At 35.6% G+C, this 72,089-nt stretch overlaps 2 protein-coding genes across 4 annotated transcripts in view; both read right to left on the reverse strand.

Annotated features, from left to right (window-relative positions):
- Window positions 1-21,650: 21,650 nt before the first annotated feature.
- LOC149843331 (methyl-CpG-binding domain-containing protein 2-like) lies at window positions 21,651-43,377 on the reverse strand. 3 transcript variants are annotated; one of them, XM_090001785.1, is made up of 5 exons: window positions 43,259-43,377; window positions 26,762-27,321; window positions 23,103-23,156; window positions 22,840-22,874; window positions 21,651-21,880 (listed from the first exon to the last, which is right to left on the reverse strand). In XM_090001785.1, exons 2-5 carry the CDS (start codon window positions 27,319-27,321, stop codon window positions 21,840-21,842), a joined length of 690 nt encoding a protein of 229 aa, XP_089857911.1. In that variant the 5' UTR covers window positions 43,259-43,377; the 3' UTR covers window positions 21,651-21,839. The 3 variants fall into 3 exon arrangements, with proteins under 3 accessions (XP_089857911.1, XP_089857909.1, XP_089857910.1); XM_090001783.1 differs by lacking the exon at window positions 21,651-21,880 and having other exon boundaries at window positions 22,610-22,874; XM_090001784.1 differs by lacking the exons at window positions 21,651-21,880; window positions 43,259-43,377 and having other exon boundaries at window positions 22,610-22,874; window positions 26,762-27,377.
- A 25,228-nt stretch (window positions 43,378-68,605) lies between these two features.
- LOC149843332 (uncharacterized) overlaps window positions 68,606-72,089 on the reverse strand; it is an 8,321-nt gene continuing 4,837 nt past the window's right edge. Inside the window, exons 2-3 of the mRNA XM_090001786.1 lie at window positions 69,931-70,132; window positions 68,606-69,225 (exon numbers count right to left, since the gene is read on the reverse strand). Of these exons, the coding sequence (XP_089857912.1) occupies window positions 68,918-69,225; window positions 69,931-70,132 (510 nt within the window). The 3' untranslated portion in view covers window positions 68,606-68,917. The remainder of the gene's footprint in view (window positions 69,226-69,930; window positions 70,133-72,089) is intronic.

Here is a 72,089-nt window from a genome sequence, read left to right on the forward strand (position 1 = left end):
TGTAGGAGTACTCGACTACCATGCTGCATCACGGCTTCACATTTGCTAAAGAGCCAAATATCGTATACAGATAGTCTCGCAGCCTCGACAACAACATCATCGTCCTTGTCCTCCCCATCCCCATAAGGTCTCCACACAATCTGTACAATCGAGATTGTGGTTTAGATATAGACATAATTATTCATGCAAAATACTGAATGCGATAACGATTTGTATTAAAAAGATAAAATGCTGAATGTGATTATTGGTTAAGAATGCTAAACATTACAACGATTTACGGTAATGAAAGTTAGATACAAATGTGATAACGATTCGTACTAAGGAAAACAAAATGTTGAATGCGATGATTACTTGAGAATGCTAAACATTATAACGATTTATGGTAATGAAAGTTAGATGCAAATGCGATAACGATTTGTACTAAGGAAAATAAAATGCCGAATGTGATGATTACTTGAGAATGCTAAACATTACAATGATTTATGGTAATGAAAGTTAGATGCAAATGCGATAATGATTTGTACTAAGAAAAATGAAATGCCGAATGCGATGATTACTTGAGGATGTTAAACATTACAACAATTTATTGTAATAAAAGTTAGATGAAAATGTGATAACGATTTGTACTAAGGAAAACAAAATGCTGAATGTGATAATTACTTGAGAATACTAAACATTACAATGATTTACGATAATGAAAATTAGATGCAAAGGCGATGACGATTTGTACTAAGGAAGACAAAATCCTAAAGCAATGATTACTAAAGAATGCTAAACATTACAACGATTTACGCTAATGAAAGTTATACAAATAAGATGACGATTTTTAATAAGGAAGGCAAAATCCTAAAGCGGTGATTACTTACGAATGCTAACGATTTGTACTAAGAAAGACAAAATCATAAAGTGATGATTACTTAAGAATGCTAAACATTATAACAATTTTAAACCATTTACCTCATTTAATTGCAGCCCATCTAAAATGAATTGAACATTTTTGCACTTGACGTTTATTGAAACCCACACATCGATCATGGAAAAACCACAAACCGCTGAGCCACATTGAGGATGCAAGACAACAATATGCTCTTAAGTCCAGGCCTACAAAAACAATATATTAGTAAGACTAAAACCTTCAACGAGCTTAGTCCACAAGCACTAAATATGTAATAAGCAAATACCTGAACAAATGGCCAAAACTCTTCGACGGTTTTCGTACCCCCTACTCAAACGGTAAAGTTGACTGTACAAGTGTGCGAGCATAGCAGCACCCCATGCCCAGTTGTTGACTTCATCTAAGTCTTCCAGGAACTACAAACACAAGTAACTTATTCTCGATCCAGAACAATCGAAAAATAAAGTAAGTCCAAAAAAACAAAGAAAGAAGTCGCGCAACTCTTGGTCAGCTGCTTCAGATACACATGCAGCGGACTGACCTTCCCATTTATTACGGAAAAATAAGCTTTCATCGATGAGGAATTGTCTCCACCAGAAATACACTCACGCCATTCCTCCATCGACATTCCTAGAAGGGCTGTGCAATTGTCCTTTGGGTTATAGCTTGAATCTCATGTTAGGACAACACTGCCATGACACTTAAGACCCGTAATCCGTGCCACATCTTCAAGGGTCATGGTCATCTTAAAACCTTCAAACTGGAACATGTTCGTCTTATGGTTCCACTTATTGACCAGGTGGGTCATGGTGTTCCAGCAATTTTCAAAATAATGTTGGTTCAGAAGGCCGCCAAAGTGCATCTTTCGTAATCGGTCCTTTTGATATTCACTCAGCTTTTTGAACCACGACAGAACTACAGGCCACATACACCGCCCTTTCAGCTTTTCACCTGTTGCTCTGCTTCTCTTCTGACATGCCTGTAACACAAAATATCAATTCACAGTTAATCGCTACACCTAGTTATCGCTATACAGAGTAATCGCTATACAAAGTAATCGCTATACATAGTAATCGCTATCACAGTAATCGTTATACTGAGTAATCGCTATCGCAGTAGTCGCTTTAATGAGAAATCACTATATGTCATAATCGTTGAACATAGTAATCGCTATTCATAGTAATCGCTATACATAATAATACCTACAATAGTGCATCGTGACATATAGTAGCGATTAATGTACCTTGGTCACACTTTCCTCCTCTTCATCCCCTCCCTTCCTCATCTTTTGTACTTCTTCCTTCCTTTCGTCCATCGTCTGCTTTTTTCTTTTCCTTTCCTTCTCTTCCTCCTGTTTCTTCCTTTATTTTTCCTTCTCTTCCTGCTTCTTTCTTTCTCTTTCTCGTCATCTTTCTCCTTCCTTTGTCTTTCCTTCTCTTCCTCGTCATCCTTCTCATTCTTTTGTCTTTCTTTCTCTTCCTCATCAGCCTTCTCCTTCCTTTGTCTTTCATTCTCTTCCTCGTCATTCTTCTCCTTCTCCTTCCTTTGCCTTTCCTTCTCTTCCTTATCCTAAATCTGCTTCCTTTGCCTTTTCTCTTCCTTCTTCTTTAATTGTCTTTTCTTCTCTTCTTCCTCCTCCTTTTTCAACTGTCTTTGCTTCTCTTCCTCCTCCTTCTTCTTCTTCTTTAATTGCCTTTGCTTCTCTTCCTCCTTCTCCTTATTATTCCAATGCTTTTCCCTCTCCTCCTCCTTCTTTTGCCTTCGCATTTCTTCCTCCTCCTTATTCTTCCTTCGCTTTTCCCTCTCCTCCTCCTCCTCCTTTTGCCTTCACTTCTCTTCCTCATTCTCCTTATTAATTCTTTGCTTTCCTCTATCCTCCACCTCCTCCTTTCTTTGCTTTGGTTTCCTTTGCTTTTTTTCATTATCCTCCTCATTCCTTTCATTTTGCTTGTCTTTGTCATCCTTCTTCTTTTTCATCGTTGGATTATCATCTTCAATATCTGACGGATTAAGCTCTGATCTATACTTTACCATCAATTGCTCCCTTTCTTTATCATTCTCAATCTTCATTATTCTGTAGTACGCTTCTACTTGCTCATACAAAGCATACTCTTGGACGATTACGTCAAGAGTTTTTCCCGTTGATGATGAAACATTTCTTCTCTTAGGAATGTAAGCCATTGGAAACCTACACAACACAAAAACTTACTGAGACGACAAAGGGTGATCCGACGAAAGAAGATGAAGCGTTAGAATTTTTGTGGAATGTTTAGGGGAAAATATTGCAAAGAACTCCTTTTATAGCCGAGGAGTTTAATGCTTATGGGACCCGCCAAAGTTTTTTTGGCGGTTCACGTCTTATAATAAAAGATTTTAAAATGACATCATTGTCGGCCACAAAGATTTGCCTTTGTTGCAAAAACATTATCATAGTATAATACAATCAAATGATCAAATATTATACAAATCGATATGAAAATTACGGTTGATAGCTTATAAATTGATATACAGAATCAGGATAGAAATCGATATTTAAAATCAAGTCAATATCTTAAATCGATATTAAGAATCAGAACATCTTAAATCGATATGGAAATTCCTATTGATATCTTAAAAATCGATATTTAGAATCATAACAACGTCTTAAAACGATATTAGGAATCAAAACAATATCTTAAATTGATATTAAGAATCAACATAGAAATCAATATTAAGATTCAAAACAATATCTTAAATCGATTTGGAAATTCGTGCTGATATCTTTAAAATCGATATTTAGATTCATAACATCTTAAATCGATATGTAAATTCCTATTAATATCTTAAAAATCGATATTTATAATCAAAACAGTATCTTAAATTGATATTAAGAATGAAAACAATATCTTAAATCGATATAAAGAATCATGATAGAAATCGATATTATGCTGAATTATCGTATTGATGATTAATATATTATACAATATGTATATCGATGTGTAAGATATTAGGTATTTTCTAGTATCGATTTTTAAGATGATATACAAAATTTTGCTTGATACCGATTGTCCTTTCGCGAATTAATTTTATGAGCTTTGTATAAGTGAACATGTCCTACCGTGATTTATACAATGATTGATTCATAAAAGGCCGAAAGGAAAATACAATAAACAAATCGACATGATGTTTAGGCATAGTAAACTATAAATCGAGTTAACTTTAATGATACATTACAACTACATTCATTTACAAAATATATGAGTGCTACACATTCTTTGCTTCTCATGCAAATATCCTTAGCTAGACATTCTTTACTTTCAGAGATCCTCCAATGTTATCACTCCTGGCAAAGAGTTCATATTCCGGCTAGCAAGAGCTCTAGAAAGATATATATGCGAATATGCTTCACAAACATCAGCTCAGGCACTGTCTCCTTGAAGCAACCAATTCCATGTGCATATTTGTCATGAAGTATATCGAATGTAGGCAAATATTTTTCCAGCTATGAATTACGGTTTGCAAACAATGGAGGGTTCGACAGTAAGAATAGATCAAATAGATGAACATCAACATCACCCCCTGTCTATCATGCAGAATATTTGTGCTTGCTTTCGTATGGCGGCAACGATTGAAGATGGTTATGGTCGTTATATTCTGTGTAAGCTTTGATATACTTCATGACAAATACGTCATAGTCGTATGTGTCATGAATATATCGATGTAACAGAGAAGATAACAACCATAATCATCATCAAAGATTATACAGATCTTTCCTCACGACTTGAAACAACTACGTTATCAGCATCAAAACCCATCTATCAAGTACAGGTAGAAGGAACACATAAGAACAAAGAAGAAAGAAAAATACAAGGGAGAAGAAGGAGGAGAAGAAGAAGAATGCAGAGGAGAAAAAGAAGAAGAAGAAGAAGCTGCGCTGCCGCAGAAAAGATGAAGAGAGGTTAAATAGATTAGGGTTTTAGACATGGACAACGGGTCGGTTCAGGTAGGGTTTTACATAGAATAGGGTTTTACACATATCTATATTAGGGGTTTACATAGAATGGGGATTTACGCACGTGTACACAAATCGATACGACGTTTAGACTTAGTAAAGTACAAATCGATTTACAACTTGATAACTATTAAAAAGTTCTAAATCGCTATCACTGTTATATAGAAGAAGTGTTCTATCATGATCTGTATAGCAACAAACATTAAGTTAAAGTTGCAAATTATTATCACTGTTTTATAGAAAAAGTGTTCTATCAAGATCTGTACAGCAACGGACCTAAATCGTTAATGATTTGTCCTATAGTAATTTTTGTTTACCAGCTTTGTCTATGTGAACGATATCCTATTGCGATTTGCTTTTACGATCATTTTCTACGTGAATGATATGTCGTATCACGATTTACCTAATAACTGATTCATAAAAGGCAGAAAAAAATAGCTTTAAACAAATCGACACAATGTTTAGACTTACTAAAGAACAAATCGATACGATGTTTAGGGTTTAGGATTTAGGGTTTAGGGTTTCGAGGTTCAGAGTTATGGTATAGGTTTTAGGGTTTAGTAATTTATTAAGTGTTTATAGTTTAAGGTTAAGGGTTTAGTAATTTATTAAGGGTTTAAGGTTTAGCGTTAGGGTTTAGTAAGATATTAGGGGTTTAGGGTTTAGGGCTTAGAGGTTTAGAGGTTTAGGGTTTAGGGTTTAGGGTTTAGGGTTTAGGGTTTAGGGGTTATAGTTTAGGGTTAGTGTTTAGGGTTTAGGGTTAGTGTTTAGGGTTTAGGGTTAGGGTTTAGTAATATATTAAGGGTTTAATGTTTGCCGTTAGGGTTTAGCAATATATTTAGGTTTTAGGGTTTAGGGGTTATGGTTTATGGGTTATGGTTTAGGGTTTAGGGTTTATGATTTAGGGTAAAGGGTTTCAGGAAAAGGGTTCAGGGTTTCGGGAAAAGGGTTTATGGTTTATGGTTTATGGTTTATGGTTTATGGTTTATGGTTTATGGTTTATGGTTTATGGTTTATGGTTTATGGTTTATGGTTTATGGTTTATGGTTTCAGGTTCAGGGGTTATGGTTTAGGGTTAGTGTTTAGGGTTGGGGTTTAGGGTTTAGGGTTTAGGGTTTCGGGAAAAGGGTTTAGGGTCTAGGGTTTAGGGTTAGATACTTGTAGTATGTAATTGAAACCTGTGCATGAGGAATAACAATTGTAGGGACATGAGGTGGCCATTTGCGTATTCAAATTGTTGCACCTTTAGCGATTTCTATGAAAATCGCTTTAAAACGTCGTACCGATAATTAAATAGCGGTCACATGAATCACTATCATCAACAATTATAAATTGCTATTGCATCAAATGTATAAATCGTTTCTAATTTAAACGTACACATCACTGCTTCAAACTTACAAGTCGATGTATAAATCACACCCTTCATAAGTACATATCGTTGTAACGTTTGAGCTTCAACAATAAACTTCGTTGTACGATTTAGCAAACTTGAGTACAAATCTTGGTAACTTTATATATCATAAATCGCTACTGCGTTAAATGTATAAATCGTTGCTGCTTTAAACGTATAAATCATAACTCATAAATCATAAATCGCGTCGATTTGGCTTTGTTACCAAAATATGTGTCATTCAATATCTGATGGATCAGGCTTCGCGATTTGTATTTATGATTTGCAAAGTTACCACGATTGTTGTTGTTCAGGGTTTGTGAGGCATAACAATACTTACATTTATCATATCGATTTGTAATATGAATAAGCGATTATGCTGAATTGTCGTATCGATTTATAGTATATTATGCGATATGTACATCGATGTGTGTGTTCAAATCGTTGCTCATTTAGCGATTTCTATTAAACTCGCTGCACATTATTTGAAGTATGAATCATTGTAAATAGATATTATATGTTTGCTAGTGTCAATTATTACGATATTTGTCGTATGAATCACGTCAAAACATGCTAATACTATAAATCGTTACTTTTATTGGCATGGTAAATAATAACTCAAAGATCATTACAAATAACTGAATCACCTTTCCTTTGGCAGGGTCAACCCATCCTTTGTAAAGATCTTCAATTATTTATCTTCGATGAGTATGTACAACCACCAATTGAAACAATATTGAACATAACAAACATCTGAGAAACTGTATCAATTTGAATGATGCAGTAGGCTGCCATTACGAATGAGCTCGTTTGCTTGCAAATGATATGTGGGATTTGACCCCTGATATAGAGTTGTTGTCAAAACTTCTACAGAAGAACATGGAGCTACCAACTGCAGAGTATACTTTTGAATATGCTCTTGTGTATTCAATATCTGATAGATCCTCAACTGCACGACAAAGGGTGATCCGACAACAGACGATGGTAAAAGGTGGTCCGGCAACAGACGATGGTAAAAGGTGCTCCGACAATAGACAATAACAAAGGGTGCTCCCACGGCAGCAGACGACGCAAAGTGTGCTCCTCCGGAGGTGTAAGGGTGATCCGGAACGGAGAGGGTGACATATTTCAAGGTTGAGACTCTTCAAGCAGAGGTGTTGCTTAGGGCGAAAATAAAATGTTATCCTCCATTTTCTGGCTGGAGGGGATTTTTGTACATTACTCGAAACATCGTTTCATGGCTCTAATGGCGGGAAAGGATACTTTAGTCTTTGCAAATGCACAAGTCTTCGATGTTAATTAATGCAGACACACACGGGCAAACGAGCCCCACATGCTTACATACGTGGTGCTCATTCAGACTCGAGAACACACACCTGCCTGTTCTGGGGGAGAACATATAACCTGCTTCAGTCACTAAGTATTTATATTCTTGGTTAATTATGATCATTTCCAGTTTTTAAAATAAAATCTCTCAATCTCCCACTAATTTATTGCTTATCCATTCCTTCGTTCCGAATATCATGAGGATCAATACATGGTGATGTCATAATGATTTTTTTCTTGTATTTTTTTCTTGTGTTTATAAAAGGGTAATTTTCAAATAAGCATCAAATTTATCCCTCGCCAAATATTTTAGCTTTTTAAATGTCCTTCAAAGTATTCTCACCGTTAAACAATTTGCACCAATTGTTAACTTCTGCTGGTAGGGATGGCAGTGGACCCAGGTGGGGGACAAGGTCTCCACCCCGCACCCCACCCCATCTCAAAATCCTACCGTTCATTCCCGCACGGGTTTTGATTTTAACTTTCATCCATGTTTCATGTCCTTCCTCCCCAGTTCAAATGAGGTGAGGCGGGGCGGGACCCCGTTTCCCTTCGGTCCCCTGCCAACTCTAAAGAAGGACCGGGGATGGGGCAGAGGGAGGGATCCAGGACAAATATGGAGCAGGGCGGAGAAAAGCGTAAATCCATCCCTGCTAGGGTTTTAAATTTTAACCTTCATCCCTGCCTCTATCACCGTTTCATATCCTCCTTCCTCCGACCAAATGGGGCAAGGTGGGGGCAGAGCCCCGTTTTCCCCAATTCACTGCCATCCCTAACGGCTGGTAGCTTAACCATGAATCAACAATTAACTCATGGGTTGAAATGTTTATTTTTACCCCAATTCCTTGTCCTTATCTTCACACCTAATTGAAATTATTTTTTTGTCTTTAATCCAAAATCCTTTATTGCTTTGATGCATTCTCCGTAATTACGATTGTTGCACTAAAATTGGTCGATGTTTTAGCCCAGGTCCAAACAGGATTCAACTCACATTAGCTGATCCATATAGTGTATATCTAAATCTAGTTTAGATCTAGAATAGATAAAGTCAATCAGATATGGATATGTGGATGGTTCCAGTTCATAATGGTTCAAACCTGACCCATTTATATTTTTTCTTAAAAAAATAGTGTCTTACTTGATCCAATAATATAGGGTCCAAATTTTGAATTGGACTCAGATCACACCCGCCTGAGTCGCCTCAGTTGTAGCGGGCCTGGGGACCCCTTCATCCCAGGTTCAACTTGTGCAGGTGTCTTTAACTGGTGGGCTCTGCAATGTCTTGGGTGTCGGTGACCCCACCCGAGGTTTTCTTGGCAGAGGGTGAACCCATTAATTGACCCAGTTCTCAGCGAGATTTACTCATCATAAAAAAGAAAGTTGAATTCAGATCTGAAACCTAACCCATCCTTCAAAAGTTTGAACCAATATCAAGTCTATTCTGACTTAACACTTACCCAGCCCATTTTCAAATGTAGATGGGCTTGGTTGAATTTGGGTTGGAATCTGGTAAAAAGCTGTGCTTGGATCTAATCTGACATAGAAGTTGATATATTTTACATAGTTTCAATTGATTCAATACTAGATTGACTTATACAATGACCAAACCATAGATATTCAATAATATGGTGAACCAGATCCAACAATAGGATCTATTCTTCGGAAATTAGGTTGGCTTCTATATCAAGCTTGACCCAACATCCCAATCCATGCTCGACCTGTTTCTTCTGAGAGAGAGCTAATAAGGGAAGGCCTAGTTTCCAAATAATAAGCTCTTTAATTTGGGAAAGGTTTATAATTTCTAGCTCAATCGGACGGTCATGTCGACATGACCAAATATTACCCTTGTACTCTATTATGAGAGAATAATGTGGATCTTTGGAGCAGGGAAGGGAGGGACCATTGTGTTCCCTCAATAGATCCAGATAGAAGTTCATTTAAAAAAAGTAAGAAGATCTTCTGTGTGTCTCAGAATCAATTCCCCAACTGAAAATTCCGAATTCCACAGGATGCTCAAAAGCAATCTTGTCAGTATGGGCCGATACTTATATCATTGGCAGAAAATCGATAAGCTTCACTTCTGAATCAGCTATATATATTTTAGTAAGTGTAAAAAATTGCTTAAAATTATTTTTAATATGATTTTAATGGATTTAACATATGTCACATTCTGATTGACACGTAATATTTTTTAATTATTTGTTGGTTGATTCAGAACTATTCACTTGAGCATCGTATCGGCCGATTCACCTTAATCGTTGGCCAGACGATACAGCTCAAATGCACATATGGTGCTTGCTCAAGTGGGTAGCATACCTGCCAGATATTCATATTCATTTTGAATCTCTCTCTCTCTCTCTCTCTCTCTCTCTCTATATATATATATATATATATATATATATATATATATATATATATATATATATATATATATATATATATATATATATATATATATATATGGTGCTAAATGAAACATGTTATTCTATCTCCTGTATTTTTTTTAATTTCTGACCATACAAATGTGATCTATATACTTGTTTTTATAAGAATCCCTTCTTGGAGCATTTGAATCTGTTGCATAGATAGGTTTTTATAAGGTTTCAAAAATCAACGGCCTACAATTTTCATTAAATTTCATGGCTCCAAATACCATTTTTTTCATCCAAAATGCATGATCCAAGTTTCTAATTCTAGTAAATCAATAATGCTGAACACATTAATGGGGTTGAAATAAAAAAACCCAAACAAAATCCAATATTATATTTCAATTAGCACCATGCCCATTTTTTAGGTTTTCATATCTCTCTCTGAGAGAAATGTGGTAGCTACAAACCACTTTTCCAGTAACTGCCATACTAACTGGGCTTTTCAATGATTTTTCATGTATTTTACTTAAATTTGACCATACAAATGTGTTCAGCACAGTCGATTTACTAGGAAACCACACTTGAATCATGTTTTTTTATAAAAAAACATGATTTATCAAGCCTTGAATATTTAAATCAATTTTTTAAACCTTATAGAAACCTACCTACATATCAGAATGGGATGATCCAAGATCTGATTCTTATAAAATCAAGCATGTAGAATGCATCTGTACTGTCAGATTTAAGAAAAATACGAACAACCTCTTCAAAAACCCAGTTAGCACCACAGTTAGCAACAACCACCCCCCCTCTCTCTCTCTCTCTCTCTCTATATATATATATATATATATATATAAGACTTTCTGCGCTTTGCATGGATATATTTATTTTAAGTATTTATATATACAGGAATAAATTGTTGTTATTGTTTAGAGTATGTACAATATAGTTAGAAAAATCAGAGATCCAAGATGTATCCACTTAATTTAGCCTCATAGACATGCTTTGTTTGCAAGGAAACACACCTTAGATCTTTTTTTTTTCTATGAAAAAATATGATTTTTGTATTCATACAATTTTGGCACATTGTCTGCAGTTGATTTTTTAAGCACTTGCAAAAACAGCTTACATATTACAAATGTATTATCAGAAACCAATTTCTTTACTAAACAAACTATATAGATTGCATATGTAAAGCTAGACCCACAAAAACAAATGCTAAAAGATTGCAGACGGTTGTATCAAATATTTATGCTGTGTATAAATCTTTTAGTCTTGATTTCGACAGCAAATTATTTCATTATTTATCATGTCTCATACCAACATTATCTACTCCACTAAGCATCACAGTGTCGATGATATAAAAAAGTTAACTCCAATTTACTCTGGAACTCAAATAAAGCTTGGGAAGGGATAGAATTATTTATTCATCTTATGAGTATCATCTTTCTATTGGAAGTGGTTCAGAAAATTAAAATTTTAGATCTGGATATTCATTGTTTGTGATTGCTTAGTGTAAGGATGTACATGGCACGTTAGTTAAGAGGTCGTTTCAAAAGCATCGATTTTAATCTGGAACACATTTAGGTTTGAGCAATATGGCAATATATATATATATATATATGGCAATATATATATATATATATATATATATATATATATATATATATATATATTCCTTGGGTGTCACCTCTTGCACAAGCCGAAGTCGAGACAAGGGGTGTAAGCCCACAGAGTTTTATGCTGCTAGGACAACGATCATATGTATGTCAGATCACAAAGCCAGCATGGCTAGGTCTCTAATCCTAAGGGCGGTTTCTCTGTGTTAGATTCGGTGTACCTTAATTAATACTTAATTAATTATTGGAATGCATGGACTAGAGACCTAGCCATGCTGGCTTTGTGATCTGACATACATATGATCGTTGTCCTAGCAGCATAAAACTCTGTGGGCTTACCCCTTGTCTCGACTTCGGCTTGTGCAAGAGGTGACACCCAAGGAATTTGAACCTAGACTACCTGACTAGCGGCTTAGGTCTCATCCCACTTCCCAAACCCCTTTGGGGCTAGCTTGAGCTCTAACTTAAAACAACATTTTCTAACAAACCAAGCTTGAGCAACTTAAAGTAACTTCTATTCAATATCTGATTGTTTTATACTCTAAAGTGAACACATGGTTATGTCTATCATTCATCTCTACGCTATGCACGAGATTCTCCAATCCTTGAATCCAAATACCTTTGGGTAATTTTCTGATACGGACCTACTTTTTTTTGAAATTCACGTTCCACCTATTTTGAAGTTCTTGATACAACAGGGCGGGCTAGCCTCTTTGATAATTGAGGACACAGCCCAGGGCCTCAAATGAAAAAATAATATAATGCTTATATTTTGAGGGCCTCCAATAAAACATGGCACATGCATGTGCCTCATGGGCCTCCAATGAAAAAGTAAATATAGAGACATATGGGCCCCCAATGAAATATGCCTAGGTCCTCAACTTCTCTTGAGCTGCCCATGTCTTTAAGTACTTCAACTGAATATGTTTAGCCTATATCTGAACATAAATTCTGATATATGCTACCTAAAACCGAAAATACAGGTTAGACCTATTTCGGATCTGAATCTGAACTCCGATCCACTTTGTTTACTTAAAAGTTTGCAACATTTTAGGGTGGGCAGACATAAGTTCATAACATAGATGGGCAATCATAGCAACCAAGGGTAAAGTTTAACCTTTGGAACACTTTACCTTCTGTTTGGGAATCCGTGTTGGAGGGAGTTGCAAGGAGTACTCGAGGAGAGTAGAACTACTGGAATTCAAGGAAAATTGATTTGGGAGGAGTCGTGGACTCTCTTTTCTTTGGAAGCATAAACAACTCCTTCAACGATAACTACTCTTGACCTCACCATATTTAGCCACCCATAGCATGGTATTTGGGTTGGGCTAGGGCTTATAAATTAAGCCTTAGCACGGCCTGCATGTAGATATATATTTTCTATAATACACACAGATATATATATATATATATATATATATATATATATATATATATATATATATATATATATATATATATATATATATATATATATATATAACATAAAAAATTAAGATTTACTAAGATAAAATCCTATTGTTTATTGAGGTAAAATAAGTGAATATAAGATTTAACGAGGTAAATGGGATACAAATTTTGAACCATAAAAATTTTAGGAACCCACTGTAATCCTTGTGATTCAAGGTGTTTGCAAGTATTTTGAAGGAGTTGGAGTCGTTAATTCTCAACTTAAAATGTTGGCTTCCTCCAACTCCTCCCAAACGACAACCAAATCCATGAGATAGTGTCACATCAGATAACCATCTTCCATTACACTACAAATACTCAGGTAACATGCTCCCCAAAAGAGCCTTAAAACATTTATCGTTGTTGTCAACGAAGGAGGTTAACTAAAGGTAGGGGTCGGGTTTTGGCCCAGTTCTTAACGGGTTCGTGTTTGAAGAGCAGCCAATGGCCCAATGGGCCAATGTGAAGTGGGCTGGTTAATCCCACCTTGACCCAAATTCATTTGTAAATAGTAATAATTAACATGTTTTTAACTTCTCATGCACCCAATTAATTATCTTTTTAGTTTTCATAAAATTAATGTAACTAATTAGGTAAATATTAATAGTTATCAAGTTATTATGCAATAGTTATTTTTAATTTCTGTATTATTAAAAATTTAATAAATAACTCAGGCTCATCGAACCAACCCAATAGCCCGCTGTCCGGCCCAGGCCGGGACCATGTACATAACAGGCTGAGTTTCAGCCCTGTACCTAACAGGTCTGAGCCTAAAACCTTGGCCCAAACCCGGCTCATGTACGGCCGGGTTGGCTTGGCCCATCGGACAGCCTAGCCGGTTAGCCACCCCTAACTCAAGGTCCTTATTTTAGAAAAAATCTAAGACTTATCAGAAATTAAAAAAAACTGGTGTTTACCTGAAATTTTACTTAAAAAGTAGGTTTATATTAGAAAATTACCTTTTTTTCACAAGTTTGCACTATCTATACACGTATCCTAGTGAATGCCTATCCGTCCCATCAAATGCCGTACTAACTTGTCTAAAAAGAATTTACCAACCATCAGAAACAAGCAATTTGGATAGAGATTGAATCAAACTACCAAATTATCTCACCTGATTCCCATTTAATGCAGCCTATATTTCTTAACTTGACTGGATAACCATTGCAGCTTTGGATATCTAAAAACCACAAGAACCTTGCAAAGTTGCCCACCAACGATCACTTTTGCATGTTATCACCCCGGTGGTCGCCCGTGTGGCCAGCAGGGTGGTCTTTAGAGTGCTGAGACTAAGGCACTAAATCGAACCCCATTGGCACGAGTGAATTCATAGCTTTCAAAGGTGAGTCACGTAAGGCAAGGTGGTTGTAAAGCCTCATATGGGTTTTTTTCTCTCTCAAGTGAGGGTTCTTTATCATAAAAAAAAAAATCACTTTTGTATGTTAACATAAACATTTTTTTTAAGCAGAAAATGACGGTACGACAAAAAAATTTGAAAATTTGCCTAATGTCCAAAATAACAAATGTTTGTCTTTAAAAAGAAAATTTTACCCTTCACCCAACAAAGCGCATCCCTTATGCTGCACACTGCAACATGTCCTCCCTGCAAGACACGTTGCCCCGTGCCGATGTTAGCATTCCAAGTATTGCTCGGCCTCGTGCGTGCACGTATTTCCTTGAGCAGTGCCTCGTTGTATGTACTCGAGTTCATATAACCGTCCTTTGTGTGAGCTTGGGTTCTAATAATGAGAAAGTTCACAAAACAATTATGTGCACAATGACCAATTTTTGTAAGGTTAAGAAAGAGAAAAATGGTCATTGTGTGCACAATTGTTTTTGCGGACTTCCGCAATCCTCACAAATCTTGGTTATTGTGTGTATAATTATTTTTTTTCATCCTTGCAAAACTTGGTCATTGTGCTAATAATTGTTTTTGCAGACTTTTTTGTCCTCACAAATCTTGGTCATTGTTCGCAAATTGTTTTTGGTGAACTTTCTTATCTTCGCAAAAATTGGTCATTGTGCACATAAATTTTTTTTTTATAAACTTCCTCTTCCTCACAAATCTTAGTCATTTTTCGTAATTTTTTTATCGACTTCCTCAACCTCACAAATTGATGATTTTACCTTTTTAATTCAAATTTACAACATTTATATAATTCACTTGTTACATTCAAGTTCAGCTACTCGATTCAAATTTAATTTACCGTAGATACATAATTCAATCAAAGACAATTCAATAATTTAATGATTTACAAATATATTTAAAGAACACCCAAAACTTAATGTACAAAATATTCAAAACTTACAAAACATAATATACATAACATTCAAAACTTACAAAGCATAATATACAAAACATCAAATATTAAAAGAACATCAATAATTTAGAAAACATAAAAAATAAGTCAAAGGACCAGAACTTGTTTCTCATGGTGGCCCCCTCTTTGGAGCACTAGACCTTGTTCCCCGCTGCATTTGATCATATGCATTCTCCACTACAACCTCAACCTATGGTTGAGCATCAGATCCACCCAAAGGACCTTCACTCACTTGTATGAGCATGTTCACATTTTTAATGAATATAATGTACGAGCAAGTTAAGTTTTGAATGAATGAATGATTGTATGGGCTTGCTTATTTTTTAATAAATGAAATAAATGCAGTGTATGGACATGTTCTTTTTTTAATAAATGAAATGAATAAAGTGTATGAGAAGATTTAATTTTGAATGAATGATTATATGAGCATGCTCATTTTTAAATGAATGGAATGAATATTTAGTTTTGAATAAATGAATAATTGTATGAGCATATTTATTTTTTAATGAAAGAATGATTGTATGAGGAGGTTTATTTTTAATGAATAGAATAAAAACAATGTAAAAGTAAATTCAGTTTTGAATGAATGAATGATTATATGAGCATGTTTATTTTTTAATGAACAAAATAAATGCAATGTATGACAAGTTCAATTTTGAATGAATGAATGACAGTATGAGCAAGTTTATTTTTTAAAGAATGAAATGAATGTAATATATAAGCAAGTTTAGCTTTGAATAAATGAATAATTGTATAAGCAAGTTTAGTTTTGAATAAACGAATAATTATATAAGAAAGATTATTTTTTAATAAATAGAATGAATACAATATATGAACATATTCAGTTTTGAATGAATGAATGATTGTATGAGCTGGTTCATTCTTGAATGAATTAAAATAAATGCAATGTATAAGCAAGTTTAGTTTTGAATGAATGAAATGCATGCAATGTATAATATAATTTATTTTTTAATGAATGAAATAAATGCAATGTATGATCAGGTTCAGTTTTGAATGAATACAATAGAAGAAGGGCATATTTTTGTGAATGTTCATACTAGCATTACAAAATATATAAAACATTAAAATTAGAACAAATATTTAAATTATATTTACAAAATAATTTTAGTAGAGTTCAAATGCAATCTTTGATAATTCTGTCAAATTTTCATAAAATCTTTAACAATTTGCTCAAATTTATATCTAATGTTTAAAAATATTGTGACATTTAATTTGGTGTGTAGTAGGATCTCCAATGGGTATAACAAACGAAGCCAAACTATCATGTAAAAAATGAACAACTTAACAAATAAGACATTGTAGTAATTTATTAAAAATATATAAATAAATATAAAAACAATAATTTATTAAATAATTATTAACAAATAGATTACATAAGACATTAGCAGCTTATTAAAAAGAATTAGATAATACCAAGAAGCAATTCAATAAACTACTCTTATCAAATACACTTTTTTGCAAAACATAGGTAAATAAACATATTATTATTTGTGTTTTCGCCTGTTATGGCCAACTCCATTACATACACTACACTTGTATGACAACATCGTCATGATTTACAAACCACTTTTGGTGAATAGTCATGAATAAGAGCCGATGAAACCATATGTGAGACATTATCCATCATAAAAAGAGTGAAAATATATGATATGCAATTTGATATGATTCAATTGTGAAGAACTTATCATAATAATCTTCGAGTTGTTTGTCCTTATATAAAATGCATGTGATTGCATGTTCGCATGAAATTTTGCTAACTTGTCACTCTTCAAAAGAGTATTTTTGTTTGTCAAGATCAACACTGCAACCTTGAGATCGATCGTAGGCTTCGTCCCAATGTTGATGATAATATATTACTTGCACACGTATTTGTTGTACCTTTATCTTTAATTTTTCTATCTTTTCTTTTACCATACGCACCACAACCCGTCATTTACTTTTTAGTTTTTTTTTCTTAAAAAGTTTCATTGGCATGAGACGAAACTTCTCAATAAGGAAAATTAGAGACTTGCCACATATGACAAAAATCCACATATTGAAGCTCTCTGTTTATCAAAGTCAATAACAATATAATGATATGCAACTTTATCTTGCTCTTGAACTTTTTAAAGAAAATAATTACATTGTCATCTCATAGTGAACCAAATATTTAAAAAAGTTCTACATTAAGTGTGCTTCATGCAATATCCAAGATGACATATAGGCCATGCATGAGGGATAACATTTTTAAACCTCTATGTCTATCTGAGATAACTGTAAATTATAATATCTCTTTATAATCATTGAAGACAATGAAATCTTCACATGCTCTAAAAACCATGACCTTAAATCTTTTGACTCTTTATCCACAACTGTAAATGCTATTAGAAATATCTCACTACAATAATCAATACTATAGTTCGACAACAATATACCCATGTATCTTCTTTTCAAGAATGTGTCATCTATCATAAGAACTAAAAGGCATCTTTTTAAAAACCCATTAATACATGGACATAAGGATAATAACATATATTTAAATTAATCTTTTTGATCGGTCTGAATGTACCCTAGTGATCCGCGGTTAAATTTAATCAAATGATTTAAATAGACAAGAAGCATCCTGAAGGATACTTTGAATAAACCACATAGCATCTTCCTCATTCACTCTCGTCCATGCCATGATTATTTGTAAGTAATCTCTACACATTCTTTGTAACTGATATCATTTATGATTTTTCTTAGAGTCACCGTGCATATGTTTGTGAATAACACCTGAAATTCACTTAGAAAATAGGTTTTCCACTATAAGATTGCTCAATAATTCATCATATGTATGCTCGTTTTTATATATTTTTACTTAAAAGAATATTGCTCTGTGCACCTTTGCCAAATGAATCTTTGAGATACAATTAACCATAGTCTGTGAGTTCTTTCTCGTGCATATGACAATGACTATTATTGCAGTTATTTATGAATTTTGCTTTATAGTTATTCTTGATCATATGATCCTTCAAAAACTTGCGATAGTGGTAAAGATTATTAAATCTTTTGTTGAAAGCAATTTTTTGATCGTTTGATCCAGTTGCTAACCACTTAAAATTTTCACAATCATTAAGTTTTTCATTACACAATTCGTCGTACAATTGAGATGCCTCTACTTTGATAAATTTCAATTGTTCTTCATTGTATGAGAATTTATAAAATAAAAACTTGTTCAACAATATATTATTAGTGTAAAAATATAAAATAGTTCTATTGCCCAATAAATGCTCATATAGCTTATACAACCATACCAATAGTTTAACTTCCTAATTGTCATGTGTACATGTTTTCAACTGTTATTATTTGTCTAATGTCATTAGTGTCTTGGTGATTTCCTATCATTTCATCATCAATATCATTTAATTCTTCATTGTTTATGTCATCGTTTTACCACTAATTAATTATTTTATTGTGCAAACTTAATCAAAATCCATTGTATCTATCAATTTTTTTGCTTTTATACACACAACATTAATATATTTTCAACTTTCAAGATTGACCATAAAAATATAACATCAATCATTATAATGAAGCATAAATTTCAAAGTCCAACAACTTGTATCTTGCTTTGTTATATGCCTTGGAAGGCTTAATATCATCCACATTACTGCAACCAATATCACTGGCATTGATTTGTCTGTGTGATTCAATATCAATTGTTAGTGAAAGTTATCTATTGCCTACACATCAAAAATCTATAACACTAATCAGTTCAACCAAATGCATGCCATATATGTGTCTGATCTCAATGTTTGAAACATCCATATCGTTCACTGTTTGGGATAGTTGGATGTTCACCAAATGACTAAGCTCGATCGATGGTGTTTGAGACAGATGGACATTCTCTAGAGGATTCTCATCTTTTCATTCGCATGCAACTTCTTCTTTAGCTTTGCAAGGAACTAAGTAAACATCACTACTAAAGAATATCAATTTTACATCATTATCGTCCAACACATTCATTCATATATATTGTCTATATAGATTCGAAGAAAAACTATATCGAAAGATCATTGACTCTTTCACGTATTTGGTTTTATGAGACATCAAAGTCACAATTTTCATGTAACTACTATTTTGGAGACCACAATAGACCTCCAAGTAGAGTGATCAATGATACGATAATGTACTCCAACTCTTTCATAAGTCATCATTAACTGCTTACAACAACTACACAACATACTATTTATCTAATAAAAATAACATATGAGAAAATATCATTCATATATACTCCATACATTCAATTAACATAATTACCTACAATAGCCACTCGAAAAACTCTTATTCAATGTGTATGTACAGTAAACTTTAATCTCGTTACACTAACACAAAAAGACTGAATATTAATTAAAGAACAAACAAACAAATAAAGATAAATCATCTACAACATATATATATATATATATATATATATATATATATATATATATATATATATATATAATTTGTGTGTATATGTGAAAACCTCAGTAGAAAATATTAAATAAAACATAATAAAATATACAAAAAACATCCACACCAACAACCAAATACAAATACACATGAGGCTACTAAATGATCACCTTTCGACTTAACCTAAAAGTCGATGCGAAAGATACTGAAACCTCATTGGAATGTAGCAAAAAAAATTCATAAGAACCATTGTAAAGAAAGAAGAAAAGCGATAAGGGTTCCAGAGGAAAAAAGGTTAGGGTTCTTCAAGAAATAAATAAAATTAAACAAAAATAACTTTATATATAATTCAACAAGCATGCAAATGTAAGAAAATTTGCATGCCAAAAAATTATGCAGATCACCCCTTATTTGTAGATAGACTTGAGTTGCTTAATTGAAATCTACATATTTTTATGTAAACATTGTACTATATATGCGAAGTTAGTTTGTGATGTTTCGATCAAGAAGTTAACAGATATGGGTATGCAAACTTTGTACTATGTATGCAAATTTAGTGAAATATTTACGAAGTTACGATATATTAACATGAAGTTCGCACTATATATCATGAATTTCATGTTATATATGCGAATTTAGTACAATATTTGTGACATTTTAAGATTTAAGTTTAAATGAAGTTCACAAATATAGTTATGTGAACTTCGTGAGGTCCGTGAAAAAATGCTAATTTAAATTCAATTAAATCTTTATGATAGTTGATGAACGGACCGATATATCGTGCAAACCTCATGAGGTTCACTATACAAAAGTTAAAATGGTCCTTTTGAAGCAAAACATTTGCAATTTTGGACAACGAGCAAATTATTGGAAATTGTATGATTTTTCGAGAAACGATCATTTTTGTTGTATAGTATGGTCATTTTCCATTTATAAAATCATTTCATCTTTTTTATAGTAATTGTTATCCTATGCTAGATTTTTTTCTTCTTTTACTGCATGGTTACTTAGAGTCTTCTAAATAATTCATCTCTTGCTAGCAATTAATATCTTTTCTATGCTCACAAGGACTTTGCACATTTGGTAGGCCTGTGAATATCACCAAACTGACAGGATGTCAGGAATTCGAAACCCACGAGTGTATCCCTTGCCGCAAGGTAGAAGCTGTGCACATACTCTTCTGTGCTGTGGGCGAGGGAGACCTCAAGGATTTTATGAACAGGAGACTTGCCAATGTGTGGCAGTAATGGGAGAGTTTTTTCCCATAGCCTAGTAAAAAAAAATCTAGACGGTTTACAAGACACTTTAAATGCTAAGTTGAAAGGTACACTAACAAAACATGCATGTACGTTCCATTTTCCGAACTGCACTCCATCCATTTCTACATTCCATTACTCCAAACCGTTGATTTTGTAGAACCTTTTTTTAGACAGAGAAAGCTGGGGTTAGGCAGACCCCTACCAGTTATACAACCATATACCATTGGGATTCGAACTTGCAACGTCCCAACACAAGGTAACGTGCACTAACTGCTCCTGCCAGACAAGCGGAGCCCCCATTGATTTTTTTGTTGAACCTTGCAACACTCATTGTACTCCAATCATGTTAAACAAAATCTTAGGCTTCTTGAGTGTAACAGAGAGTTGGGAAATGACCAACGGGCCTCAGCTTGTGTGGCAGGAGCAGTCAGTGCACTTCACCTTGTGTTGGGACATGGCAAGTTCGAATCCCTATGGTATAGTTGTATAACTGGTAGGGGTCTGCCTAACCCCAGCTTTATCTGTAAAAAAAACAAGGGCTTGGGAAACGAATAAGAAAGTTTCAAAACTTTAATGGATCATGTCCTGGGTTCTCAACTCCTAGTAAGTTCTGAAATATAATCATTCAATCACAAGAATTTGCACTAGGTATGCTAATGGGTCAGGTTTTACCGAATTCAACCTGTACCAAACCCGATAGGGTCCAGGTTTGGTGGTAAAGGAGGTCCCATTAACAAGACCGGGGTCTGGCTCGAATATGGAACCAGGTATGGTTTATGAATTTCATACCAGACCTGGGTCTGGCTCAAGTTTTGGATTCATATCTGCAATCAAATAAAAATATAATCTCAGCAAGTATGGAGAGAGTTTGGTTTATGTGATCATTATAAAACTCAGGTGTGGTTTTTTTATTGCAAGTCCGATTAGTCCCAGTTCCAAACCCTAGTATACCAGCACCTCAAAGTCGGAGCTAGGCCCAGACCAACACAGATCTGGTGAAAATCTGACCCTTTGACACCCCTAGTTCGGTAAATCTTCTAAATTCTTCATCTTTCTCATGATGGTGGAGCAGCATTGATTGGTCGAATGCTACTATACCCTACCAAGGTTTTTAAGCTACTCTCTTTGTCCAAGATAGGACAGTCATTGGGTGAAGGTTGGATGGCTAAGCCAGGACCATAGTCACGATTCCCATGGACACTACCCCTTATATAAAAGCCAACGCTCCCCAGGGGAGAGGGTCATAGCCTCGGAGTTTTACGCTGCTGGGATGGTGACCAAAGTCTCTATGCCGGGGTGTGCTTTCTTTGGGTTATATATATATATATAAGCCAACGCTCCCCAGGGGAGAGGGCCATAGCCTCGGAGTTTTACCCTGCTGGGATGGTGACCAAGTCTCTGTGCCCGGGTGTGCTTTCTTTGGGTTATAAATAAAAAAAAAAACAGAGTAAAACTGGCCAAATTTTAGAAATTCCTATAACCTCTTGCTTCCATTAAATTAAAACAACTTGATGAGCAAGTCAGCAAAAAGAGTTTTTTCATTGAACAAGTTCAATTGAAAATCTACAAACTGGCCCACAAGGGCTCCACTCATCTGGTAGGAGCGACTTGCGACCATTAGCAAGTTAACAGGTGAACGTCCTTTGCTGCTAGACAAGGGGGACCTAGGATTTGACACCAATTAACTCCTTTTGAGGTGCATGAAGATTTCACCCATGCTTTCTCACATACTCACTGTTCAGGGGCTTGGGTATTTTGAATGAAAAGGAAGATAAACTTGTACCTGCCTGCATGTGCCGCGGATTTTCCAGTAAGAACCTGAACAAAACAAGAAAGAGAACCTTGTGAATATCAGCATTTCCTAGTTGACAATTTAATCTACCTACAGATAAATGAGCACCAAATGAGCCAAAGAGTATCGGACTTCAGAAATGAAGGTCCCTCATTCTGGAGTCAGTCAACTGATTAGTTCATTGGGTTCAAAAGAACTGGTTCAACTAGAGGAAAAGTGGCTTCAATCTGTAAAGAGTGAAGTTATGAACATACTTCTGGACCTCAACGATGGAGCGCAATCGCTTTCTTGTGGGTGTCACGTAATAGCTGGAACAAGAAGATCTTCAGCTCAGAGATAAAAAAAAAACTAGAACAATATAGATCAGTACAGCACAGAGGCATGAAAGAAGATACACATTGCACTAATATTGAACATTACTCAGTATCTAATCTTTGAGGAAAGGAAAAGAAAAAAAGGCCAAAGAGGACAAAATTAGATGTAGTGTAGAAACAGCCAATGTCCATGGGTGCTGAAAATAATGAGAATCCCACTGAGCAAAAATTGACTGGGCTTCTAATTCACCACTTAAAAAATACAACCTGCTTTCTAAAGAATATGGGTCCACAAGAACATTGCAAAGGATTAAAGCAGCTCTGTAGAGCTAAAGAATATAGGACTTACAGTACTAGATGCTTCTCTCTAGAAAGTCCTGTAACATTGGTTTCAGTTGTAAGATTGTTTCTATACTTTTCATGTTCTTGCGAACAAACCAAAAATGATGGTATCATTTCAAATCCCATTTTTTTTAGAGAGACAAATTAATAATTCTCCACTAATTCTTATATTCATGGGCTAAATATAACCCTTGAAGCATAGGAGCTTACCCATAAGAAAGCACAAGAAAAGAATTACCCGAACAGCAAGAACCCCCTCCCATGAAGCCCGGGTGAACAGCAAGAAACCTTTCCCATAATCACATGCAAATAATGCATTGCACCATCTGTACTGATAGTGCAGGTTGATGGACTTGAGGAAAAGTAAACTTAAGAACATCCATGATGGCATAGAGCCTCGTAATATCCTTGGATTGGATAAAATGATCATACTTTTACAACATGCATTTCTGATTTCATGTGTTGTTGGGTGACAAGCTCAACATAGTCATCATTATCAGACCAATGCATCTTACCATTAAATGGAATGTCCCATAATGATCGTCATTCCTTATGTGATTAGAAAGAAACCATTAAACAACTAATGCTACTTGGAAAATGATGCAGGTAATATGAGGATTTTGTCAGAAAAAGAGAGGTCCGATGCTTGAGCAAATTACATATGATTCTCCATATATTAGAGGACCCTCTAGCCAATCTATATACTTTGTGGATTAGGCAAAGGATATCAGAATTTCATAACAAGCATTATCATAAAAACTCGATACCACCATTTGTGGAACTAAGGACTGTAGCTACAGTTTGAGAATATGTTTTCAACAAGTAGGGAAATTCTTCTGCTGCAAATGCCCATGATGTTCTACTTGCCATCAACAATAATGGAGGCAATTGGTTGTGGAGGTCGAGGAAGAGGAAGGAACAGATGGGCTGGTAGCGGAAGAGGAAAGTATGGCAAATAACTACTTCAATGCCTGCCAAAGAGGAACAGTGAACAACAACAACAACAAAACTGGTGCTGGGCAGCCCGAGGATATAGAAGAAACTTTAAAAGCAATTCTTACACGTAAAATGCAAGCCATGGAATTCTCCTAAACTCCGAAAGTCAATCCTAACCAAAGAGGAGGCCATAGAGTATATCATTGTTGTGGTTCAGCGCATGAAAACCATACTATCAACAGCATAGTGCATCTACTATACAACATGAATCTAGCACTTTCAACTCCCAAACTGGAAGCAATCCTAGTGTGAGCAACCAATAAGATGTGGAAATGAGTAAATGCATCAATGGATGAGCTTGCCATCACATCCCCCTCAAAATGGTTTCTTGATACTGGAGTTGCCAATCACCTTACAGGCAACCCAAGCATCCTTCCTTCTCCTGTTCCCTACATAGGTAGTATCCAACTCGATTTTTCAAACGGATTCAAATCTTTTTACCAAACCTAAGGGTTCAGGTTGGTCAAATATCTGAACCAAACCCATATTGTACGATCTATACTAGCTAATAACTCCAGTAAAACATCCTTATAGGCTATCAGACCATTCTCGGCTTAAAGTTGCTTTCCCACATCCACATCCAAAGTTCAATACAACACATGCACAACCACCAATGAACATCTTGGTGAGAACACATCACCAGAGCTTTGTCTGGAATCTTCAAAAGGTGGATGTTGAGATGCATTCAATACAGTAACTTCCTGTCAGCCAATCATATTGGTCGTACAGAGGCGGGCTCTTCCATGAAAAGTTTCATAATAACCTTCCATATGTGAATCATTTTCATAGGAGTCTAATAGACAGGCATGTAGCAATTTAGGAGGCTAGCCAACTTGGTTAATGGAGCCAACAAAAAAGAGACCAGTTTTATAGTTTAGGTGTTCCTTATATGTTTCTGTTACACTTGACACCCTAGTGATGTCGTAAGGGACCCTACAGAAAAAGAAGTCCCCTTAGATACTTGTTGATTTAACATTCGATAAGCATGGAAAATTCTGGCTTCTCCTCCAAACATATGGTGAACACCAAGAACGTAATGAATATTATCAAGAACACTACATAAAGGTATATAGGTAAGAGATGCAATGATGCCAAATAAGATGAACCCACCGTCTGGTTGAAGACCATAAAAAGAATAGGCTCCAAATGTATAAAAAGAATAAAAGATTTAAGTATTTAACACTTCCTCAGATAATAGTTGAATACAAAAAATGATCATGTGCAAATCCTACCCAGATCACCTAGTCAACAAAGGATATAGTGTCAAAGCATGAAAGAAGAAAAAAAAAACAGGTTTCGCTCCTCTTATAATTTTTAAAGACCAAATATGGCCCAATGCAACAAGTCGTTCTAACCTGAGTTACAAAGGAACAAGGAAAATGACTCAAAGAATACATTCACATAGAGTATAGACAAAAATACAAGAGCATGACTATGCATCCTAGATTCCTAGTTATAAAGCCAATGTTTGAGGTCAAAAAGCAATAGAAGCAATCATGTACACATAGGCTGAACAAGGAAAGGGGAGAAGCATCACTTTGTTGTCTGTTTTATCTTTTCTAAACCCTTTTTTCATTTTCCCAATGGCCATACATTTCGACATATAAAAATTTAAAGAATGCCAAAGAAGATTGTGCTCATAAGGGAATACTAGTTTCACGTCATTAGTCAAATTGAAGACCATCAGAATCATCAAGTCATATCTCAACTATCCGTGGTTGGCTGTTTCGCAAACTGAAGACCATTCTTTAGAATATTTTCTGGTTTTCATGTAGGATGCAATAGAAGTTACATTAAAATTGCCCCCTATGGATGATTCCAAAGGATGAGGGTTCACTCCAGATATACACCTGAGCATCCATGGAACAGCATGGAGTTAGCAATGCTGACAGGATGGACCTAAAAATACAGGAAGCAAGAGCCAAATGGATGATCATGTAATTAAAACCCGAACCACAGTCATCTAATCTTGCATGCACCAATGTTCCTACCTGCATATTTCTAGCATATAATTAAAATCCAAACCCAAACTATGGTAGACGACTTAAAAGAAACAAACAAACATACACACACACAATATAAATATAACATAAATAAATAAATAAATACTTTTTTTCTTCATTCTATTGAGATATCATTCATAAAGGAGAAACCAAGACAGAATGTTAAGAAACAGAAGAAAGAAAACTAAACAAAAGGGTAAAGGGAAAGTCCTGCCAAAATAGGAAGAAATAAGCAAGACTAAGGTCCAGCATACTCACACATCAGCAAATCGGGCTCCTCCCTCTCTTCTAAATCGCAACAGCCTTTCCCAACCAGGAGGGGTTTGAGGAATATTTGGTTCATCGATTCCCCAAATCATGGCTTCATTTGGCTGAATGTCTTCTGGATCATTGCAGGATATATCTGGATTCCATTTCTTTGCTTTTACACAAAGGAATGGGTTCTGCATAATATTCTCTCGTATAGCTTCATATTCATGCTTTGTTGGAACTCGCCTCCACTTGAAGCATGCTGAACATTGAACAGCAAATGCCCCTACAGGGCGCACAACTCTACGTGAAGAACGTCGGCGTGATAATTCACTGCAGTTATTTGTGGTAGGGGAAGTGCAATCAGTTGGACCTGGCCCAGGCTCATAAACCACAAACTGCTTTGAAACATCAGAAGGACAATCTTTTTTAAGTCCTTGTATCCTCAGTGGGGCAACAAATTCAGGCTGCTCGTGTGTTCTTAGAATATCCAATTCTGGTTGCTCCTTTTCCAATTCATGCAGCTCTCCCGTCTCCTTTTTTGGTTCAAGCAATTGCAAGGAATGCATCTGCAAAAATACAAAGAAAATTGAGACTACTGGCACTGTAATAATTCCACTGATAAATGGAGCTTAAAAACTGGTTTCCACAATAGCATAAGCTGTAAACCTTTCAAGATGGAGATGAAGGGGGAGGGAGGTCCACCAAAGACTGAATTGGAAAATCAACATGAAGAAAATTCTGCACAGTATCTAATTGCTTTGGAGCAATGGTAAAAATAGAGCTCTTTTCAGTATCTATTACTTTACACAGACCCTTAGTTGTCAAAAATGGTGCCTAGGCCCCACCTAGGCACAGGGCCACCACCTAGAATTATGGGTCTAGGCGGTAGGACCCTATTTTTCCACCTAGACTGCCTAGACGGCAACTAAGTTGTTCCTGCCTAGGCCGTAGGGACATGGTTGTTAATTTTTTTGTCTCCTTTCTTTCTTTCTTTTTTCTTCTTCCTCCCACCCCAAAAGCTTTCTTTTTTGTTCTCTCATTTTTTCTTTTTCCTCCTTTAACCTCTCCACTTTCCCCTTTTCTTCCTCTTCCTCTTCTTCCTTTTTTTCCTTTTATTTTTTATTTTGCTTTTCTTTCCTTCTTTTTCCTTTTTTTTTCTTCTTTTTCCTCCTCTCACCCCTCCACATTCTTCTTTTTTTTTTCCTTTTTTTTTCTTTTTTTCTTTTGTTGTTTATATGTATGCATGTGTTTTTGACACATCCACACATACATAAATCTGTTTTTTCAGTTATATATATTATATATGAACAAGGTTCATCCTGTCCCCCGTTTTCTTTACGTTACCGTTAACACCCTCCAAATATCAAAGTTTTAGGTGTTTTATGTTCAATTTGAACTATTAGATGTGTTTATCAGTACTTGTTTATTGACAAACAAGCTTTGTTTCAAATTGATTTGATTTAAAAATGCAAACATTTTATCATGAAATTTTAGCACGACATCAACCGAAGATTTTTTTACCTCTTTAAAATACACATTTGAGCATAAAGATGCTTAATCAATTGCATGTTTTCTATTTAGCAACAATCATAAACACATCTAAATGTTCAGATCAAGCATAAAACATCTAAAACTATGATTTTTGGAGGGTCCTAACAGTGACCTTACGAAATAGGGGCAGGATAATCCACATTCTCTCTCTCTCTCTCTCTCTCTCTCTCTCTCTCTATATATATATATATATATATATATATATATATATATAGAGAGAGAGAGAGAGAGAGAGAGAGAGTAATTGGATAGTGTACCCCAAGTTTTGGTATATGTTCAATATTATGTAATTTCATGAATTTTGCAATATGTTACACTGAATTACACACTTCATCGATAGTTACAATCATATGTTTGTTACTAAATTTAACTATTTATTGTAATATTTTTGTTTTTCTTAATGTTTTATGTTTTTGGTCCCGCCAAGGCTGACTAGTCCTGCCTAAGCCCTGACTAGTCCTTTTAGAGGTCTTCCGCCTAAGCTCTGACTAGCGCATTTGACAACTAAGCACAGACCAAATATAATCAGTGTAATCATAACAATGGTGGGAATAGATGAAGGAGTTCCAGAGTGACTGCATAATCAGCTACCAGCTATAATCACAACAACATAACTGCTTCTCCTCAAGTATGAGCTGCATATTTGGATCAATTATCTACACATAAAATTTGCCAAATGGCGGGCACAGCTCTTACCTCATTAGTTGCTTCAAATGATATGTGAAACCATACAATAAATCAACTTTCGATCATATTATTCAGGCAGAACTATATCTTTGACAAAGTTGGTTTGGTTCCTTGTAACATGAAAATATTGTGAAATAATGATTTGGAAAATACCTTAGTTAGAGATGAATAATCAAAGCCCTTCTATGCAAGCTTCAGCACATAATAATGGTTAAAACAGGTTTCAGGGTATCTTCATCTGACTCTTCCAATGGCAAGACAATTTTGTTGCAAACCTTTCCAACCTGGGAAGAAAAAGGACCTTGAAACCAGTGATATCTGCAACTCGCAACAGTTTGCGATACTTAGCCTTTCTTCCTAAGCACTCAACTAAATTTCTGTAAAAAATGTTAATTCCCTATCAAAACTCTAATCGTCTCACATGGAACAGCTTATTCTGGTGAAAATGATACAGGTCATTTCCACTCTAGAATCGAGACCAGATTTAGAAATAGTTCTATACAGTAAATTATAGATGAGCTTTCAACTTCGCTAGAGTAGATTTATCACATTATCTATCACAATCCATGCCACTCAGAAGTTCTGCACTGAGTTTATTGGTTTTAAGCAACTATCATATGATCTTTTAACAATTGAACTTCATTTTCAATATTTTCTACAGAAGTAGACATATGACTTCCATAATCTATAGATATAATTTTCCATATTATCATATGAAAATCTCAATCACTGTCCATGTAGCAAGCCTGAAAACCTATAAGTGATGATGGTCAAGCTTTCAAGATAAGTCTCATGCACCATATCTAACTAGCAGCATGAGTCTTGATGGATACAATACTGTTAGAAAAGGCTATAAGATCATAGCTTAGAAAAAGCAACACCTAATGCACCAAATTTTGCTTAGGAGTACGTATGTCAATGATTCTGACCAACCACAGTTTAAAGATATGGTCAAGATAGTCCGAGATCTACAAACCCACGACAAGGGCACGAATGTCTTCACTAGCGAAGACTTCTATGATGGTTTGGATGGGGACGACAATCTGGATAATCTTCATAGGAAATTTATCAAATTCGATGGTTGTGGCGACCCTAAGGCTCATCTCTCCATGTTCTTCGTTGAATGTGCCAAATTCAAGCGAGAAAATCAGGCTCTTTTTCTTTGTTTCCCTCACAGTTTGGAGAAAACCGCTACAAAATGGTATTCAGAGCATGTCAACCCTATTGAGCTGAAAGAATTTGACAAAGTGGTAAACATGTTCATCGAGCGATTCCTTTTCAATGCCGAGGCACTTCCCACCCTCAGTCATCTCTGCGGCCTCAAGCAGAGAGAAAATGAAAAGGCCAGAGATTTTATTCATCACTGGAGATCGATCTGCAATAAGATGAGAGACCCCATATCAGAGGGGCATGCTTTGTCCCTAATTCTGAGCAATTTCTCACAGCCTTTGAGGGGCCTCATCTCTACTGCACCATCCAGAATATTTATTGAGCTAACGGAGCGAGCCGAATGACTCGAATTGAGCATGAAAAATAGAGCCTATGAAGGTTTCATGTTTACTAAGAACAATAGTCAGAATGAGTAGATAAAGAAGACTCACTTCACCCATTCTGCCAGAAATGACAAATGGAGTCATTGCAAGGGACAGAGTAGAGACTTTTGTTATGGCACAGGGGGTTAAAATCCCCACAAAAATGATCAGAAAGGAAAATCTATCCCCCTGTTCAACAAGCCGCTACAGTTAGAGCAGGGACCGAAACCCCGAGAAAAAGTAAAACATGAGGGGTGGAGTTATGACAGAAAATTCACTCCGCTTGACCAATCACTCGAGACTGTGCTCGAGTACACGTTGACCAAAGAGATGGTCAAATTGCCCAGGCTGGTCGATCCCCCTCTGCCCATGGGGAAATTCAAAGATCAATTCTGCAAATTTCACAGAACAGTGGGGCACAATACTGAGAACTGCATTGTTCTCAAGAATATTGTTCAGGATCTCATTGACAAAAATCTTCTGGTAGAGGGTGCCGAAGATAAAAATATGGAAATTCTGAAAAAACTATTTTCTCATCATTCTACAGTGGTTATTTCTGAACAGTTCTTTCAGCCACAAGAGCATATCAGGCCATGCTCTGAAAAAGATATACAAGCTCAACACCAGGTCCTTGTGCTGCAATAGGCTCAGTCTAAAGCTCAGAAAATGGACCTTATCTCAACCTTTGGCAAAATGAAGGTATCTGCAAAACCTGCCAAAGCATCATCTGAGGCTACTAAAGGAATTCTTGAATTCCTCAAACACTTCATCAAGCCTACCCCAGAGAAAAATGAGACATCAACTCAAAAGCCAATAACTGCATTGTCCAATGTCTCAATTTTGGATCTAGCTCAAGCTTCCGCTAAACATCAGCAGGTATTGGATGATCTGCTGCAGAAAATCAAGGTGAAGCCAAGCATAACTCCTGAAGACATGGCCCAGATAGTCAATCAAGCCATGACGAATGCTCCAATTACTTTTTCGGATGAGGATCTTCCCAAGCCTCATGTATTTCACAACATTGTTTTGTATGTTGTGATTCGAACCAGAGAGATGACAGTTTCTCATGTGCTGATAGATGGAGGCAGCAACCTCAATATATGCCCAGAAATTATAGCCAAAGCTTTGGGCATCAAAGAGGAAGAATACATCCCGGACCCAATCACCATCTACGGGTTCGATAATCATGGCCAGACAGCGAAAGGAAAAATATTCTTAGAATTTTTTATCGACTACTTGATCCATTCAGTTCTCTTTCATATGGTCAATGTGCCGCCAACGTATAATCCCCAGAATTCTAAATTCTCAAATGAGATTTCAAAGTATTTCCTAAGTTCAAATCAAGATTTTTCTATGTTTTAACATTCTCAAATTTCAAAATCCCAAGTTTTTAGAAATCCATTTTCTCAGGATTCCCATTTTCCTGAGAATTCATTTTCCATTTCAAAAATCCTTTTCCAATGAATTTCTTAGATTTTCTTAGAATTCTCAAATCCATTTTCTCAGAAAAGCAATTTCAAATTTCAAAATCGATTTTCCAAAGTTCAAATTTTCCTGAGAATTCATTTTCAATCCAATTTCTGATTTCCAATGAAATTCAATGATTTTCCCAGGAATTCAATTTTCAAGTACTTTTTCAATCAATTTTCAAGCATATTTCAATTTTCCAAAGCAAACATCATATTTTCTCAAACTTGCATTTTTCAAAATTTCATAGCACAAGCCTGATTCTTTTTGCATTCTAGGAAAATAGAGCATAATTTAGATATTTGAGTCAAGTTAAAGCACGTAATTGATCTTTGGTTCAATCACCCCTGGTAAAGGCGTCAGGAACGGTTGAACCTCGTACCGACAGGCGGATCCCATTCCACGGAATTTTCTCGCAAATTTTCAAAACGGAGGCGAGTTAATTTTCAAAACTATTTTAAAACTTTGGTCGAGTTTGACTCGCGAAATTCGTTTTCTCTCGCAAGGGAGGAAAAAAATTTTGCGATGATAACAGTGTGATGGACTCGTTCCCTTCATGACCCAATTTTTTTACCTCACTATTATCGGCCCCCTTTCCATATGAGAAGCCTAATATTAGGGAGCTTTGACGAAAGCTCAATTTCTCTTCGAAAGTTCATTTTGCAAACACTCTTCAGGGAAGAGAGGAGTAATTTTCATTTCCCATTCAGGTAAGGGCTAAGCCTGAGTCTTCTCCTTTGGGGAAAGGAGAGGATAATTTTCGTCATGGATGCGTTAAGCAGGATTTCAAATACTCTCTTTCACCAAGGATTTCAAGAACATCTTGCCAATCAATTACGTGTTGATTTCAAAATCTTTATTGCACAAATATTTACCTTCAGCATTACTTCCAAAAGAGGCAAAGCTTTTGCGAAAAAAGGATTCAAAATTCAAATTCTTTCTATCAGCCAACCAAAAGGAGGAATCAACAACACCCCACTAATGTTGTGGTTGATAGGTCAAATGTACATTTTAGTGCATCCAATATAGGATGTCTCATCAATGACATGAAAACTAAAAATTGCCAAAATTCCCTGTTATCAAGATACCCAGTCAATGAACCATTAAGCCAGGATTTTTTTCCATCCTAAGGGCCAAGGACTAAAGGGATATTATGTCTATCACCAATGATACCAAAAGAAGAAAGAGTTCCTCATCATCATTATATACACTGAAGGACCCATTTTTTCAAGACTTAATTTCATTGCAAGCATTTCAAAGATACATGAGTAGCAAGAAACACGGATATCAGCAAACAAACCTGGTCCTTATTAAGCATTTCAAAGATACATTAAAGAATAGCATTAATCAAAGATGTCAGCAACCTCCTCATCCTTGTTAACAATAATGGCCAAAATATGAGGTTGTAAACCAGCCATCCTAAAGCTTTACTTCAGGAAAAGAGAAACCACACTGCTGGAAGTTTTTCTTTCTATGAGATTGGTTTGCAGGGTGATGCTCCAAAGAGAGGTTATGTTTGCAATACTATTTTTGAAGGAGTTTTATTGAAATTAAGATCCATGTTCTGCACAAAATTTCAGATGCAGCATCTATTAAAACTAACCTATAGTTTGGCAGAAAAATATCCAATTAAAAAGTAGCATTATATTAGCAAACAAACTGACATAAACAGGCCACAGTTATTGTAGACACCATCCTTGTCACTTAGTTTAGACAGTTTGCCAGAGACCATAGATATACATTGCTCTCTAGATGGTAATGACTGGAAGAATATCAGCCTAACCTACATCTTAACAGGCTCAGTGCCCAAATAGACACTAACGGAAAATGTGCAGCTAATTACTGCAGAGTGCAGATTCAATGTTTCATCATCAAAAAAGATGTATATGCCATGTGAACAGCCAACAACAAAAGATAGTTTTATAGGTAGAATAAAAATTAGCAAAGGTTGTTGAGGAGTACAGAATTGACGCTTTGTTGCTTAGTGCTATCACAAGCTACAGTTTTTGCATTATCAAGATTCAACACATATACAATGCGCAAATACAGTGTTTTAATAGCTTCAAAAGGAAGATACCACCACGGGGTTGCCCAGTGGTCAGCAGGGCGTTTGTGAGGGTGTTGACATGAAGACACCAAATCAAACCCCGCTGGCATAAGGCAGGGTGGACATGCCCCAACCCCCCCCCCCCCCCCCGGGTTTTCGTCACTTCGGTGAGGGTTCCTCAACATTAAAAAAAAAGCTTCAAAAGGAAGGTAATCTTTCATACAAGGAAAGTCTAACAACACAACAAATCAATGATCTCACAATCTCATTTGGGACCATAGACAATCGTCAATATATAGCCAATAAATGTGATATATAGCAAATAGCAATGCACCTCCAAATGTAGATAATAGAAATTATGACTAGAGGCATTGTTGCATATCATGATATTTAAGGAAATACATAGCAGATTTCTATCTTAGAATTCCAATTATTTTCACTTGGCCTGTCTAAACCTAAACTTGGTTGTCAAAGGCGGCACCTAGGCGATAGGTTTGGACGATGGGACCATATTTTACCACCTAGGCTTACAAGCCTATTTTTGTCTTTTTTTTTGTTTTTTATGTAGGTTGACCACAAGGTATCAAAGGAGAAAGGGCACACCCTTTCCCTTTTCGTGCTCTCTCTCTCTCTCTCTCGCTCTCTGCATTTCTCACCTCTTTTTTTTCTTCTTCTCTTTTCTTTTTTCCTTTTTTTTTCTTCCTGTTTTTCCTTCCCTTTTACTTTTTTTTATTCTTCCTGTTTTTCCTAACCTTTTCCTTTTTTTTTCTTCTTCCTGTTTTTCCTAACCTTTTCCTTTTTTTTTCTTCTTCCTGTTTTCCCTTCCCATTTCCCTTTTTTTCTTCCTATTTTAGCTTTTTTTTTCTTCTTCCTGTTTTTTCCTTTTTTTTTCCTCTTCCTCTTTTTCCTTCCCTCTTTCTTTTTCTTCTTCTTCCTATTTTTCTTTTTTTTCTTCCCTTTTCCTATTTTTTTCTTCCTGTTTTTCCTTCCCTTTTGCTTTTTTTTTCTTCTTGTTTTTTCTTGTTTTTTCCTTTTTCCCATAGTTTATGTTTTTTAGTTATATATATGTGTGTGTGTGTGTAATGTAATTTATATATAATTTGTTTGATTTTTTGTGAGTTATATTTCTGCTTGACTGTTTCTGAGTTATGTTTGTGAGTTATATTTTTGACTTATATATTTATGTGTGTAATTTATATATGATGTGTTTGACTGTTCTTTTTCACAATTTATAATTCGTATTTTATGTCTATTGTTGTTAATTTGTTTGCATACGTGATTTTATTTTTTGTATATTGTTCATTCACATTGTTAGTTGTATGGTTTGTTTATTCAGTTGTTCATTTATTCTTAATTTTTTTAAGCAGGTTATGTAATATAATTGCTTTATAGTGTTCGGACTCCGGAGACATATTGTGTTTGTCTATTGCTTATTGTTGATTGTTTTTTGAAGATATCACAGGCTTCCGACCGGATTCTTATTGTTAGATAGGCTGGCTCAGGCAAGGCGAGGAACCATACTGAAGCCGGTTCAAATACGGAAGAAGAAAGACCTAACTGTCTTGCCCTATCTTTTACTATCTGTATCTTCCTCTCTCTCCTCCCATACACGAAAGCGGAAAGACCTAGTTGCTGCTTATTGTTGATTGTTGTTGATTGATTTTATATTGTATACATGTTTGTTATTAATTTTAGTAGTTTGTTTACATATTTTGTACATTTAAAAAAAAATTAATTGGGCTACCCACAAGTCTGCCTAATCCCGCCTAGCCCCTCCTATTCTTTTTAGGGGCTCACCTCCTAGGCTCCGCCTAGCGCCTTTGACAACTAAGAACCTAAGAGAATCTGAATAAAGATAAACCCACCCTAGTGATTACATGGTTGGGTGCAATTCTTCCTAATTTTCTTTTTTGTCCATTGATTCTTCCATAACTCATTAGTAGCTTGCTCTCTCTCCCACGCACACACGTATTTTATAGTATACTTGATTACAAACTCTCATGTTACAGTTATAAGAAGGAAAAAAAACATTTAAGCAAAAGATAGGTAAAAGAGGTGAGACAAAAGAGAAAAAGAGAAAGAAGGTTGCTAATTCTCAACTAAAGGAACCCCTTGTCATGATATGATGTGATATATGAATTATGAAAGCAAGAGAGAGAGAGAGAGATGTTTAAAAAGTTTCATGATAAAGACATACACAATTTATGAAACCGTTGAAGTTTAGTTAGATAACTATTAGGCTCTTTTAGAAAAATTGAACACAAAAAGAATATTTGGTGATAGAGGCCATCATTGTTCACCATATAGCCAATACTTAGAAAACAAAAGGTAGTTTATAAAAATATTCTTCTTCTTTAATTTTTGAAGTGTCTATACACCAACAGTTGAAGTGTCCAAAAACTTGACATGCAGTGTCCAGAATATTTAATAGTGTAGGTCTCAAATCCAAAGGAGATCCCTTCGAATTAAGATCCAAAGATTTAAGAAAGAACCTCTCCCCATCCCTTTCAAATCCGATGATTTGGCCTTTATCCCCTTTATAATAAGAATCTCAGATCCTTGACCTGAAATCCCTCGTTTGAATAGCTTTGAATTTTGGAGTGGGGCTCATGCCACCTCAGGTCAGATATGAGGTCCAACGCTTTTAAATGCTCCCTAACAGTGTCTAGATAACATAGTAAATTAAACTTGACAAAAAGTCTATATTATGAAATTAATATCTAGATCATGACAGTTTTAACCACATTGATGACAAGGTATAAAAGTGTACAATGCTTATTTATAGACAACATCACAAATCACAACATTGGGATATTCACGACGAGGAAAATACTGGTGATGTACGAAGAAATTTGTTTTCGAGGAAAAATTTAGGAAACTGTTCAAACAAAATTATAGAATCAAGGAAAAACATAAACGTTATAAAAAGTTCAATAAGTTGTTTTTACTGGATAAGTATCCAATGGTATCAGCTATATTTATTGCATAGTTCATTGCACACTAATGATCAATATCACATAATATTATCTACTCTAATATGCTGAAATGTAGTTGATGTATAGGTGATACATCATATAGAGGAGAAATGATATATGGCCAATATATAGACCTATGGCCATGATTGAGACATATTCTATTCAATTGACATCATGTCTATATCATCTCTCATATATACATATATTAGAGTTACCGGAAGATTCTTAGATAGGTGGGAAGCATGATTTCTAGAAGTTCGTTTTTGAAGTGCGATACTCCTAGGTTTGGAAACTTGATTGAAATCTTGATTCTCTCACACTTCTCCTATGTTTCCTACACAGTTACATGCTTTGTTTATGCTTTTAATATGATTATCTTATGCGCCCTGCCATGTTTTCCATGTGCTGCTTCTCACTTACTTCCTATGTACTTTCTCTAAATTAGTAACCATTATTTTTAGGACAAAGTATTAAGTACCATCACATGAGAAGGTTTGCACATGATAAACACACTCACAAAGACCTGCCACAGCACCAATGAGGAAGGTTGAGCATTGCAAGAAAAAAGAATAAGGGCAAGACCAAAGAAAACTTGGAGGAGACTGTAATGCAGGATACAAAAGATTACAGGTTACCCAAGAAGTATACTTATATTAGGGGTCGTAAACGGGTTGGTTATGATCCAATCATGCTTGACCCAACGCTATATAGATTTTTGCAAAGTCTATTCCAGTCTCAATTTGAGACCTAATAGATGTCACGAAGGTTCAGATCTAAACATGATACAAACTTCTCCTATGGTACCAGATACCGTTAAAGAGAGAATGTAAAAGGGATCAGGTTAGACATGATTCAAACTGGACATATTGGCAAGTTAAATTAGGACGCAAACAAGCCCAAGTACAAATATTTTGGATCCAATAGTTGAAGTTGATTGCATGTTATAAAAGGCTTGATGAGATTGATCTACTCTTCTCTACGAGGAAAAGTTTCCATAACCCCTCCTCCCACATGAAACTTTCCTCATTAGTTTATCATATTATATAGCATAGTAAGAGCCAGCCCCAAAGGGGTTTGGCATAGTGGGATGGGACCTAGGCTGCTAGGCAGGTGCTCTAGGTTCAAATCCCATGGGTGTCACCCCTTGTGCAAGCCGAAGCATGGCAACTCCCTGGGAAAAGGGGTAAGCCCACGGAGTTTTACATTGTCAGGACAGTGCCCGTAAGTACGGCAGGCAAACCAGCGCAGCTAGGTCTCTGATCCTGGGGGTGGTTTCTCCATGTAAATAGCAAAATAAATATATAGCATTGTAAAAAACAAAATCTTCATCCTTGAGGTCTTCTCAGTTGTGATGTCTCGTTTAATGTCTCTCTCAACTTGTTATCAAGCCAAATCATGATTGGAAATAGAACACAACAAGAAATCTCTCTGTCTCTCTCCACTTTTTGCTAGTAGTCTATAAGAAGTCCCTCATGAGTGTGGCATGCATTAGTAGACATCTACAGATCTATAATCCACAAGATGATCTTGTAGCCATGTGTTAGACCATACACACACATGCAAAAAGAGAGAGAGAGAGAGATTAATATCGGTAGTGTTTGTTTCATTAATCAATCGAAGATTTGCATAGCTTATTTCCCTTACTTGACAGCTTATTCCTAAATCTAATCGATGCCTAGTAAGGTTCGTCAACATAGGAAGATAGCTTAGTCAGGATTCAATTATTTTATGTATGTCCTGCAGGCCTTGTAGCAAGAAAGAATTATTAAGATTACACTTGTGAGTGCTTCGTATGAGTAAAGTAAGCTATATTAGTTTTTATTTTGTTAAGGGGATTTCTCGTCCCTAAATTAAAAACGAAAGATAACCTTTATAAGAAAAAGGAAAAGTACTTTATTGTTTAAATAACAAATTGCACATGACAACAATTGCAAGTATAAAAAATGACAAGCCAAATGTCATTTACTATATTACTTTAAAATTATTTAAAAGGAATGTCACATGATTTCTTTTCAATAGCCTTTCCTTCTTAGTAGATAGAAGGAAAATCAAACAGTACATTTACTTTTTTAATAGCCTTTTTTCCCAACATATGATGGCAAAGATACTACTAAAAATAGTCAATTAGGTATCATTTAATTTAGATGTTTAATATTGTCTTTAAAAATTATGTTAGGATTATATGCTTTTTGTCATTTCTTGCCCAACTTTCCAATGTGAGAAAAGTGAACAGCATACTTTTCAGTACAAGTAGGCAGATCAAGTATTCAATCTAAATAATAAGACCAAGCTATGAAAGCACATGATACAAAATCTTGGAAAGTAGACACCAAGCTCTAAGTCAACAAGAGGATGCTAAAACCAATGTGCTTATATAAACAATTTACAACCTAAAAGGCTCAATTCTATCCATTTTTTATGCCCTCAGTAGGTGACAGGCCTTTGGCTTCGAAATAGCAATAGATCATGGGATCAGATGAGGGAGCTAGTGCTTCCTAGCCATTCCTGACGACCACCTTTTGTTAAGAGAAATTTAAGCCTTTAATCACCAAAAGAAAGAAGAAAGATTGGAAGAAGAAAAAACAGAAAACAACATTTGATTAACTTTTCTCTCAAGTGCATTAGTAAATATACATACTAGGCACACACCAATTTCATTTTTCTAAAGTTTAAACATAATTCAAACTCCGAAGATTAGCATAAACATTGATATGTTCTATTTTTTCCTTGTCAAGACAGAAAAAGAATATTTATTATAGGGGTGCCCCAAGCGTAGGCCATACAAAGAATTGTTGAGGTAGTCTTTCTATATGTGTTTAGGGAGAATATAATAATTCAAACAAAGATTGACTTCCTCTTCCAATGGACGTCCTTTGAACTCCCTTATTGCAGATCAAAAGAATTCTATTAAAGTCAATCAGAGCCTTTATCTGAAGGGACCGGTTAGCACCTTTTTTGTATGTATGCTATAGGTAGTCAGCTTAACAGAGAGCTTCACAGTCAGCTCGCTTGGAACCGGGCTTCCACTCCATCACTTGGATAGAGTTTCCCGATCAACAAGACTTTGGTCCAAATCCTCAAGACAAAGATGGAGTTTGTTAAAAAGCTATTATAGTAATTCTCTCTATCACTAGAGTTGAGCTCATACGAAAGCCTTAATGGACCCTCCTGCCTGTTTCAGTGAAGTTGATCAAGTAGTATGGGCCTCGTATATTTCCGCCTGAATAAGGGATTAATGAAGGTTTTGAAAGAAAGGAAGAAAGCAGCCTTCTTCTGATCATTTTCCTTATATACACCCATAAGACTGTCATTCACCTATCACCCACTTTTTGGGAAAGAACATACATGTGTTGACATCTTTCTGCACCTTAGGAGAGAAAAAAGCAAATACAATGAAAGACATAAAAAACCATATGGGGAACTCTAACAAATGTTTGTGAACAAAAGAATGACATAATGATTCCAACCGATCAACAACATAAGTGGCCACAATCAGCCACATGCAAGGTCAGGAAACCACCATTAGTCTCTTAGGTGTATGATCAAAGTATGGTCCATTATATTTTGAAGATATTGGCATTTTGTTCTTGCCATATATGTCATATATTTCCATCTCCACACTTTCCACTACGAGGCCTCATCCCATTTGCATGAAGAGAATTCTGCACAATCAACTGCTTAGCTCCATATAATCAGCTGCTAACCATGCAAGAAAATTTGTGCAATAACGCATTAGTGAACATGTGACCTACGACCTGTTTGCTCCTATGCAACCCTATATCATAATTAAGAGAATTCAAAGGGAAACTTCTTGGGATATTGAGATGAATTTATTCTTCCTCAGAATGGTAAGTGTTGACTGTCAGCATGGTGATTTGGGCTTGAGTACTAAGGGTGCCCACTTCTTGTAGAAAACCAAAGGGTTAGGACCAACCCCAATATGCCCCTCTACACCATTCCTGAGTACAGGTGAGCACAGTATGGCACTTAAGAAAGCTAAAAAAACTCATCAAATAAAATTTTAAGAATGCTAAAAAACTTACCTCTTAATTTAGCAATATACTTAAAATCTTGGGAAAATATTACCATGGTTTCTTTTTTAGTTTTTCAACGAGTCAAAAAGCTCAAACCTAGAATATGTTTACTTACTTGCTTGACAACAATTGATCTCTACAATACAAGTTTTCAGTACTTATGTTCCTCAATGATGCACCTAATCAACCCTAGCAAATAACATTTTTGCAGCAAGCTTCCATACGTAATAAATTGCATTATACAATTCTTGACATGCTCCTATCATAGATAATTGGCAGGAACATACTTATTACTTTTCCAACTCCCAATATTGATGTACTCAATGGAGGGACACACACCATTGCTAGGTACTGACCGACTAACAGACCAGCATTCTCATAAACAGTATAACTTAGATATCTGGCTGATGACTAGCTTATGCATGGTCAATTGCAATTCACATGGTTATCCTCATTGTAGCCATGCAATTGTTGGATATGAGAGCCTATTGGAAAGCACTGGTGAGATTGTAAGTAATAGAAAGGTATGGACACAGCAATTGGACCATCAAAGTAAAAAGACATCAGACATCTAGAAAATTACTATATGAATTACGTAAGGGTTATATGGAAAATCTACCGCATACTACTGAAAGGATGGAGAGCCTATTGATAATCACATTTCTGCCACTCCAATCACTATCTTATCAGCCTTCCTCAACTTAGATATCTGATAACTATCCTATATGCAAAGTGAAAGCATAAGCCACAAGAAAGAAAAAGTTGAAGCAACAAAGAAGTGAAAGTGGAAGTGAAATTAAAGCAAATAAATCCATAAGAATTATAAAAGAAAAAAGGTTCTATTATTTTAATATGTTGAAGAATTCAAGCAAGTCAGCATTAACTTATTTACTTACTCATATCATGGATAATGGACAAATAAATATAAAAAAATACAAAAAAAAAGATAACCAAATGTCTCATAGTTTATTTGATCAATCTACACATAATCATCACCAAGAGAAAGCCCAAAGTAATTGACAAGCAGCTGCATACTCTGCCTTTTTTGCGGCATTTTGTTGAGCACATAATATGCTCACTGCAGGTCATTAGTTGCACACAATGTTCTGTTCAGCACAAGCAGTTCATTTAGTGAATACTTGTTGACATGAATCTTAATAAATCTGATTAAGTCATAAAAATGAATAGTTAGTGTGCAGCAATAAACTACACATTGACCTTTCGACAATGTTGTTGGAGGCAAATATTCAAAAACCTAGTGTGAACAAATCTGGTAAAGGCATAAAAACGAACATTTAGCATGCAACAATAAACAACATATTGCTCACAAGTTGGGACCTCTGATCAAGGTCGTTTGAGGCATATATTCAACCATTTATTGTGCAAGGCATTTCAACCTATGCACATATGTGGTTAAAGCATAAAAGCAAACACTTGGCGCGCAATAATAAACTGCACACTGTTCACAAGTTGGGGTTTCTCAACATGGTTGTTTGGGGCATATATTCAAACACTTCATGCGAAGGGCGTTTTTCAAAATATTCTGCAGCCACTCAAAAGAGAAATACAGTTCCATGCTTAAAGAAGCGTGCTACCTATACTTCCAAAGCATGTTTCAGATACTTCCCCTGCTTTTGAAGAAGTTTGCTGACTCTCTCACTTATCTAGCCGATTTCAACGACTATGATGTGAACATCAAGTGTATCCTATGAATCAAAACAATAAATGTGGAACCATCAAGCAAAAGAAAAGTGGAAAAAATTTATGTTGTCTCATTAGTATCTAATGCTAAATTATCATGACAAGACAGGCTAGAGATTAATAAAACCTTCCATAAGAAACAAGGTAACCAACTGAGAAAACATGGTACCATACTAACAATGTTTAAGAGGAAAGCATCAACCAACCAGGCCAATACCTGGTAGATAGGTTACATATAGAAAAACTATACCAAAGACCCAAAAAAAACAAAAAAGGATCAGTTACATTAGTTTCATTATTATTGTCATTGCATCAACAGTGAAAGAATACCCTTGAATCAATTCATAAAGTAGATAAACATTCGAGATCTAATGATTCATGGATTATAATCATGCATCCATCCAGGATTCTATACAGAAACAAACTTCCTGTGAAATCCTTGACAAAAAAATAAGTACATAAAAATAAATAAATGAATAATGGTAATCCAGAATTTCTCCCCAGCACACCTCGCCAGAAAGGCAAAGGAAAAACCTTAACTCCCGAAATTAAAGGTATGAACTTTCAGGAATAGGGAAAATTCGCAATATTAGGAAAGAGAGAGAGAGAGAGAGAGAGGGTGAAAACGGGTCGGGCTCGGTCCGGAACTAGGTTGAATCCGGATCTGAAATATATGTGGCAATATTTGATCCGGGAAAAATAGCATGTAGAAAATGTAATCCGTTCGGATTTTGAATCGCGTCAACTCGAGATCCGACCTAAAATGCTGGTTCGAATCCCATCCAAATATGAAAATAATCTAACTAATATATTTGAATCCAATCCGAAGTTACATTTGGATCTTATTTAAAGGATCTACGCATGCAGAGCCAGCACGGCTAGGTCTTTAACCCTAGGGACAGTCTCATGTACATATAAAAAAAACATGTGGACTTGGATCAGATATCTAATATGTATATCAGCCATATTTTGAGAGATCTACCGTGACAAGGGCATCTGTTTAAGAGATGGCATCGTTTTTGTTTTAACAGTTATGTCACCAAGTTGGAATATTTTTCAAAAATAGGACACGATGACAAACGATGGAGGATAGATTTGCAAGTTCAAATATTTTTCAAAAATCACAAATATCATACTATTTCGAATATATTTTATGAAGTTGCAAAAATATATGTGTGAAACTCCACTTGCCACTTACCACTAAATCTTAAATATCATACTTTCTCGTGTATACTTTCCCAAATCACATAAATTTACGAGTGAAATTGCACTTTACCAGCACCAAATTTGCAAATATCTTATTTGCATATACAATACGATATCACATAAATTTATAACATTGTTTTGTTTTGTGAAACCTCACTAAATTCACAAATATCTTACTTATTTGCATATACTACACGTTCTCGTATAATATAATATGTGAATTCCCTTATATCGAGAATATCATACTTAACTATTTGCAAAAGCATGACACATGCGATATTGCTTATTTGTTGCAAAATTTTTCTCAAATAATATATAAATCCTTTGTAGTTCCCTACCAGATTATTTTCGCATAATCTAGAGGTTTTTTTGTCTTTTATCCCCAACTAGTGATCCTCAACTTGCTTTTCGACAATTATTTTCGTCAAGTATTTTTGGCAATTATTCATCAAAGGCATTTCATCGCTACTGAACCAACACAGTGTGCCATTTTGTTAAACGACTGAATCAAACAATGTTCCATTTTGTTTAACGACTAAACCAAACATTGTTTCATTTTGTTTAATGGCTAAATGAAACAATGTTCACTTTTATTTTTTTGACTTGAAATGAAATTTTTTTTATTATTTTCAATATGCACAGTGTTTCCCTTTCTTTTTTAAACACAAATATATTATTTGTTTTTTGCAATGCTTGTTCAATATTCTGTATATTGTTATTATAGAAAATTTTGAATATGTATATTAATAAAATATGACCAATATAAAGAAGGAAACCACACCCACATCATCTGAAATTTCTTAAGCACAATAACAAAAAGCAACAAAGAACTATGAATTGAGTCATCCTGGTAATTTGAAAACACGACTTAGTGTGTATAAGTGGGTAGAGAGGGAGCTACATCTATTGCAAAAAATGTGGGTGTCCTACGTTTTCTGCAAAAAATGCATCATCAATAATTACATACCTGAATCGTCGTACAATGAACAACTACAAATTATAAAGTGGCATGTATCTAAGGCACAACATGTAGAAAAAGTTGAGCAATTTGTAGGTACAATCTTGTCCTACATCCCAAAAGCATCTTAGGAGGAGGAGGGTGACCCATTGGCTGGCTATGAGGTTGTTGCTAACCTCAATGCCCACATAAATAAAACTGAATATGTGGCCACCTACAGTGGGAGTGGTGAGAGGGTGGAGGAGGTACCTAACAAAGGAGCTGAGGCTAATGTGGACCCTCCTTAAGAAGTATATATAAGTGAGGGTCATGTGCCTGGGTCGAATGCGAACACCACTCAAGAGTTTGATACGACTCTCTATGCACAAGAGAAAGTGCATGCTTTAATGAAGAGGTTGTAACGGAGAAAAAAGTTTGGTGCTCGTGGACAAGTAAAAAATTATTTAATTAGTTGATTTTATTTATTAAATTGATATATATATATATATATATATATATATATATATATATATATTGCTACTGCAAATGAATATAATTGATTAGTTTGTTATCTATATGTGCAACATATAGAAATTCATTGCAATTAACTGATTTCATTTATTAAATTGAGATATATATATTGCTATTATACATGAATGCAATTGATTAGTTTGTCATGTATGTGTGCAATATGTAGAAATTTTGACTGATTTCATTGGTTATATATATATATATATATATTGCTACTATAGATGAATGCAATTGATTAGTTTGTCATGTATATGTACAACATGTAGAAATTCATTATAATTGACTGATTTATTTGATTAAATTGATATATATATTGCTACTATACATAAATGTAATTGATTAGTTTGTCATGTATGTATGCAATATGTAGAAATTAATTGGAATTAACTTATTTCAATGATTAAATTGAGATAATATATATTGCTACTATACATGAATTCATTGAAATTGACTAATTTAAGTAAAATTAATTTAGATTACAGGATTTTTAACCAATTGATTCAGAAAAGACGACATCATGTCACCCCCCCCCCCCCTCTTAGAGGTCATTGTGAAGTTTTGGAATCTTTCAACCAATACATTTCAGTTTAAAGATCTTGAGATGACCTTCACGTTGGAGGACACGATATGAATAACTGAACTAAAGTGCCATGGGGAGCCAGTTAGTGGACACCAATGAAAAAATTTTTAAACACTTGTATGATATTTAGTTGCAAGTATATGATGATGCGTTCGAAATAGATAAGATCAAGTTTTCATAGCCTAGAAGCAATTATGACCCCAGTAAGGCGAGAAAGATGAATATGAAACTAACGTGTATTGGAGGGAAGGGCGGTAGTAGGGTGAGCAAGACAATGAGAGCATTCTTGTTATACTTCTTTAGCTTATGTTTATTCATCGACAGTAGTGAAAAGTCAGTTCATGTATCATACATCGAACTATTGAAAAACCTGGATCATGTCGATCAATACGCTTGAGGAGCAGCACACTTGCACACCTATATGCAAGTTTGAGTAGCACGCAGAACAAAAGAAAAAACCTTGTCGGGATGTTGGTGTTGTTGGAGGTATTTATTCCTTCATTGTACCTAAACTTTTGATTTCTGACTATTCCTATACTTATTATGTATTAATCCTTGTTAATCATTGTTATGCATGTTTGGATATGGGAGCATATGTTTATTAAAATGCCTCGGATGTTGGACATTGCCCATGAATTTCCATGTACCGCAATGTAAAATCGGTTATGCAATGAAAAGGGTCATGATCGAAGATTGGTGGGTCCTCGCATGTCACGTGCCGACTGCGCTACATCACTTTGTAGGCTGACTAGGGCAAACGTAAGTATTGTTATTGATATTTCATATATTTTTTAAATGAATGCATGTCTTTCGGCCTAACCATAAAGAAAATATAGGTAAACTGGTGCCCTTAAAGGAGAGTTGCAGGAGAAAATTATCGATATGGTTATGGGGACAAAGGACATCGCCAAGAAGGATATTTGGATGCACAACATGAATGAAGTTGAGCGTCAAATGACCAACCGAGTCGTTCGATAGTTTGAGTTTGTTCAGCAACCAATCAGTTGCTCTCGCGCAATTAGCAATTTTTTATTGCATACAACAAAGGATTACCCCACGATATTCCTTTCCAAACTTCAAGACTGACATGAGGGCGATGAAGACATCGACTTGTCATTTATGAAACGTGTCACCAATGACGATTTTATAGTCGTCCAACAAGTTGCATATTCTTCAACGACAAAAAGGGTTTTTTAAAGGGAGAAGAAAGTTGGAGAGAAGCACAAAAGGACTATAAGTGGATCAAAGGGAGAGTTGACACTTGCACTTGAAAAAATTCACATGCTAAAAAATATGGTACGTACTCAAGAAGATATGATACATACTCAAGCTGGCCTTATAGAGAATGCAAATAAAGTCTTTAAGGAGCTATGACCGCGACAATCACAACGAATGTACGAAGATACAATTTTTGTTTTTTTAATCTACATGGTTTCAAACGAATGTACGAATATACGAACCTAAAGTGTTGAAAAAGAACTTTGTTTATAATCCGCCTAAGATCCGTCGACTTCTTTTCAAAAATTGTTTTTTGCTGAACTATCATTTTTAACATTGAAAAATGATTTATTATAAACTTTATTTAAAAAAAAAAGTATAAGTTCAGGAATTTAAGGCATTACAATTTGAATGTTTACATGATTTGAATATTTATTTGCTTACATTCACCGTTATTTGGGTTGTTATATGAGAAAATCCACTTAAAAAACTGAAACCACTCAAATCATAAATACTGTATAAAATTGATTAAACATATTCTACTTAATCTGAAACTGCTAAAATTGCATATATCAGACTTTTTCACATATTAATTCACAAGTTTACAAAAAAATATTTGTGAAAATCCTATTTATTTGAATAAATTTGACAGTTTTGCAGCAATCCTATTGTGTTGCAAGCGTTGAAGCAACTAAAATCACAAATAACCAATTCATTTATGAAATAGAAGGATTTTTGTGAAACAGTAGGGGTTTCACAAATATATTTATGCACAATTATGAATTATATGTGAAAAATATGATTTATGCGAGACACTATGATTTTAGCGGTTTCAGTTTAAGTGGAGTTTTGCAAATATTGTGAAATGTTGACATTTATGCGAAAGAGTAGAATATTTGCTATTTTGGTAGTTTCAGTTTTACCAAAATTTCGTGAATACATTTATGAGAGTTCATGAGGTCTAAATTCGCATAAATCCTGCAATTCTAGATTTAAGTGGGTGCTGGACATATTTAACACGTGGTACAATTTTATAGCAAAAAAACCTAAATTTGCAATTGCAAAGGGTAAAAGGATCCTAATGATGTTAGATATTTGTGATTTTTGACATCGAAAGAATATAAAAAATTATAGGGTTTTAGGGAATCAGGTTAAATTATGTGTATAGTACTGTCATTTTTCGTTTACAAATTTTTAGTGTGTGATATTCAACAGGTTGAGTGTCCCTCAAGACACCATGACACCCCAAGGACCATATTCATTGGTAGCCCAACCATGAGATTTTTGAAGGATTTAAATTAGATATCCTAAGGTGTGTTGAGTTAAAAATTCAAAATCAAATACCTTACGGATTGGATTGGATATTTTTTCTAATTCTGACAGAAAAGAGGTTTGTGAGATTTTTAGTTTTGGTCTGATTTGGGTTTTGAGCTTATAAACTTATTTTGAGGGTTAAGGCCAGGTTTGGAATGACTTACTGGGGTTGGGCTGAGTAGGCTAAGGTACGATGCATTCTTGTTTTAACTAAAAGAATGTCAGAGTTCTATCGTTTGGGCTTGAGAGGAGTAAAACCACTATTGTTGATGTAGTTGACTGGACAGGTTAAGGTGGGTCTAGGCTACAACCTTGGTCCACTAAGAATAACATACCCAATAGGAATCAATTCGTCTAGAGAGAAGAGACTAGCCCTTAGAAAGAGAAAGAGAAAGAGAAAGAGAAAGAGAAAGAGACTAATCTAGGGGCAGGGACTCACAATAGGGAGAGAATCGAGCCAAGAATGAGAGAGACTCAAGCTTGAGGGAGAGAGAATGAGAGACAATTTTGAGAGAGGAATCAATTCAAGTTCTTTTATTCACGCCTTAAACTACAATATGAGGCCTTATATATAGGCCTAGGTAGGTATCTTAAAGCCAACAAAAGTTATAATAGGAATTCAATAAGAAAAACCTACTTCTAGTTGACACCTTGAGAGTAGCTTACTTGAACCATCCCTAAAAATAGAGTTAATCTCCAAAAATAGTCCTAGCCCTTGGATTCCCTCATGACCAATTTTAGAGAGAGACTTCAAAAGGGCTACATGAGTTTTGTGATCTCCAAAAATAGGTTGGGGCAACCAAGGGGTGGGTCTCATTGAATTTTGACTTCTAGAAATAGGAGGGGGCATCCCATAAGTGGGTCCCACAAGTTCTTCAATGCTAGGTTAATGAGGTGGCACCCCTAGAGTGGGTTCCATAAGCTTCATTAAATGAAGCTTGGAGCTTGAATATGGATATGCAAGAAATGGGTCCCTATCAAGAACTTGGACCATTGGATTTGGATCTAGGTCTTCCTCAGCTTGGTTTGCATCAACATAGGCCTAAATATTAATTGCCTAAAGTAGGTGATCTTAGTTGGCTCCATTTTAACATCCGACCACACAAGGAAAATAATTTATTGAAAGAAGTAGCAAAACTAGAGAAAATGTCTAGTAGTTTTAGTACTATTTTTACATAGATAATATGTCAACTAAATAAATTTCAATCTTCTGTAGATATGTCTTGAGTGTTTATCTTTCCTGCTAGTGACTGTTGGTCATAAATGACCTCTGTGGCCATGTTTAACGGAGAGTCACACCCGTTGAAGAGAGAGATGGGCCTACTCTCTCTCTAATGGGTGAAACCGCCCAGATAAGGGCCTTACCAAAATGAAGCGTGCTTCATTTTGGATAAGCTTAAATTGTGAAATGATTATGCCTTTTTCTAGCTGGGTTATCGGCTACCCAGGAGGAAGAAAAATCCCCAACTGATCTACACTCTTATTTAAATGAGAGAGGGTTTACTCACCGGTACAACATATCGTATGTGAGCAAACCTCTCCTGAAGAAGGTCGTAAATAACTCCCTTAATCCTTCCATCTTGTTCGATCCTATAGTGGTATTAGAGTGCAGGCTCTTGCTGCGTGCAAAGACTCATTTGCAAGAAATGACATCATCTTCATCGCTTGGGGCCATCAATCGTTGTATAGTTTAGATGAACACCAGAAATCAAAACCGAGAATCATCAGAGGGGTTAATGTTTCTATTTATAAGGCTTATTAAACGGGTCACCGGATTTCCGGTGACCCCTGTCTTTGCATTTACACACAAAAAAAAAAGGGGAACAAACCTTTGAATCGGGTATGCTTGTGACAGTGAAAAAAATCATAGGATATTTTTTTTCTGATTTAGGGAAAACCCCTCCAAGTAAAAACATCTCATTCATATTTTTTACTCTATTTTTATATAAATAAAAAAAACAAACAAACCTTAAATCGGTGTCTACGACCATTCTCTAGAAGGTAGAAGAGAAGAAGTAGAACACAGACCCCAATTGGGGTCTGCGTCAGACATTAGAGGGTCATTGGAGTCTTTTTTTTTTGTTTTAAAAAAGTTCTCGATTATCGACACCGGTCACCGACAATGATTATTTAAAAAAAAGAAAAAAGAAAAAAGAAAAAAGAAAAAAGAAAAAAGAAAAAAGAAAAAAGAAAAAAGAACAAAAGAACAAAATCGATTTTTTTTTCTTTTTTGTCTCAATTAACCGACGACCTCTCTTCACCAATTTTTTTTAAGAAGGTTGCCAGCATCAAGCGACCATGATACACAATAAAAAAAAATAAACATCAAAATAAAAAAAGGGAAAATAAAAAAAAGGAGGAAGAAGAACACAAAATCCAAATTGGGGCCTAAACCATATGGTTATTGAAAAAAAAGAAAGAAAAGGCAAAACAAAAAAAAGAAAAAGAAAGAAAGTTTTTTTTCCTATTAAACAAGAAGTTTTTTTAAGGGGTCACGAGTAAACGATGACCTCCCTTTACTAAAAATCTTTGCAGAAGGACGTCAGCATCTGATGACCTCACTAAAAAAACAATAACAAAAAAAAAAAATACCTACTTTTTTTTTCCGCCACCACCTTCTGTTTTTTGGTGACCCAACCAGCAGACTGGTTGATTGACATCTTCCTTGATGACTGATTTTTTTTTTGAAAAGGAGATTACCTTTTTTTTTTCTTTATCGTCGGCTCATCATCGCAGCCAAATACCTTTTTCGATGACCAATCTGGCAAGGTGATCGAACCTACTGATCAGATTTCTCTATCGCTGAATGATTTTTTTTACAGCACCGAACCACCAGAAGCTTCCTCTAGAAGCTTTTGGTTTCTCGAAACATCATGCATTTTATATGGTTTTACATGTGAAATTATGATTAAGCCCCTGGTCTTTTTCAGAAATTCCATTCATATCCTTATCAAGTGATATTACCGTTTGCTTAAGGTCTTTTCCAGTATTATTGATCAAGCCCCTGATTCGTTAAATTATGCTTTTGTCCCTGCTTTTATTTTATTGTTTGTTCTATCCTTATGCAATAAATTTATTGTACTGCCCCTGCACTTTATTATTTTTGACATCTATATCCTTGAATAACGGAAGAGGAACTCATTTTTCCTAGTAATTTTAGAAAGGGACATGAACTCTAAAATATTATCCAAAATAGGCTTAAATTTCTAAATTTTTGCAGAAAACCCCTGATTTTTTTAGTCTTGCTTTTGGGAGATAATTTTTTTTTGCAATGTTGTCCTTTGACTTTTTAAAATTATAGAAAAGTGCTCAAAGTTTGCAAATTGGCTCATTTTCATTGACAATCAAGAACTTGATTGTCGTATATTTTTTTTTTGTATTTATATGACACAATAAGTTTGGTATCATGAATTTGCTGATTATGAACATGATATTTTATGAGTTCATGTCTAATATTCTCTTACTTATCTACTTGTTGAATGTTGAACTTATACTTATCATGCTTTGCATAAAGTATATAGGTTAAAAAAATATCTATACGGACTCAAGTAATCACTATGTTAGTGGTACTTAAATTTTCATAAGGCTATCATATCATTAGGGTTTGTGGCAAATAAATTTGACAATTGTGTTTATGTTTGGAAAAGTGAGAGTAAATTTGCTATTCTCTTACTATATGTAGATGACATTCTTTTGACTGAAAATGACAATGATATAATTGTCAAAACCAAGTCATAGTTAAATTTTTAGTTCGAAATGAAAGACATGGGAGAAGCATCTTATGTTCTTGAAATTAAAATCACTCGAGATAGAAACTCTGAACTTTTAAGTTTGAGTCAAGAAAGGTATCTAAATCATATACTTAAGAAATTTAAAATGGCTGATTGTAAGCCTGTCAGAACAATTGTGATAAAATATGTCAAATTGAGTAAGAATGATAGTCCTGGTGATGGATAAGAAAAACTAAATGTCCCTTATGCACAAGCTGTTGGAAGCTTGATGTATGTTATGCACAATGCCTCATATCAACTTTTTTGTTGGCCTCGTTAGTTGATATTAAAGTAATCTTGGTTGGCCACACTGGCAATCAGTAAAAAGAATATTTTGATATTTAAAATGAACTATAAACTTGAAACTATGTTTTCAAGTTGATTCTTTAGAATTAACTGGATATTCTGATGTTGACTTTGCATGCAGTAGATATGATAGTAAATCTACTTCTGGATATGTTTTTCTTCTCGGATGAGTAGTAGTTTACTGGTCTTGTAAGAAACAAGTCTATGTAGCTCAGCATACACAGGAAACTGAATATATTGCATGCAATGCAGCTGCCATATTTGTCATTTGGATAAGCCACTTCATTAATGATTTGAAGCAGGATATAACCAACATGTCCAGATTTATTGTGATAATTAGGTTGTCAACTTTCTTATAAAGAGTGGTGCATATAATTCAAAAGGTAAACATATAATAGTAAAATACTATTATATTCATGATATGATTGAAATGAATGAAATCAAAATCAACCATTTACCTACATCTGATATGATTGCTGATCCTTTAACAAAGGGCATATCAGAGAAAATATTCTTAAAATATGTATCTTGTATGAGATTAAGATATGTTCGACAAAAACATAAGTCTGAATGAAAAAAAAAAATATAACACATTGTAAGAATGTTGATGCAAGAAAAATACTTTAATAGTGGGAGGCAAAATCCTGCATCATGATTAGTTACACATGGCCAAGTGGGAGATGTTTGTCACACATGACCTCCATGGCCATGTTTTACTAAGAGTCTTATGAGTTGAAGAGAGAGGTGAGCCCTCTCTCTCTAATGAGTGAAACCGCCCAGATGAGGGTCTCAGGAGGAAGAAAAATCTCCAGCTGATCTACTTTCTTATTTAAATGAAAGAGGGCTTACTCACCGGCATAACATATAGTGTAACAAGAGCAAATCCCTCTTGAAGAAGGTCGTAAATAACTCCCTCAATCCATCTGTCTTTTTCAATCCTACAATAACACCCAACCAAAAAACAATGCTTTAGATGAAGGTCCTCTGTACCAACTAGTTTTATCCGGGACAAAAACAACAATCTTTGTTAAACGCCCATATAACTTGGCCCGACAAATCAATATCGACAAGCCCTTTTTTTGAAAGTTTCAGCCTTCAACTTTCAATGAAGTCATTAAAGTCTTTTATTGAGCATGTAGACTTCATTGAGCGGTTACATTCATCAAGGGACCCTATGCAGTTAAAATCACCTATGACACACCAATGGTTAGAAGCTTGAAGCCCCACTTTGTTAGGTTCAAACCACAAACACCTTTTCCTTGAGCTCGTTGTGGGACCATACACTACCGTCAACCATACGGGAGCCACCAAAGATTGATAAGAGAAAATAATTAATAACCAATCCTAGCAAATTAAAATCCCCCCAGCATAACCAATGGAAGGCTCGAATGAGAACTTAAGCCCCCTCCAAATCGCATAACAAATGTTGTTGTCAACCACCTCTAATCTTGACTCCACCACTGCCAGAATATGAAGCTTTTGATATCCTATCTATAGCTTTTGAGTAACAGTATAATCTTAGAAGAAAGAGTGTTTTGGATTGCCAAAGCCTCGTTATCAGGGATTCTGAATCCCATTGAGTCACAAAGTCCAAAAACCATATTTGCCAAAGCCTCGTTATCAGGGATTCTCTTAGGCCCATGGAAAGTACATGGGCAACAAGCACAAGTAAATAGGGTGTCTATGGTTCAGGTATGAACCGATCCAAACCCATACCGGATCAGTAGGATCATGGTTTGGTAACAAAAACCAAAAGGGTCGGATTAACTATTCAAGTCTGACCCATGAGATCCGCTCATCAAATGGGATTGTTATGGTTCATGAAATTTTATGCCAAGCTGGGGTCTGACCCGAGTACAATTAAGAAGGAGGTCCGATTAGAAACCACAAGGTGTCCAATTAATATATGGTTTGTGAAATTATTGACCAGACCTGGGACCAACCAGAGTTCCAATTAAGACCTATGATTTTTTAATATAAAGAGATAAAAAATATTATTTTACTGGGTATCGACTGGGTCTGGTGTAATCTTTATAGGACCTGGGTATGGTTTTTCTTATGACAGACCATATCAGACCCAGGTCCAGACCCAGTATCAGCACCTCAAAGATAGATCTGGGTTTGAACTCACTTGGGTCCGAACCAGATCCGACCAGTTGACACCCATACAGGCTACACATAGGACTGCTACAGGCACAACCCATGGACAGCCCCACCTTGAGGGTAGATTTTGGATCAAACCTGTGATTGTGGATCTATATAATTGACCTAAGTTTCCTATTATTGTTCCTCCAAAGTGTAGAATCCATGAGTTAGTTATTTGGCCATTATGGTCATTTAAGAGCAAATGATATACCAAGTTGTTTTCATTTAAGTTTTCACTATTATTAGTTTTTTCTTTCTTTCTTTGAAAGAGCACTATTATTAGTTTATTGCAGATGATTTTGTTAAATCCCTTGAAGGGATAGCTTGCCATATGAGGACAAGACTATGATATTGGTCACTAAATTAATTTTGTTAAATCCCTTGAAGGGATAGCTTGCCATATGAGGACTATGATATTGGTCACTAATTACTATTTTCTTTGAAAGTGTCACTTTTTGTTGATCTTTGCCTGATAAGCACTATATTTTTAAAAATCTACATAAAGCACTAGCCAACTGAAAAAAAAACTAAATGCACAAGACAATAGTTTGAAGTTTGAAAATTTTTATAGAACGAATCTGTTTTGCACTAAAACTATAACTAGTCAGAAAATCATAGATATGTACCTACTCAATCTGACATCATAAATGTGTTTAACATGGTTTGTTTGTTAGGGATGATACTTTGGATAAATTTTTTATATAAAAATATGATTTTTTAAGTTAGGAAATTTTGCCATATTACGAGCCATTGGTTTTTGAAGCCTTTTTTTTTATATTTACAAAAAAGAAACCGCCTCTAGGACCAAAGATCTAGCCGCATTGGCTCTGCCTGTCACACTTACAATTATTGTCCTATCAGCATAAAACTCTGTGAGCTTATCCCTTGCCCCTAGGGAGTCACCATGCTTTCACTTAAGGGATGACGCCCATGGGATTTGAACCTAGACAGCCAGACTAGCGCCCCATCCCACTATTTCAAACCCTTTTGTGGCGATTTTTTGAAGTCCTTGGAAAAACAATTTGCATGTTTTCAAAGAACATGATCAAAATCTTATTTTCTACTAAAAAACTGTATAATCACATGTATAAGGTTAGATTTACAAAAATAGGAAAACATGAAAAAAGGGTGTTTTCTCCTAGATTGCATGTACTAGCAAATTTATACCTATATATGTTTATAAAATATGAATTTCCATACATATAAACATAATATAATAACAATCTTTTTATTTTTTAATTTAATAATTTTTCACACTTGTTTTTTTCACGAAGGATGGGGAAACCACCCTTGGGATTAGAGACCTAATGGCACTGACTAAGCCTGCAGCCATACTTACAGCAGCTGTCCCAATGGTGTAAACCCATGACACTTCCATCAACTCCAGGGAGTTGCCAAGCTTCTGCTGAGCAAGGGCTTATCCCTTGCCGTCATCAATGCAAGGGGCTGACGCTCATGGGAATGAAATCCTGACCACCACACATACATGAAAACATAAAGGAGTACATACATGATAGAGAGCAGCAGTGGATTATCAATTGTAAAAAATTTCAACATATGGGGAAGCCGAAATTGTGCATATAATTTTGGAAACCAACCAAAATATACAGAGCACAGATGAGATCAATAGCAATATATATTGAGAAACAAAACATATCAGTAGCAATATAGATCATAAAGAGAAACAAAACAGATGCCGCAGAAATGTACATACCTTGATGATATTTGCTAAGGAGACGAGAGGATGACTCAAGACTCAAGTAGAGAGTACAATCAACTTTTGTTTGCCTTCTCTACCTGCAAGTGTGTTGACATCCTCCTCTATGCATATATATATATATATATATATATAATGAAAATATAGGGGTAGCCTAATTGACAAACATAACTTTATGCCAAAGGGAAGTCATGTTATTACATAAATGCCATTCAATTTATTGTGTAAATGCTATTACATCTATAAAACCATTTTAGGAATGCTTACTTTAAGCAAGATTTCTTTCTGATTTTGAACTTCACAAGTACTTCTAGTATCTACGTACAAGGGATTGGACTTCCTGGCTAGGGGTGACTGCTATTTGTCACTTGACATGGGGACAACCATGGTTCGAAACCGACAGAGGGTGTACTTTTTATTGCAAAGTGAAAGCTAGGTGTACTATTTGGTGGGAGGGGACGTCTAAGGGTTTAACCATAACAGACAGATTCTTGCTGCACGAGGAAGCTTGCTTCCCGGGAAACTTACTTCAGAATCGAGGAACTCTTCACTTCCTCAAAAGGAGGGAAAACTTTGGAAACTAGATTCTCAAGTAAGGGAAACTCTATTCTCTTTAGTGGAAAGTATGCTTCCTTCTTGTTTTCGAAATTGATTTCCTTTCACTTCTTTAATGTTTTCTTCTTGCTTTTAGTCATTCCCCACTATCTTCTCCCCAACTTTCTATATTTTTCATAATAAAAACTAATGTTTTTTTAAAATAAGCTGACGTGTTGATTTTATATGGTTTATGCTTGTTTTCATGTCATTTCTTATTTGCTTCTGTCCGAGCTTCATATTGCTTTTTATGTGTTTTCTTTTTTTATTTTTCATGTGTTTGTATTACTGCTTCGCGACAATATATGCCTACTTCTGCAAACAATTGAGCTCAAAGAGATAAAAACACTTGTTTTCCACTAAAATAAATAGAGAACCTTATAAGAGTTGGATTATAGATTTCAACAAACATCCATCTAATCTCCTATATTTTAGCACAATCTTAGGGAGGCAGATCTTTAGATTGGAAATGATTGATGTTTACATATCTTACTGCATCTTTCTTTAACGCCATTAAGATCTTCTATGATCTGATTGCAACTTCCTATGGCGGCATTAGGATAAGGATAAAATAGCTCATTTTGTCCATTTTCGCTTCAAGCGTCGCTTCTCATATCCATTTCATTTCTTGGTAAATATGGTTTTACCAACCAGATGCCTGCTAATGTGCAGTTGGTAATTGGGGAGGGAGAAATGAGCTGTGTGGTATACAGGCATTAGGGTCGAGTGACTTGCAATGAACTGTGTACTCGGCCTGCATACTGAGTCCTCCCTTAGAAACAAGAGACTGAACTTGAAACCCAACTATATTCTGAAATATAAAACAACCAAACGAATGCATTTCAACAGCAAGTTTAGACTACAACCAACACCATTGGACCCTATCATGTGCAGTGCATTACCTAACTTGTGAGTAAAGAATATCTTTCTAAGTATGTGTAAGGTCATATGGTCATAAGTGACTGATAGAGTGGCTATTCCAACAGTCACGTTTCAAGAAAAGTCTCTTGAACAGACACATTTCAAGAGAAGAGTTTCTTGAGGGATGAAGGGATTTCTCCCGAGAGTTGTGTCCCAAAGCTTGAACTCTCTTCTTTGTCTATAAATACAAGTGAAACAATGTATGAAAAAATAACACAAGATACACAACAATTCATAGCAAGTAAAGAAGAAAGTTGAGAGTTCGGACCCCCTGGTGATTTCGAGCGTAACTGCGAGGCCTTCATCCCACTGCAATTTCGGCTTCGTGCAAAGTTGTTTTCTTACATTGGTATCAAAGCCAGGTTGTGTGGGCTTGACAGATCCCTGTCAGTGAAAGTGTGCATGCCAGTATTTATGCATCGCCATCGTCGGGAAAAAGAAAAACAAACAATTCAAACAGGAAAATAAGCGATTAAGGTCAGTGAAGTTTTTTTTTGTTTGAGAAAACTCAGTTTATGAAGGTAAATAAAAAAAAAAGTTATTGTCGGACTGACTCTGGCTTGCGTTGAAATCGCACACGCCCAAATCGGGTTTTAGCGGTTTCCTCCATCCTGTAGGGTTACTGTCGAAAAACCCAAAACGTAGCAGGCGACTGAAGAAAGCCGGGCCAACATTGGTACGGGTTGATTCAGAGAGCCATTGCCAGAAAAAATCGCAGGCTCAGTCGGTCGGATTTCTGACAGGATCCAGTTGATCAGTTTGTGACATATAAAACTTCGTGCTCTGATATCGAAAAAATTCTCGAAAAATCAGGGTACAAAGTAGACACACAAAACTTCAATACAAAATAATAAAAAATCTGAAAAACTAGAAAAAATGAAGGAAATACGTGTTGTACAATATCAACTTGACAGATCTTGACTGCGTCAGGCGTTAGGGATGTCCCTTGACTTCTGGATTTTATAAGTCAAGATTTCATGGATGAAATCAAGCCAAAATTTAACACAGACCTGTTGGATGTGTCTCTACAACATATAGAAAAATTATGTCGATCGGAGATCGAAAACTGCCTAAACCTGGCCATTTTTTACCTGATAGGCCTGCTGCAGATCCATAAACCAGATTTCATAATTGGGTGATTCTGATCTGATCTGGAATGTGTTTCTTCTTAAAAAAAATTCAGAATGTCAAGGACAACCTTCTATAACAAAAAATGATTTTTGAAGTTTTTTAGATCTATAGAAGGCTGTCGAAATTATGCTAAAGCAGAGATAGGGATACATAGTGATGATTTTTACCTCAATGGAGGGTTCTGTGTGCAACATTGGAGGGTTTAGGCCAGCCAGCTCCTTCAACTTTGCCTTGGATGTAGAAGAGGGTTGGAGAAGAGAGAAGAAAAAGAAGTAAGAAACACAAGGTTCAACGAAGAGGGCTGGTACTCAACCTGTAATAGAGGAGGAGGAGGGCGACTGCACAAGGAAAAATGTTTTTTTGCAAGAGGAGAATGCCTTGCTACTTGCTTTGGGAGCTCTTATTCAGAAGGGGCGATTTTGGTGGATCTGGTCCACCATTTGCCCCTCCTGAATCATTCTTGAAATGGGAAGGGAAAGGAAACACGAAAGAAGGAAAAAAGAAATTTTGACTTTTGCTTTCTTTCCTTCTTTTTTTTTTTATTTTTAATTTTAAAAGTTTTTCAAAGCATCCAAAAGTGGGGGGTGGTTTTGAGATTCACACCCCCCTCATCCTTCCTTCTTTCCTTCTTTGTGGATGACATGAAGAAGGAAGGGGTTTTCAAAATCTCCCCCACCCCCCACCTTTCCTTCCATCTTTGCATAAAATTAAAAATATGACAAGCATTGCTTGCCACCTTAGCCATGTGCAAGAAAAGAGGAAATAAAAAAATTTGAATTTCCTGGAAAGTATTGACTTTTGGATTTTCTATTCAATCCATGATACACCTTAGATCCAATCCAGATAAATTTAGGTCATGGATCATGGGTTGGACCAATTGGATCCCCTGCTAAGATCCAAATCCAAAATTATGCTCCAAATATATAATTTGGACCTCAATTCTCTGTTGTGCAATTTCTAATACTAAGCATGGACAATTATGTCAAAAAGATATAAAAATACATGCATTTGAGTGTAAAGATGTAGCCCTTATTGTACTCCATCAAATGCCCTCATGCCTAGACCTTTGATCATCGTCGAGCAATGTACTGCCTAGATCGCTTATGCTTTGCAAAAGAGAAACGAAACAAAAATATCACTAATTTATATGCTAACTATCCTAACTCACTTTCATAGGAATCATGGTTGTATTTAGCATATGCAACAAGCCCTTTAAACCCCCAGGTTACCCTGGTGGCCGAGTAAGGTCTTGTGAGGGTTTTCAAAGATGATACCCCCAAACATCCATGTCATGCATTTATGCTTCTTCAAAATATGTAGGCAATATAACATGTATTTTTCTTAGACATTAACTTATGTATCATCGAAACATGTTAGATGTGACATTTAGTCTCCTATACAACACTCTCAGACTCTTTTAGCTAAGATCTACAAGTATCATATAGTAATGAAAAATACAATGCATTCAAATGCCTAAGTAATTCCAAATATGATCTCATGATTATGCACTTCTATGTCAACTGATCACACCTCAAAATTTATTACATATGCTCTTTGTGTTTTCTTTCATGCATTGTGCAATGTCAGTGTTCCTTAGGCTATCTATAAGGTCCATGTAGCGAGTTTTGGGCCAGTGACTCCTAGATCAGGCGACCTTAGGGCACCAGATGCTAAGCACCCCTCAAGCTTACTTACTCGAACCAAGTAGGCCACGAACACTAACTAGACATGAAGTTCTAGTTTCTCCTCATTTTTTTTTTGTGAACCACCACACCTTGTAGGGTGTAACGAACCAGCTACTTTCATCATTTGGATCACTAGAGCTTACTGACTAAGCACATCTTCTTTTTTTATGGTGCTCCGTATATCGCATTTCAGTGGATTTTTTAGACATATTTATCCCTACTTTAATACTATTATGCATGCAGTCTCTTACATATATGCCTACATGTAATATCTTGGCTGAATATATTTAAAAAGTATCATATAAGGGACAAACATCCTATCTAACATGCTTAGGCCCTTAACATAAATTAAATCTAATTTACATACATGTTTCTTACCTATACATTTTATTTAAACAAGACATGCATAAACAAACATATTTTCAAAAATGCACCCTCCCCCATGCCTAAATTTCACCATCCTCAGTGGTATGCTATGGATGCTCAATGATATGTCATGCTATGAAATATGCAACCATGCATAAACTGAAGATAATAAATTAGGAGAGATGTCACCTGCATTTTGTCTTGCTCTATGCCCTACGTACTTGTATATTCATGGATATTTCAAACGCAGGTTAGTTCGATGAGGAAAGCATCATGACTCTATGTTATAACAACAAATTTCTGAATCTCTTAGAAATCACATGGGTTGCCTCCCAAGAAGAGCTAAGTTTTACGTCTTCAACCAAACGGATCTCTATTTACCTTTCATCATCCATGAGATCAATGGACTTAAGGTCATGATCAATCAGAAGGTCTAAGATATATGGTTTCAACCTTTTCCTTGTCCATTATGTGTCACAAAACTATACCATGTTGGACCATGAAATGGTGGCTCTTTTTCCAACTAAGAACGAGATTAGTCACTACGCATTTTTAAAGAACTTTTTAAAACTTGAGGAGACAATTCTCAAATAATGAGCCATAAACCGAAAAGTCATCTATGAAAATTTCCAGCACATTATCCATCATGTTAGAGTTTAATTCATGTTTTTGTGATTTTTCTTCATACTAACTTGTGATTTCTGTGTAGTTTTATTTTGTGTTTTTTTTTGTGTTTCGTGTTTTTATTTTTGTAGGGAAGCGGTTGGACATGCGATAAGCCCTCAAAAGTACCCTCAAAGAGCCCTCTAAGGTCCCCAAAAGGTCTGCTCGAAAGGTCTTTCAGGCCCCTCAAAGAGCCCCTCAGAGAGCCTTTCAAGACTAAAAACCAATGATGTAGAAACAAAGAAGGGAAGTAGTGAAGATAAAAAGGAACTAAAAGCTCAAAGCACTGAAGACCTTTTCTTTTATTTTTAGATTAAGATTTATTTTATTTATTTAATTCATTGGGTCTGTAATAAAACTATTAATTATTCTTTGTAAGTCCTCCGCAGAGGGCAACACTCATTCTTTTATTTAGTTAATTAATTTTTCCTTTCAAGGCAACAAAAGTAGTTCTGTGTGAGGTACAAAAGTACTTATCCTGTTCTCTGAGTTTGACCCTGACTTCACCACTAGTGTGAACCAGTTTTTATGATTTGATGCACGGTTTGCATAAACGTTTTTACTAAAAATATATCTAAAAAATACTCTATTGAAAAAGATGCATCAAGGCCTGACAGAACACATAACAGTATACAACTAACATCTAGCCTATATATGTAAATCTGAACCCTTATAACCTAAGCATGTGTAACATATATAAATCTGAACCTTTATAATCTAAGCATGTGTAACATGTATAAATCTTGACCTTTATAACCTAAGCATGTGTAACATGTATAAATCTGGACTTTTATAACCTAAGCATGTGTAACATGTGTAAATCTAGATAATGGTAACACATTAATCATAATTTTATACATGCTAAAATATGTATATTTACGTGCATAATCTGAGTATTTATTCCGTAAAAAATCTAAACATGTAATAAGGAGAGATTTGAATACTTAACATGCGAAAACCAACATATATATCTAGTCAAATACTTGACATGCATAAATCTGGAACATGAACAGGTACCTCGATATATATATATATATATATATATTGAATATGGCTTGGCCTAGCCTACTCAGGTCGTCTGGCCTGGCGTGGCAGACACTGTTCAGCCCAGCCAAAACCAGTTAACCTGGGCCTAACAGGCCTCTGTACATGCCCATCCAAACCCAGTTTGGCTGGGCTTGACAGGGCGAGCTTCTATTTGCCCAAAATATAACATATTTTTTTTTGACAGGGTTCCTGCCCCATTTTCATACTCATTTTTTTTAGACTCAGCTGAATCAAGTTCGGTTGGGCCTGACAAATAGCTCACTTGCCGAGCCAAACCCAGGTCGGTTGGGCCTGACAGTCTGCCAAACAGCCCCAGCTGACACTGGTTCAGCTGGGCCTAACAGACCCTGCAACTACCCAGTCAAACTTGGTTTGGCTGGGCCTAACAGGCTCTGTAGCTGCCTAGCCGAACCTGGTTCGGTTGGGCCTGACAGGCCCTACAACTGTCCAATCGAACTTGGTTCGACTGGGCTTATCAGTCCCTGCAACAATAATATATATAAAAAAAATTATGTTTACCTTTTTTTTTCTTAAATGCCAGAATCAACATTGGATATCCCTTCTTTAGTGTGAGAATCTTGGATTGTGGTTTTGGAGAACCGTGAGGATACTAAAACTTTGCATGCATTTGTGCCCGTGAACCCAACTAGGTGGTTCACCTCTCAGCCACGATTTTAGGGAGATTCCGCCACTTTGCCTAGGAGTAGTGTATAAACACAGTTGTTGTAATTGGTATACCAAGAAAGTGACATTAGTGGATACTAATTTCACTAATATCTCGACATTAGATGCTGAATTCTAATGTTTCGATGGATGGTGCTGAATCCTTAAGTCGGTCAAGGGTCAAGTAGAAAATCCAGTATTAAAATACAAATTGTATGTTAAGCTACAACTGGAGATTCAATTTAAACTCAGGAATTTGTTGTGCCCGTTTTGAGTATCTACGGCTTTTAATGAAAGTGAAATTAAATATGATGTGCATTTAATAGAGACATGCATACGAGAGAAAACTCTGATAATAACATAATAAGTTATTCATGCATGTGCATTGAATCTGTCCATTTTACTATTTTGCATTAGATCATGCAACTTTATTACTTTATAGAATATGTTATCTTATGTTGCATGATTCTTATTCTTAAAATGCATAAATGATTAACTGAAGCATGAGATACTTGTTACATTTCCTCTAAAAGTATTGCTTGAATCTAATTTATATTTTTTTTACTTATTTGAATTGATACAGAAATTCGTACATCGGATCTCGCATTCTGACACCCTACTTGTGTTTTTTACAGCCTCTGAGACCCAGTGATGAAGCTCGCTACTTCAGAGAGCTACGAGGGCTACACAACTACTTGAAGTGTTCAGTTTGGACAGAGGGGCTCCACTTTTGAGACTTATTATTATTATTGTTCATGTGGTCTCTAGACCTTACAAATTTTATTGAATAAAGTTTGTTTGATTTCGATGATGGTAGTGTAAGATCCCTTATGGTTGTGGTTGTGGATGTGATTACAACTGTAAGACCCCAGGTCTCTGAGATTATTTCCGTAATTGTTTAAAAAAAATTTACTTTTTAATGCGTATGAGTTGGGGTCGTTACATTATGCCTTATTTTTTCTTTCTTTTTCAATCAACATAGATTTGTGAGCTTTGATTAGTGAAATGTATATTTTTGTTTTCTCTCTTTTTTATTATCGTTATTGATTTATGTATATTATTTATTCAAATTCATTCTTGAATCCTATACATATTTTTGGGACGCATCATATCCAAAATTGGATAGCATTTAACATGGTTTGCTTGCGAAAGTCATAACTTTGCAACCATATATCATAATTAACTGATTTTTGATGCATTGAAAAGTTTATTCAATTCTCTATTTTTTTAAGACAAATGTAAATTCCTTTCTATCATGTCAGGAATTGGATAATCAAACAGTTTTTGTTTTGGCAGTTTCGGTTGCTTATTTAAAAAAGTAAAATCATATTTATGATTGTTGATTATAAATGTATATTTGTTTCTAATTGCAAGTATTTATTATTTAAAAATTGATTCATCTATATAAGCTTAGACATTTTAATTGATTATTTATGATTATATATATATGCTAATTATAACATTGATTTGATCATGTGGATTAAATTTGTATATTAAAATTGACATGCCATTAGTTATGAAGGCATCAATTTTTCTCGGCTCATAAAAGTACAATTTTTCATCAAAAAACATGATCCAAGCATCGTTTTCCACTAAATCGAGCATACTAAACACATCTAACGGTTTAGATCTATCATAAAACACTTCGAACTATTAGGCCTAATGGGACGAGAAAAGAGGGCCTAATATATTCAGTTCTCATATATATATATATATATATATATATATATATATATATATATATATATATATATATATATATAGAGAGAGAGAGAGAGAGAGAGAGAGAGAGAGAGAACTGAACATATTAGGCCCCATTTTTTGTTTTGCCCTATAGGTTTTAAGTGTTTTATGATAGATCTAAACCATTAGATGTGTTTAACATGATCGATTTATTGAGAATCTACTCTTGGATCATGTTTTTTTTATGAAAATACATGTTTTTATTAGTAAAAAAAAATGATATGTTCATAGCCATTGATTTTGGATCACCAAAAAAACTTGTATACAGGTCAGATTCCGACAATCCAAAAGTCGGTTCCCACTAAACAAAATTTATAGATCACATCTACGGTGTTAGACGTGCAAAAAATTAATTAAAACTACAATTTTTGAAGGGGCCTAATGAGACCTAACAAAAAAGGGGGCCTAAGGAACACATTACTCACACTCACACACACACACACATATATATATATATATATATATTAGGCCCCATTTTCGTTATGCCCTATAGGTTTTAACTGTTTTATGATAGATATGAACCGTTAGATGTGTTTAGCATGCTCAATTTAGTAGGAATCAACTCTTAGATCATGTTTTTTCTATGAAAAAACATATTTTTATGAGCCAAAAAAAATTGCTACCTTCATAGCCATTGATTTTGAATCACCGAAAAAAACTGTATATGGCGATCCAAAAGTCGTTTCTCACTAAACAAAACCTATAGATCACATTTACGGTGATAAACATGAGAAAAAAAAATACTTAAAACTATGATTTTTGAAGGAGCCTAACGAAAAAGTGAGCCTAAGGAACACACACACAACATAATTGATTTTACTAGATATAACACTTGGACTGTACATTTTGGATGAAAAAAATAGTATTTAAAGCCTTGAAAATTTATGAAAAATTTAGGCCATTAAATTTTGAAACCTTATAAAAACCTATCCACAAATCAGAATCAAATACTCCAATAACTAATTCCTATAAAAAAACATATAGAGCACATTTCTAGGGTCCGAATTTCAGAAAAAAATATTGAAAATCCAAGAGCATATTTTATTTAGCACTAATACAAACATATAAAATAAGTTTTTCAGCTTTTCTATCTGAGTTTTTAGTGATTCTGACCTTATAGATGCGTTCAGCATGATTTATTTATTAGAAAGTGACACCTGAAACATGTACTTTCAATGAAAAAAATGATAAAAATTTACAAAGATTTTGGACTGTTGATTTTTTAATACTTATAAAAAACCAATGTTGTCAATATCAGAATCAGACCTTTATCATTTTTTCATAAAATGGTCGTGTCGTGCTGTATCGTATATCGGTCTATTAAAAATGAATTTTAATAAAAATTCATAAAAATAGAAAAAATGTTAAAAAAAAGACACTTTATGAAACAAATAAAAATAAAACAAAAAATCAATATAATTCAAAAATAAAAAATAAACAATTTATAACATGTAAAGTAAACAATAAAATAAGTTCACACCATATCATAATAACATAAAGTCTGGAGCACATGACAATAACAAAGTCTAAAAAAGGTCTTACAAAAATCAAGAGAGAGAGAGGGGGGCAACAGCCAAAGAAGGGGAAGAGAAGAAGAAGATCAATAAAGGAAGAAGAAGATCTTCAGAAGAAGAAGAAGAGATGAGAGAGAGAGGAACAAGTCAACAACCAAAGAAGGGCTAGTCGGAGGCCCTTCTCTGGCAAAAGAGCTGGTTGGAAAAGGGCCAACACTTTTCCCGTTTTCGGTTTTCTAGCTTAAAGCAGAGAGAGAGAGAGAGAGAGAGAGAGGTTACCGACGATGGATGCCATCGAAAAAATGGCTGAGGGGAGAGGCGAAGGGCAAGTGCAACAACGGACAAGCAGGGTAGGGTTCGAGCTTGATTCCACGGAAGTCGGAACTGAAAGGGCCAGACCGCTCTCTTGTTTTTCGGCTTGAAGGAGAGAGAGAGAGAGAAATGAGAACATTCACCATTCAACATTATCAAAATACATCCAACAGAATATTGGATGGGAGAGACAAAAGAGAAACATAAGAGCAAAACAACCACAATCTAGATGGTGATTCCGATCAGCCCCTCCCCCCTACTATGTAACTTAAGAGCCAGATACACATCAGACATGACCCGTTGCCGAAGCCTTCCGAAATCGAATTTGATGCCCCTGAAAAAGATGACGTTTCTTTCAGTCCATATGACCCACCATGCTGAAAGCAACCAAACCCGCCACAATAATCTCCATTTTTTTTGTGTCGTATAATCCTGGGACCGAAATGGATGAGAGAGAGAGAGAGATTACCGGCAATGGATGCGGCTGAAAAATGGACGAGAGGCGAGGCGACCGGGAAGCGAAGGAGGGGGGTAGGGTTTCGACCGTTTGAGGCTTTGAATCGAGCTCGAATGCTTCATTCCGTGGGGAAAAAAATGCCAATTCAGGCAGGACGCTGAATCGGTCATGCCGAATCATTTAGGCTGATTATTGAAAGGGCCGATTCAGACCCTTGTAAGGTATTGAAAACCTTTCAACAGGATACAAATCAGCCGATTCACACCGATACTGACAACATTGTAAAAAAACATGTCACATGTCTGAATTCGAAGGCTCTAAAAACTAGTTCCTATAAAAACAAGTATGCATATCACTTGTTGTATGGTTAGGAATGGCAGTGGACCGGACGAAAACGGAGCCCCACCCCAGCCCCCCTCTTTGGACCGGGGACGGAGGACATGAAACGAGAACGGAGGTGGGGATGAAAGTTAAAATCAAAACCCGTGCAGGGATGAAGGTTACCCTTTTCCCTGCCCCGTCCCATCCCGATACCCACCTTGCCCCACCCCGCCACGCCCCATCCTCAATCCTTTAGGGATGGCAAGGGGTAACAGGTAACCAAGGATGGAGGACCTGAAATGGGGATGAAGGCAGGGATGGAGGTTAAAATAAAAACCCGTGTAAGGATGAAGGACAGGATTTTGAGGCGAAACTGGGTGGAAACCTTGTCCCCCACACCTGCCCCAGTCCACTGCCACCGCTATGTATGGTTGGAATTAAAAAAAAAAAAATACACTTAGTAATTAGTATGTTTGCATCATGGTAAGTAGACATGTATTTTACGCTTGCTGCATATTCTTCTATTCTCGTCATCTAAAGGTTCAGGAGCATTTGTCCTTGTTCTGTTTCATGAAATAACCTACACCTTTTCTACCTCTCTGTTCCGAGATAGACGTGTGTATCAATTATAACTGATGAGATTCGTGGAATTAGTTGGCTGAATGTGGTATACAACATAAATTTACATAAAAAGATCATAACCCTGCAGCATCAGTTAACTAACACGGGTTCATCCTCATGCAAACTCAACATATTCACACACAGAAATGAAGTCCAAAGAAAACCTTTTTCTTTTGGCAAATCAGAAAGAAATCCATACTTTGGCCACCGGAAATCAGCAGGGCACCCTTCGGTTGTACAACTACGAAACTTCCAAGAATTGAGCTATTACAACTGCCAAAGAGAGTATACAGACTGCTACATCAACCACTTCCATATATTTACAAAATTTAGATGGATGCCCCAAAAAGTTAAACCCAGAAGGGGACATGATTAAACACCTAGAGAAGTGCAGAGAAACTAATTCCTACCAAGACCACATTATGGGGGTCGTATGATGACGCTGAGCAGTCATACAGTGCTGCTGCCACTGCAAACCTTCAACCTCCATCCCTGCTGGCTGTGATGCCCCAACACTGATTCTCGTGTCCTCTTCCATCTCTGCATCCATTTCTTCAGCTTCCATTGGCTCAAATGGCACTGCCTCAGCTGCTTCAGCTGCTACCGTGTGATGTTCGGGGAGATAAGATGGTGGCACCCAGGGGACAACAGCCAACCTATCACTTGTTCCTACTCCATGTAAGGAAGTTGTGCTTGGCCTACGGGTTGATTGATCTGAGAGAAACAGCATAGCAAGCATGAATTCAGAATTCTTCATTGTAAAGTAATTAATAAGTTGGCTATCAGAAAAAAGTAATTAATAAGTTGATAATACTATCCACTAGAAATATAGTACATTCCACTTGAAAAACCTTGCACTTAGGTACAAGAATTTGGCAAACTGAGTATAGTCCCTCTACAACTTGAATGGCCTGATAAAATTAACAGAATGTGACAACCATGAATTAAGGCACCATATTGGAGTGTGACGGTAGTGATTGCATCTTGGAACCAGGGTGGCTCTGGTTGTGTTGCTTGAACACCCAGAGATAGGTAAAACACAAGCATCCAAAAACAACTGTGGTTAAATTGTTTTCAGTAGCAACTGTTCATGTTGTGACTAAGACAAGATGCTAAACTCCCAAAACAACAACAGGACAATAAACTTTTTGGGTATTTTCATAATAATAACTGGTGAAAGCAAGATGAAACAGTAAACTCCTAATCGAGCCTGACCAGAAAAAAAAAGTTGGAGAAAACCTATATGGTCAGAAGCTTTCACAACTGATGCAAAATAATATGACAACCTCCAAAACCTTCATTGGAGCAAGAAGAAAAGATGAGTTCATTGCATCACTTGATTTAGAAGCTTATAGATGCTTATTGTAATGAGAAAAAAAAAATCATAAATAACAACTGAGGTCGTGGAGTAAATCTTACTCTTTAAACCTGTGATGAAGTCTGAATCCACTGTATAAGAAATATCTGATGACACGGGACTTTTTAAATTGAACAGAGGCACATATGAAGTCGAGTTCACAGGCTTGTAAAGAACAAGAGCTCTCTCTTCATTCAGAAAAACAAGTGGGTGTACTTCAGAAATTTCTGGTTCTTCTTCCAAAATTGGGGGCATTACACCATCCTATAAATTCAAAAAGAACAATGTCTCTCAGTCTCGCCCCATAAAGAAGATGGATGAATAATAAGAAAACATGATAAAAGAAATCACTGTTCCAGAGCCACAGGAAAGCCTGTTCCTTGTTCCAAGGTTGGGTGCTACACCATCCTATAAAGTCAGGAAGAAAACAACCCCCATCCTCGCACAATTAACACATGTAGAATGAATCTGGAAAAGAAAAAGCAAGGCCCTACCAGTCTAGTTCTCTCCAGGGACGACAATAAAAACACATAAAAACATGACAAAAAAGAAGGTTCAAATTCGCTTACCCAAAACCAAGGTGATGCTCACAAACACTGCATTCAAGTTGATTTGTAGATCATCACAAAGTTTGACGCACCCCTAACTATTCCAAGAAAAAAAGTCTGTTCATGAATCTAAGCTTAGCACCCGAACACCTTGGCACATCCATATCACATCCAGCATAAAATACAAATACAAAAACCCAAAAGCCCCAAAAAGTTGGAAGTCCATAGAGACTTCATCTCTTCTACATATCTAAATGGTCATGTCTATCCGAAATTCTGAAGTGTAACTTGGATCAGTCAGAGTAATTTGGGAGCTTTTCAACAAATTCACAAATCTCACGTGAAGATGCAGTATGCAAACTTGAACCCTGTTAGAATTATTGCAGTAACACTGACATAAATCGGTTGTATGGTAAAATGATGTTGTAAAGTGGTGTAACCTCTCCCAAATGAGGTTATCGTGTTATCCCCAAGGTTGGTATGCCAACCCACGTTTGTTCCAATAAGATTGTATCTTATCGATATTGTATCATCTTTATAAGGATCAAGACTCCAACCTGAATGAATAATTAATCATTCACCTTTTCCAATATTGCCTTTGACATTTTTTTACTACAGTCCACGTTAATGTGGTATCAGAGCGACTGTGATCCCTGCACTCACGTCGACCACAGCACAACGTCCACCGGCAGTTCTATACCCGGTGAATGCCCAGCTCCTTACGGTGTGGTTGATCCTCCGGTTGGAACGTCATCCCTGCTTCAGCATATCCTAATTACACCCAAGTTCAGATTGTTTTGGAGATATTCCTGAAGCAATGGCTGGCAATAACGACAATCAAGTGTGTCGTCCAACAATTCCTCCTGTGAGTCAATGGCAAATCCATATTATGTGCATTTTTCAGATAATCCTGGTGTTTCTCTTGTCTCCCAACCTCTCATGGGAGACAACTATCATATGTGGAAGTGTGCCATGAGTATGACATTGAGTGACAAACAAACTGGGTTTTGTTGATGGATCCATTTTAAAACCTAATGGACCTCCATCATTGGTGGCGTTGTGGGAGAGATGCAATAACATGGTCATCTCTTGGGTTTTTAACTCTCTCCATAAGGACCTCTCCTTCAGTGTCATATATGTTGAATCTGCATCTGAAGTTTGAAAAGAATTGAGTGATAGATTCTCTCAATCCAATGCCCCGAGGATATATCAAATTCAGCATGAAATAATAAACCATAAACAGTTACAGTCTTCAGTTGGGGTTTATTTTACCAAATTGAAAGGACTATGAGATAAATTATCATCATATGTTATTATCCCGTCTTGCTCTTGTGGAGCAATGAAAGTGATTCAGGAGAACCAACAATGAGAAAGGTTAATACAGTTCCTTATGGGATTGAATGATAGATACAGTTCCAATAGAAGCCAGCTCCTTCTTATGGATCCGATCCCTTCAGTCTCCAAAGCTTATGCTCTAATTGTTCAAGAAGAGAGACAACATGAAATACACGTTTTTACCAGCAGTAGGGACTCCCATAGCCGCAACAGAAAACACTATGGCTGCACCCAAATTCCTCCAAGGTCATACTCGACCTAAGTGTGATCACTGCGGCAAGCTCGGCCACGTCAAAGCCAAGTGCTTCCACCTACACGGTTTCTCGGCACATCCAGCG

Source organism: Nuphar pumila, chromosome 3 (assembly GCF_984573655.1).
Source record: "Nuphar pumila chromosome 3, dmNupPumi1.hap1.1, whole genome shotgun sequence".
Classification (NCBI taxonomy): Eukaryota; Viridiplantae; Streptophyta; class Magnoliopsida; order Nymphaeales; family Nymphaeaceae; genus Nuphar; species Nuphar pumila.

What these genes read in the sequence shown, in the direction of transcription:
- LOC149843331 (XM_090001783.1), bottom strand. Translation starts at nt 27,321, where the DNA reads ATGCATTCCTTGCAATTGCTTGAACCAAAAAAGGAGACGGGAGAGCTG. An exon ending in GGAGCCCGATTTGCTGATGT is followed by an intron (nt 23,157 to 26,761) that starts GTGAGTATGCTG and finishes TTCTTGTTCCAG; the next exon opens with CTATTACGTGACACCCACAA. An exon ending in TCCATCGTTGAGGTCCAGAA is followed by an intron (nt 22,875 to 23,102) that starts GTATGTTCATAA and finishes TGTTTTGTTCAG; the next exon opens with GTTCTTACTGGAAAATCCGC.